We start from the raw sequence: 62,562 nt of genomic DNA, 5'->3' as shown, positions 1-62,562 counted from the left end.
GAAAAGAAAGAGCCTGAATTGCAGTAGAACCATGTCAAGAGGAGTAGCGCTCTTCAGGAGTAATAACAATTCCAGAAGTTAAAGTAAGGGGACGGGAAAAAGTGCTGATAATTGCAGGAGCACAGCAGTTGCAGTAAGCCGGCGTTCGCGCTGGTATTATTAGTGTAACGTGACAGAGCACTCGGTCAATCGCAGTGCTGTCTGTTCCCCTCCCCGCTCACTGCAGCAGCTGATCAAACGCTCGGCGCTGTCGCCCCGACTTCAGAGGGGTCCCAGACAGATTAATGGCCCCTGGGCTGGCGGAGCTGACCCCCTGACCCCAGGGACTGGAGAGCAGACGGCGAGACCCCGTGGCGCGCCCCGGTCCCTGCCCGCACGCCCCTCCAGGTCACGGTGACGCGGTGCTCGACTCGGCGAAGGAATTTCACGATTTCATTTCCAAGGCACAGAAAGGCAAAAATCGCGATGAATAATAATCGCGATTCTTTGTGTAGGATGTGGTCTAGTAATGTCCTAGACAGTGCACTACAGATAAAGGGTATAATACAGAAACATGCGATAAAAAATAGAAGTTCGTCGATAGAAAAATATACCATTAAATTAAATAAAGGGACCTACAAAATTAAAAATCCCTGACGCTCCAGGGAAGGGAAATTATTCAGAATAGGGACATCGTAAGAGATCACTTTTAGAAGGCAGGTATACAGTACAATAACCTGTCTTTTGGTATTTATGTGCTGTAATTTGTTTATGAACGCAGATGGGCATCAAACATCGTGATTGATACCCTACTAATCTGTCACCTGAAGTAGTTCATGTGGGGAGCCGCGTCACCATGCGCAGGCTGCAAAGGAACAAGAAAAGGTTTATTTACCTCCACCCCTCATCCGTGAGCACCTGTGCTCCACCCCCTATAGGTGTATGCCTATACCCCGCGCCTTAGAGTGAAGCACATGGTTTCACAAGGCCTTTCGAAAGGAACATTTCCTGCGCCCACCCGCGTTAAGAGCGCTAACGAAAAGAACGGAGCAGCACGTGTTTTCTTTTGGCCGGAACCAAAAGCGCTCTCTGAATGCAGTGGCGGGGCATCTCCGCCTTTCAGACATCTCAGCCCGCCAGCCTCTCGGGGACCCCGTTCTCTTCCAGATCTCCCTCCCCCCCCGACCTCGTGCCTTCCCTCCGTACTGTAACGGCCTGGTGGATGCTGCGGAATTCCACCCTCGCCTGGATCCGTGGTTTTAATTTGGGTCGGGCGCTTCTGGGTCTTGCTGTTTCTGGACCGCCTCACCAGGGCTCTCTCCGCCCAGCTGTCGACGAGCGGTGCGGCTTCACTCTGGTGCTGGTGGGGAGGGCAGCGTGCCCAGCGCGGTCTGGGGGGCGGGGGCGTGCGGCATGCGAGCTGGTGTTGAGGGAGGCTCCTGCCGGCTCCCCTTGGGAGTGATCCTTGTTTTCCCGAGCACTGTGCCCATGAGCCTGGGCTGCTGCCGTCTTCCAGGCCCAGGAGGAGAGCAGGCTGGCCTGCAGAGGGCGCCAGAGATGAGTACAGAATCCTTGACTGTCAGGCATGTGTGAGGGAGGTAATAAACCAGTTTAGCAGCCATGTTTTAAAATCCATGTAGATATTCTTTAAATTAAACTTTTTTCATTTTATATTTCTAATATATATATATTCATGCATGCATGAATAGATACACATATTGAGAGATATATATATTATATTGTTCACGGTCTGTAGTGCAACATTTCAGAAAAAGGATCAAGTAACTTTGATTTATGAGGTCATACTGCAAGAACAAATCTCAAAGGAGCTAAAAAAAAGGATCAGTCCGTCTATCAAAGCTGAAGTGGATTCAAGAATGAGATGTCAGCGCAGAGCAGGTTTGTTAAATTAATCGTTTTATTCTATGAGTGTCACAATCACAAAACAAAAGTATATACAGATCATGGCTAAGGCAGAGGAAGGCACAGTGTAACAGACACATGCAAAGTCCAGGAACACCCCATACCAGTTTATTAGAGATTTATATATGTACAGAATATGTATAAAAAATCCTTAAACACAAAACAGAAGAAAGAAAATACAACAAAATATACACAAATAAGCCCTCACTGAGACTGACCATTACGATTCCCTTCTCAGTGACTCTACAGCCCTTATTTTTCTTATTGAAAAAAAGCAGAATGCCAGTCGCTGGCAGACAGTTTCCATGAATGACTCAGGGCTAGGAGAAGGAGCACTTGGTTTAGCGAGAAGGCCTTTTTAAATTGAGAAAGCCACTGTTGTCCCATAACATTTGGAGGTTTAAAGGTCTTGTGCCCTTTAGGATCAATGTAGTATAAATGTAAGGATGCTACAACAAGAAGGACATTGACGCTGTATTGCAGTGGCCATTGAACCGGCTGACGCCCAGGGGTGCTCTTTTTCATTCTGCATCCTGTGCTCTGCAGGAAGACTGCTGGGAGACGGATTTTCTAGCAGGGTCTAGGAATAGAGACAGGCTGTCCCGGCCTGGGTTCGAGCTACAAGGGGCTGCTCCACCCCTACAGTGAAAGAGCCTTGCAGGGCACTGGGGACACTACGGTCAGTGTTTTCCACCTCCTCCACTGCGGCTTGCTGTCAAGATACGCGACTTGAGTCCTGGCCAGTCTAGAATTAACAGCGAGCCCTGGAGGACGCGTGTGGACCGGGTGTCTCCCTGTCTCCACGCGAGCGAGGAGGTGATGCGTTTTGCTGGGGGGTCACGATCCCCTGCTCGGACGTCACTTGCAACGATCTTTCAATTAAAACCCATTGCAAGAGCTTCTCACCCTGTAAAGGGGCAGTCTGAATAAAACACCTTAAATTCAGTATTCATCTTAATTTTTCATCTTAAATTAAGATGAAAAAATAAAATATACTGAAGTTAAATCTCACCTTAAGCGTTTCTTGATTTCAGGGAAGATGCCCTGACCATTTTGATATCATATAATACATCTATGGGCATCAGTACTTTAGTTAAGGGAAAAGGCCTCTATTAGCATTAAACTGAAAACCTCCAGTATTTCAGGTGCTTCACTGACCTGAACCCTGACCCATACACACCACCACAATTCTTCTTTTCTTTCATTCAGAGAGATGCCTTTGAATGAACAGTGGATTTCCAAGTACAGCCATTTGAAAAACAGAAAAAAAACACAAACATCCAGCTGAAAAAGCAACCCCCCACCTCCAAAAATAAATTAGCAGTGATTCCTGTGCTGCTGTGGAAAAAGAAGGCCATGAAATAATTGTGCAATTGATCAGTATGTCACGTCCCTTTTTTGAGTATAAATTAATCAACAGGTTTCAAACTGATTCAACAATTTTCCCAGTTCCCAAATATCTGAACCACAGAGCGTGTCCATATGGCTAATTCTTGCTGAGAGGCACGTTTGTGTCCCTGTCAGTGTCCTTTTTCTCTATTTAAAGTCTGTCCACAGAAGAGGACATCCTGGAAAACTGAGACTGGCAAGACACCTTCTCTTTACTCCAATTCATTTTTCCAGATTTATTGTGCACGATTTAAAAAAACAACAACAAAGATCTCTATAGAAGGAATCAGGAAGCGATTGTGCAGTCTATCCAAGTCGTTTCCAAGCTGAGGCATCGTTCATTTCGATGGCTGCATGTGGACTCGCCCACAGACCACTGCGCGATAAAGGGTCGAGACAATCCGACTACAGGTGTCCACTGCCCACCAGAGCAAGCTTCCTGAAGCCACCAATCCTGTGAAGCTGTCCGTCGGCACACGGCAGGGGGGAGGGGTTTCGAACCTGCGACCCAGATGTTCGCATCAATGATGACATCGGTCACAACGCCCAGACCTGCGGGATTTTCTCCTTCCAACCCTCCCGTGTTACACAAACATTGAAACAAAGTTCCCTCTCCAATACGGATCCCCAACGACACAGTTCTCTCTCGCCTTTGGTTCTTGTCGAAGTGCAACTTTGCCGTAATCAAAGATGAGAAAAACCTCCTGCCAAGTTAAGAATTAACACCCTCTCTTCTACCTCACTCATTTGACAGGATCTGTAATGAAGACTCGCAACATTTCATATTGTTTTAAGCGGATGTGCTGCTGGTAGAGGGAGTGGTCCGTGCTGTTCTTGAAACTGAGGGCCAGGGATCCCCAGAGCTCCAGAGCACGAGTGAAGGAGGATTCAGAGGAGCCACTGCCCCCTAGAGGTAGTCGAGCTCCAGTGCGTGGCTCAGAGCCTCCAGGTCAGCTCTGCAGGATACCCTCCAAAAGGGCATATTTCTCTGGGAGAGAAAGGCAGAGACCGGGGATTATCACTGGCCACACGGCTAACATTGAAGTAATACATCCTACAGCTCAGCCATAAACTGCAACTGAGGGACAAATTCACTTTCTTATTTTTCACAGCTGAGGCACAGTGGGGCCGTCCTGCAAGGGGTGGACTCTACCTTCTTCGCAGCCGTCTCCTCCTCCACGCCGTCTCCCACGACGACGTACACCGCTCTGCGGCCAAACCTCTGGGCCACTCGCTCGAAACAGCTGTCCTTCCCTGGGGACACAGACGGAGCATGGCAGTAACACACCCATCCTTCACTGAAAACCCAGACCCAGCGGGGGTCCAGCACAGCTGTCTTTAAATGATCACTCCTGTCTGGTGCCCAGGGGGGGACTTCTTGAGCTGACCCCCACATGCCCTCTGACCCCCCCACCCCCCGAGCCTCACCTGTCTTGGTAGCACTGTAGATGTTCTCTATGGGGAAGGCTGTGCCCAGCCCGTACAGCAGGACCTTGGATATCGCTGGGATCAGCTGGGTCGTGGTCACCAGCACATTCACACAGTTCGGCCTAGAGGACGCAATCAGAATTCGGATCTTACAAGGAGCTCCTTTCAGGGTGATGGCGCTATGAATCATGGGAATGTGAGTATTAATTGGCTCCGGCTGTCTCGAAGTGCTCGAAAGCAGGGCTGTCTAAACAGGGCTGTGGAGCCATTATGCAGCAACATTCAAATACAGCACTACCGCTACATTTCACCACTGAAACAGGAGGTGTATATGTGCGTCTTGCAAGGAACAGCCTTGCTACCCAGAATCGTACTGGAGAACTCCATAACGCCCCCTGCTGGACAGTACTGAAAAGTGCAAGCTGCACAGCAGTAAACAGGCGCTCTGGCGCTCCTCGTTCACCTGGAGTTGATGAGGGCCAGGGCCTTCAGCGCGTGGGTCAGCCACAGGTCGGTCAGCACCTCCATCTCCCTCCGCAGCTGAAGCCACTCCTCCCGTTTGGGGCTGCCCAGCAACCCTGCCAATCACAAGACAACAGACCTTTGACTGACAGCACCAGCCGACCAATGGGATGCCTGTCAACATGGAAGGCGTGAACTGTGTGTCAGGCAGCTCCCCACCCCACAGCTCAGGACAGAGAAGGCAGTCTGCTTCCTCTGCTTTTGTTTTTATTCTCCGTATGGGTTTGCTCCTGCTTTCCTCCCTGGACTTGCCTCCTACGTTGTTCTTGTAGGTGTTGTAGACTTCCTTGACTCGGCGGTACCGGAACGCCAGCTTCCTCATCCAGTCGACCCCGCCGTGAACCCCTGACCCCAAGCAGAGCGTGGCGCCCCCTGCTGGGCTCTGGAAGCCATCGGCTGCAAAGTTGTACGTGCTGGAAGACAGGGGGAGAGATCGGTTCCTTCACGCTGCGCTCTCACAACTCTTCCAGGCAGGCAAGCTAGGGGGCATTTTGAGGGCAAGGCGCTTTTTTGCTGTTTCTTACAAACACAACAACAAAAAGCCCTTCAGTTCCAAGTTTACGGCGGTCAGTGACTCATTCCGTGCACCAGACTGAAAAAAAAATAGTTAAAAAACTGAACGTGCAAATAATTTAAAAAAAAAATTGACAGGTGTGACCGCAAAGACATGACTGCTTGATGCCTCGCCTTAGTGATTTGCGGCAGAACTCCCTGAACTCGGAGAACAATCGCAGTATCTTCTTACCCTCTCACATGGTTACTCAGCAGGGTTGCGTCCCAGAAACAAGGTGTGATGTGTCTGCCTAACAGCTCCTATAAGCAGTGGCATATGGGTATTTTACCCCTGAACTTCGTGTGAAAGCAGTGATGCGTCTCAGCAACAGTGCTGAGGCCACAGCAGAGCGGAGACCACCCCCCCAGACGGTCCCACTCCCCCCACCAGAGGTCCTGATCTCCCCCAGGCTGTGAAAAATGAGCCACAGGCAGCATTGCCCCACTACACACACACACACACTCTCTCTCGTGCCACTCAGATTTCACACACTCCAGCCCAGACAAAACATGCATTCCTCAGTCCAAAAAAAAAGTCTCTGGGGAGGTTTGCAAATATTGATTTCAAATGTCTTGGAACATGCTCCCCTTACTCCCCTGCTTTCAATAATTGTAATTCCGATGCCATTTATGCTCATGAATATGGTAACTCAGAGTAACAGTAGCAATAGGAGAAAAATGCTGCTGTGAACTACAAAACAGCTTTCGCCGGTGAAAACTCACCCGCAGGACAGGAGTTTAAGCAATGGGAAAGTGCATTTACAACTGGGGAGCGGTGAGGGCTTCTTTACACAAAGGGTTGCGGGGGTCTGGAACAAGCTATACAGCCGACACCCTGGCTTCTCAATAAATGGATAGTTGAGACTGGTGGAACACTTGGCCGCAAGCAACCAAACCCTCAGTGGCCCTCTCTTTGTCTGTAAGCTTTTAGCGCCTCATGAAAGTGCCGTCACTTGTTCAAGCTGAGAGCTCTGCCACAGATGCTCCGCTGAAAGCCGGACAGATCCACTCAGTCTGGGGGAGCTAATTGGACTACAGCAGGATCCTGTGTGGCTGACGGGTCAGGAGTCAGGACAGAGCCTCTCTGGCTGTAGGGTTCTCCGAGCCCCTGAGCAGATGAGCCTGGACAGGCAATTTAAGGCCACTTTGCAGGGAGTGGGAGACCATCCCCAGGGCAACAAAGAGGCCAGCCAGCGCGATGCTATCTGTCTGACAGATGGTTTATTAATTACCCTGCACCTCTGCCGGCTTCACGGTAGCGCAACATTTGGTGGAGGAGGGTTGTAAAACCAGGCCCGGAGCAGGTGTGGCGAGGGGGCGTCTGGGGGAGACCAGGGTAAAAGCAGATTTAAACACCAAAGACCGGAGTACATGGGCACGAAAGGTAACTAGACCTGAATTTGATGCAGGCGCCCATGCCACCCTGTCGCAGAACTGCAGGTGACAGGTGCCTTGGGGGGTTTCACGTATTAAACTGGACATGTCGCTCGATTAAATCACTCGGCTGACAGTGAAAGATGAACCAGAGGACACGGGCGGAACCTACGCGCAAGCATGTCCAATACTGATAACAGGAGGCACTTCTTTACACTATGGGTGGCGGGAGCGTGGAACAAGCAGCCCAGCCATGTCATTGAAACCGTTACCGTGGCTTCTTTCAAGATCGTGGATCAGACCAGGGATCCATGATCTACTAACTGCCAAAGGGGCTAGAGGAGCCCAGTGGCCTCCTCTCGAGTGTAACTGTTGTCACGCTCGTCCTGTGCGCCCCGAGAGACCACCAGCTGACGTGAGCTGGTGGGAGGAGAAAGGAGACCAGAAAAGAAAAAAAGGCACAAAGCAAGGAGGAAAATGAAGCAGCAGGGAAAGGAGTAAAGCCAGAGTAAAGCAGGAGCTGTGGTGGCTGTAATTGCCAGCAAAGCAACCTCCCCCACCACCCACCACCCAACAAACCCCACCCCCAGGACAGCGCAGCACGGATCAGCTTTCAGGAAAATCTGTACCTCAAGTCCTGCCCATTGTCATCCGAGGCCACGTCGTCAATATGAACTTGGTCACATTCCTAGGAAATTAAAGGAAACAGGAAATATTAGTAACGGGGATCCATTTTCACTCCTCCAAGGCGCTGTGCAGGAACAGGTTTTCGCTGTGGAGAGCTGGAGGGGGAGAGAGAGAGAGAGAGAGAGAGTGGGCGAGAGGCGGCCCGACAAGACGAAAGACATTCTGGCGCCTTTGTCACCCTGCGACACGAGGAAGGTGGCAGCTCACCTTCTGAACCCGACCCCACCTCGCCCCCGGTAAAACCCACAATGAGACTCTGCAAAACCGCCGAGACACTAGGGCACCTGCCACAGGCTCCCCGAGCCAGACAGCAAGAGCAGCGTGCACTCAGAAAGCAATGCACGCACTGCCTGCGATCACCAGGTTTGCACTGAACCAGCACCCTTCCCTCTCGCGCTACGCTAGGGCGACAGGCCGGAGATCGGCACAGGCCACCCTGGAAGAGCTCAGGCTGCACGGCCTCTCCATAAAAAAAAAAAGCTGCCCCTCAGCTCCCAGAATCCCTTGGCTAGGGCCTGGGCCACCCCCTGCTCCCTCCGTGTGTGGACGGGCCCTGAACTCCCAGAATCCCCTGTGTGCCTCTGCCCCGACACTCTGTGCTCAGGCCTGCTTTTCTCATTCCCCCTTCCCCTCCGCTCCCCCACTCGGGAGCCTTTCGCGCTGCTGTAGCAAAATGACATCTTCCGCTATCGGCAGCCAGAAACGGAGCAAGACGCGACCTCATCTACTGTCACGTCTCTCAGCCTGCCGGCCTGCCCGGACCGCACTGCTGCGCCCTGACCCATGCTGTCCGGTGTCCGACCCGGACAGCCGGCCTCTTGAAGACCCTGCCTCCTGAAAAACCGTTCTCGTCCTTCAGATCCTCCTGCAGGGAGGCAAAAGGGAGATCTGTACTTGTACGCATCTGGAACGAGCAAGAGAACTTCTCTTTTAAAAAGACAGTCGATTTTAAATCCCTGCACCAAGCGTCTTCATGCTTCCTTTGCAGGTTTTGGATGAAATCGCAAGACTCTAGACAGTGCATAATATATTTGCTTTTAAAAGGGGTTCAGTTTTCCAAAACTTGGTTTATGGTGTTTTAAACTCTGAACTCTTCCCAGCTTGGAACGCCTCCTAATCCTCCCATGAGTTATTTTGCCTCTGGCAACACCCTGGCTACGCTGACAGGCTGAATAGAAGCTTTTATAAATTATAATGTCTTACCGTAAACACATGTGCAGCAATAGGCCACCGCAATGATAAGCAACAGCAATTACAGAGACAAAAGGCTTCATTAAAAACTTGTCTGCAAATAATTGCTTTGGCCTCCTTCCCTGGAAAGAGTTCTTCAATGGGACTAATCGCGTCTGCAGAAACAGACACACACCTCTAATTAACAACCTCGGAGTGGGTTTTCCTGCTGAGGCCTGGGGTGAGTTTTAATCCCTTTCTTTGTAAGTACAAGAAAGTGGAATGTGAAAGAAAAGGGCTTCTCACTCCAAAGCCCTCTGCTCTTCCTTCTCAGCTGGGACTTCAAAGCACACGCACAGAGCTTTCCGAAAGCTCCTTCTTGGACATCAGAGAAGGAGGTCAGACCACAGAGAACCAAGAGAGACCCTGACCACAAGACTGGGGATGGGTTTAAATAACAGGAACCACAGAATCAAGCAGAGCAGAACTGTCCAACTCTGGTCCTCAAGGGCTCTGTCCAGCAGGTGTTGTAAGTCTCCTTGCACCTCTAGCTTCTTAAGAACAAGGAAAGGCTTAAGCTTGCCTAACTAAGCAGATGAGGAGTTCAATTAGGTAATTAAGGGCTCAGGTGGAAAGAAAACCAGAATCCTCCAGGACCTGTAGTGTCGTTGTGTACCTCTGCAGTAGAGTCTGGGTGAGTATGGGCACAAACACAAAAGATCGTATTTCATGGCTATCTAGGATACCAATTTGTCTGGCAGTATTCAGATGTATTTATCACTGGACATGGAAATCAACAACACAAAACAATGGGTTGTTTTTCATTTATAGTTGAGCATCGATATCCCCCCCAATCCTGGAATCTCTCAGATCTTGTGGATGTCGGTGTATCCTGGACTCTTAAATACCTTATAGTTCACTTCATTGACCCGCATAACCATGGTTTGCAGGTCTTTTGACAGTGAGGATGTTAAGTTACCTAATAAAACCGGTTGGACTGAGGCTCTTCCAGGGCCAGGAGGTAACCCCTGCTCTAGAGAGTCATGTGGAAGAGCACATGCATTAACTATTGTGCTATGTAACTTGTTCCGCATTCTGAAACTTAAGGAGTTTTCGACAGGCGTGCCAAACACTGCCCGGTAGCCATCCGGATCCCTCTACACAGCCTGGGATCAGGTATTCTCCACGCTGGAAAGGTGAGCCAGAGGTTCTGCTAGAGACACGCGTCGCTCCAGCATAAGCGCAGACAGCCCTCACCTCCAGGTCGTTGAAGAAAAGGCGAGAATCCGCGAGGTTGAAAATCATCTCCTCCATCCACAGTCCCAGAGAAACAGCCTTGGAAGAGTCCTGATGGGGCGGCACACAGCAGAGTTACACACCTCTCGCATTGCAAACACAGTGCCGGACAGTCTCCGGCTTGTCCGGCCTACTTCCACCACCCCGCTCCTGAGACCCCAATCACAAACCCCATCTGAACTCAAGCTGGAGCAAAAAACAGAAGAGACAGTGTTCCTCCTGGACCAGGGTTCACTGTTCTAAAGCAAGAATTCCACCATTTAAAAGTTCTGTGGCACCAGATGTAAAAAAAAAAAAAAAAAAAGAAATCAAGAGAGAGAAAAGAACCAGTCCAAACAATTATAACTTAGCCATTATTACAGTGAGTGAAATTCCCCGTCTCAAACAACTTGCATTTCTACAATCAGCCAGCAGAGGGGAAAAACAGGCCAGTCAGGAGGCAACTTAAAGGTTAATCGGTGGAGTTGTGGGTACTGAATGCAACAGAATTCTGTTCCACACTGAAGACTTACACCAATGTGTCAAATCCTGAGGATTTTCTGAATTGCAAAGATGTATCCACAAACTTCAACTTGAACACAGAAGGCTTTTTTTGAAATTTGAAACAGGTACACGGTGGAATCCCCTTCACAGAGATCCTTCAAAAAGTACCTTGACAGCGTGCGTTTACCTGCAGGCAGCTATCAGCCCAAGAAGCAAAATGGCCTTCATGACTTTAACACAGCGAGGCCGGCCCTCACTGTGTAACTCATGCTCACGCCGAGACTGCGGCACTTACAGTCCTGAAACTTTCACCTGCTTGAGGCACAACAAGGACTCCGCCAGCCAGTCCATGGCATGGTGTAGGACTTGTTAACCTTTCAGAGCAAGCGCGATCAGCCTGTGCCTTTTCAACCACTCATGCCCAAGCACCCCAGCTGGACAGAGGAGAGGCACAGGTCCCCGATCCCATGACCTTGAGAGGGCAGAACCGACCCCGGTCAGCGCCGTGTCCGTTTTCTGAAGAACACATGAATCGCCAGCGCGACAGGGCACTTCGTCTTCCTGTCAGTGCTCACAGTCTTGAAATGACAGAACCGGTTTACCTGCCTTTTGGGAAGTCTGGTTACCTCCGCGTCAATCATTCTGGATTTCATGACCCTGCTTATAAAGTTTTGAGGTTTGAGCGTGCAGGGTTCCCCCCCCCCCGAAAGGAGCAAAAAAAAAAATATGCAAAAACAACACCTCCGAGAGGAGTAGCTACAGTTTAGGAAGGAGAGTAAACAGCCCTGTGCTTTGAGCTGCGTGCCAGGTGAGGTAGCAGCTCCTGGTAGGATGCTGGCAGCCTGTCAAGCTGTGGGTGTCAGCCAGAGGTGAGAACAGGATTAGTGCTCGGGGGCTGACAACCCTGCTCTCCTCCTAGTGATCCAGAAAGAACAGCAGCTTTGTAAAACGACACGGGGGGAGGGCAGGAGGACAGGGGCTGCTCAGGTTTAATTAGGATAATTACCGAGGATCTCCTGCCAATGAGCGACGCCCAGCTTGCTGCTGTCAGAACGTCTTTTTTTTTAAAAAAAAAAGAGGCTCTTGGTTAGCAATTACAGCGTGGCATTTTGAAAAGTGAGGTGCGGTAAAGGTTTGCTCCCCAAGGCCTTTGTGCTCGTTTCCCCCTGTGTTTAGGGCAGAGAGGAGGTGGGAGGTACCGGGAAGAGCAGACTGACACGGTGACCCGCGATGTGTTGGGAGGAATCCTGGGATTGCACGGTAGGAGCGTCTCGAGACACTCAGTCAGTAAGGGGCTCAGATCTGGCCAGCAGAGCAGGACGCACTGGGCTGCAAGAGTTTGAAGGGTTGTGCAATGGGACACCTTTTAAGGCCAGATCCTTCCTTTTTGCTCCTGTCTCTCGTTCGCACCCCGGAGAGACTGTGCACGTGTTTACCACAACAGTGTTTCTCTCCGGATTCACAGGAGGAGCTGCTGGAGAGACTAGGACACGGGGAGAAAACCTGGGATTTTTTTCTTTAAAAAAAAAAAAAGAGAGATCCTCTTTCTTTAAGAATGGAAACCCGAACTAAAACAAACAAAGTTCCTTGTCTGGCAGGCTCTGGAATCGTTATAAAGCGAAGCAAATTATTTTTTTTTACCTAACAGAGCTTGAATTATCTCTATATAAATCACCTCGAAGCTTTCTGTTTTTGTTTCCTTTTTCATCTCTTATTTTTTTTGTTTTTTTTATAAATGGTTTCTGTGTGTCTGTGGTTTGATGGCAGAGCGTGTCAAATCGCAGCTCACTGGTTCAGCAGGAAGACCTTGTGGGAGGAATAAGGTATTTGGCACATCAACTAATGTCATCTCTCCCACTCCCTTCTCCTCTTAATGACAAAAAAAGAACACATCGCGCTCACACAGGAATCCAGTGTTCCTCTGTAATCCATTTGCATTGCATTTTGTCGGAGAAACCAGCAAGGGATCGTGGGAATTCAAAACATTCCCCCAGCCAAGAAAAAGAAACAGGGCCATTGTTCTTCTGTCAGCTGCTGCGAAGCCTGCGTTGAGCTCCGTCAGCTGTCAATCAAATCCAGGCGCCCTGTGAGTGACAGCGGAACCACGTGGGTTGCTGGCACCTCTGGGAGGGCCCCCCCCCCGTTCACAAAAGCTCTAAAACTGCAGCTGACTAAAATCGGCGTCTGGGCTGCTTAGAAACTTCTTGCGAACAAAACAAGACAAGCAGCCTTTTTGCATCTTCCCCTCGCCACCCGTCAATAATAATAATAATAATTGCTTACACTTATATAGTGCTTTTCTGGACACTCCACTCAAAGCGTTTTACAGGTAATGGGGATCCCCTCCACCACCACCAGTGTGCAGCCCCACCTGGATGATGCGCCAGTCCACTCCCCACACACCAGCTCTCAGTGGGGAGGTGAGCAGAGTGATGAAGCCAGTTCAGAGATGGGGATTATGAGGAGGCCATGATTGGTAAGGGCCAATGGGAAATTTGGCCAGGACGCGGGGGTTACACCCCTACTCTTTTTGAGAAACGCCCTGGGATTTTTAATGACCACAGAGAGTCAGGACCTCGGTTTTACGTCTCATCCGAAGGACGGCGCCTGTTTACAGTATAGTGTCCCCGTCACTATACTGGGGCATTAGGACCCACATGAGCCGCAGGGTGAGCGCCCCCTGCTGGCCCCACTAACACCTCTTCCAGCAGCAACCTTAGTTTTTCCCAGGAGTCTCCCATCCAGGTACTGACCAGGCTCACGCCTGCTGAGCTCCAGTGGGCTGCCAGCTTTGAGTTGCAGGCCGACATGGCTGCTGGCCATGAAACCATGGAAAACCCATCACAGCACAGGAAATCTCCACAGCGTGGTCTTTGTTACTCCAAATCCCCTTCGCTCTTCAGGCCCTTGGCAGCTGACCGCTGTGGACATGACTGGGCTAAACATTTATTTATTAATTAATTAAAGACTTTAATGAGGTCAATTACCTTGCCGAACCGAGAGGCAAAAGTTCCAGTGAGCAGGGAGTGAAAAACGATGATGGTCTCATCCAGGTCCCACACAAACACGCGCTGCAGAGTAGAAACCACACACATACTCTATTACAGCAGTATTAAAAGGTGTGTTTAATATGAAAGACTGGAGGTTGCTGGTTCAAAGCCTAACTTTTCCACCGACTCACTCCGTCAATACAAATAAGTTATTGATCCCCCTTGTGCTCTGTCCTTTGGACAGATTTACAGCTGAGGGTCTATGGTAATCGATTCACCCTTCGAATAAAATGCATTCGTAGCATTATTACAATTATTATTATTCAGAAATTGGATCCCCATGCAAATGAAGATTCCTCTTTCAGCCAAAAATGAAAAATTAAAGTTAAGAAGTCAGAAGTTTCTTTTCCCAGCAACAGAAATTCATTAAGAAAAACAACTTATGCATCCATTTAAAAACATTTCCTCCATTTATTATATATAAGCGAACGGAACCGAATGTTTCACACACATCCCAGAGGACCTGTGCAGAATAGCTCTGATGCCAGATTCAGGTTTTGAATGAGAACAGCTTATTCTTCAGCCTTTCCTGTTTCTTTTTTCCTCTCTTATTTCAACAGAGGGGGCTGGTTCAGGCCAGAACGCCCCAGAGCAGAGGGGGAGCAGTGAGCGAGCTGGGACAGCTCTCTGTCTGGAGAGCTTGCACGAGTGGGGCCATGACCTCACCTCGATATCGGAGTCCAGGGGGGGCGCGGGATCGCTGGTCCTCTTCCTGCCGCGGAGCTTCCCATCCGAAGGTCTCCGAGCGGGACCCCCATCCAGCTCCTTGCTGGGGGTGGGAGGGCTCGGCGGGGGGTGGTACTCTCCTGACACACACACACGGACAAACAACTCAGTTCGCTTTGTTGCATTCTCTGGAAATCACGGTCCACAGCAGGACAGCGAAGCAACAGAGAGCTGGAAGACAGAGGATGACGACAGGACAGGCCACATGGTGCGCCCTGGAGGGCGGGACTTCCTTCTCACCTGCTAGTGACTCTGGGCTCTGATTGGTGGCAGCAGGGGGGTGTTCCGGGTGCTGGTAGGGTATCGCCGTGGTGATGGCGGACGGGCTGACGTTACTGGCTGTGAGGTAGGGGGCGTTGTAGTGCGAACTGTAGTAAGGGGAATACTGGCTTTGGCTGAAGGTGGGGTAGGCAGTGAAGTCCTGCAAAAAATGAAAAGCAAACAAACAATCTCAGCAATACATCCTCCAGCAACTGAAATAACGTATTAAGAAGTTATGGGATTTACCCATGTTTGATTGGCAACGTCAATTCTCAAAACCATAATTGGCCTCTTCATTGCACAATTGAACTAATTACTTGCTTAACCAAGCCAAGTTGAAGCATTGGTCTTGATTTGGAACTGAAATAAAGGTGTGAGTCATGCAGGACTGGACATTGCCTTGAATATCCTCCTCTGGATGTTTTTGGAACATTTACAGTGGTTTTCAATCATCACCAAGCCATGCTTGATTTGGGATTGCATCCTGAATTGGTCTGATGACCTACTGTTCCCCAAACATTGAAACTGAAAATAAATCACAGCCACGGTAGGTTACAGATTAAAGAGCCCAGAAAATGGCTTCCAGCGCATGGATCAATTTACAATTTACAAGTTCATTAACTAATTTACAGTCAGTTCTTTTATTTATATTTAAATGTATTCATGAAGACAGATTATAAAACCAATGTCAAGGAAACATGCCCCAAGTGCCCCCGCCCACCGGCTCCGCCCCTCTCACAACTGAGCCAATCACAGGACAGGAGGAGGAGCTTACCTGCTGGGTGGGGCTAAATGGGGTTGAGCTGCAGATCCCATTGGGCCCTTGGAAAATGCCAGAGGAAATACTGCTGCCTACAAAATAATTGAAACAAAATAAAAAAAAAACAACAAATTAATATGGTTTGACTTGAGTGTGTGAATTCATCCATAAGTTAGCTCACAGACAGGTCAAGAGACACAAATCCGCTTTGTTGGCCTGGGTGGCCCAGATCAAAACAAAACGTTCACACTTGCAACTTTTCTTTGCAAATAAGAAACTGTGCTTTTTTTGCCTCAGGATTTTTATCCAAGGCTATAAGTTAAAGTAAACGGTTGCTGGAGTATACATTGAGGCTTTTAATCTAAGATGGGCCTTTTGGTACGTGACCAGACTAACGACCAACGACAGCAGAGAAGCACATACTGCAATAGAGCTGTACACAGACCTAACAGGGAGCAGCAGCACTATGGGGAATCAATGACTTTGAGCACCTGATATTCTTTCAAATTATAGTAATTCTGTAGTAATGATTAAATGTAAACTACCTGCAAATCATTTTAGAGCCTTTTTTAAACTGAGCTGCTGAATTTACATTTATATTTTATTACACACTGTTTTTATAGAACTGTGGCTGGCACACAGTTTTCATCCCAGCCACTAGAGGGCATTACTTTCTCTATCGGACACCACTGTTTATTCTTGCTGCCTAAAGCAGAGCTTTTCAAAAACTGCTTCCTGGGACCTCAGAGTCTGGTGGCTCTGTATTTAATGCATGCTTGATTGAACTAAAATTTAATTCGTCGTTTCACATTGTTTTCGTCTGCCACAAAAGTTTAGGATACATGTTAAATATTGGTTCCATCAAATCTCCAACAGGGCTTAGAAAATTTTAAAAAAGGTTATTATCAGTCCAATTAAGGGTTCAGTTAATCCACAGAGTCCCTGAGCCACAGTTCCTGTCATGGCCTGTGACTGGGGAAGGTAAAAAATCAGAATGACCTTGATGTTACCATAGTAAAGTCAGTAAACTTGACTAGAGTTAGATGACAGAATTCTGTTATGTGTGAAACTATATATATATGGTCCACCATGAACCTGTAAGGCGAGGTCTCGAGATCAGACCCGCGCTGAGCTCCTGGTCTACAGTGGGTAGCGAACGTGGATGGGTGGATCTGTAGCTCACAAGTCTGTGCTCTCGATGAGAGAAACAAAGCTTCATGCATTTCAGATGGGGGCTTGCAAAACAGGGCACAACAGTGGCTCACAGCTCATGTTTTGGGTCCGATTCTGGGCCAACGCATCTTCTGTGAGAAGTTTGCGCGCTCCCTCTCAGTGAAGTCTACCATGGGTTTCTTCAGAGGCTTCAGTTTCCTCTTGCCTCCCAGATAATCGCTGTTAGCTTGACGGGATACTGGATACTCCACTCTGGCCCCTTCCATAAGGAACAGGAGAGGGGCACCTTTATCATTAGTCTGCTCTGCCTGGAGTCGCTCCACTACAGTGCTGATCCCAATATAGCTGGAATAAGGATCAAGTAAAGAACAAGCCGTTTGGCATTGCCTCGGTGTGCCTGAATGTTTTTCAGTACGTTACAATGACACGTTACAGCCCAACACGCACACACCACCTCACATCCAGCTCCAGCGACGGGCGAGTGCTGTGATTAATGAAAACAGCGATACAGGTGGGAATTCCTGCAGCAGAGCACAGAGCATCCATCACCGTTATTGAACCTGTCAGAGGAATACCTTCCTCCAGGCTCCTCGCTTCAACCTGCTCATTTGTTACTGCTCTGCTTTTCAGAGCTTTTCCAGATTGATTCCAGCTCTTCCCCTTAAACAACTGTGTCTCTGAATACAGTAAAGCATTCTTGGACGAAAGAACTTGCCAGTAGCGAATTTCCAGAGATCACGGTATTCGTTTTCTGCTTCTGAGCGTCGATTTGTTTCTCCAGCAGACTGCCAGGGCAGTCCGGCCCCAAATATTTTCAAATACATATGAGTGTATTCAAATATTATTGTGTTACCCAGTCAAAAAACTCTATTAGGCCAATTTCTATAACACATTTTCTATATAAGACAAAAGCATTTCTACTTTAGTGGACCAGTACTTTCTTAATGTCTGTGTTGGGATTCACGGCTCAGTTCCCAGTGAGGACGGATTTAGGACCTTTTCAGCAGGCCTCCAATATGAGAAGCTATTGCAGCCTGTCGATCAAGTTTCCATCGGGCACCTGAAGGAGTCTTGTTGCTTCTGCCTCAGCCACAGATGTCCTGTAAGTATCCAGTATCTGTGCACCCAGCCCCGTCCACAGACGGGACACGATCCCGCTGTAACCCAGACCTCACCCCTGCCCCCCCAGTCACACTCCGGGTCGCTCCACAGAAAGACCCCCCAACCTCCCCCGGCCCAGCCGCTGTCTCTCGCCGCGATACGCCCCTTAACCTCTCACCCCGCGAGAAATGCGAGATTTCGCGGTGCCTCGGAGAGCCGCGCGGCGCAGGGGGGCGCCGCCGGGCTGAGGCACGCACGCAGCCCGCCCCGGGCCGCACGGCCGCCGCCGCATCGCCATGCCGACGGCGAGAGGAAGAGCCCCTGACCCTCAGAGAGAGGAGCAGGGGCCCAGACCGCAGCTAATGGGGAGCAGGTGTGTTTTGCAGATGGTGGGGGGGGGGGGGTCTACAGATCACAGGAGGGCCTGCACGGCCACCTGTAAGCTTCAGGGCCCACAGACCCTTCACTGCCACCACACGGCCCCATTACCCTCTCTCCTGGACTCCTGAGTTCCTCTCGACCTTAAAACGTTCATCTCCCTGTCCTCACCTGACTTCTCAGCCATCAGCCACTTTGCTACAGCTGACGGCCAGCCTGCTCCTCGCTGCTCTTCACAGCCCGTCTAGCCAACGCCCCGCAGCTGCCCCGGAGAGGGACAGTGACCCACAGGGCCTCAGATCTGTGCTTCTGCTGAGAGGCCCTGAACGTAGGCCGGACTCGCCACTCCCTCACTGTGACAGCCCCCGCTCCTGGCTTCCCCAGCTCGACCAGAAAGGCCTTTTCATCTGCCCCTAGCAAGGCTCACCGCACAGGAAGCTCCACCATCACAGAACTGGGACAGCAGCACTGGCACCATGTGCAGCAGGAAGGCAGGCAGCTAAACAGTATGGGTGCAGCAGAGGCCATTTCCCTCGACTTCCCCCGGTCAGACGCCTGGGTTATCGAGCAAAGGGCGTGAGCCCTGTGCTCCGGAGAGCGCTTCCCACTGCGGTCTGTCCTGCGGACGGACAGTGTCCGTGGGAGCGCCTGGGAGAGACGGGCGGGACTGACCGTGCGTGGGGTAGCTGTACAGGGCCTGTCCGGAGGGGGTGCTGCTGAAGTTAGAAGCGTAGGTGAGGAGGCTGTTCTGCCCGGGCGAGTGGCTCAGATTGTCTTCTGTTTTAATATCTGGAGACGGGGAGAGACGACGAGCAGAGATCAAGGACACAAAGTCTACGGACTACACTATGAAGGTTCTTAAGCGGGACGCAATGTTTTTTCCTACACATCCGGTTTCGGAATGACTAGTGCAATGCGGAAATTGTTTTCCGGGTGTAACGTTCTTGGTTTTGAGGTAATGTGACACAACCCTCTGGTTTATAGCCTGTTGACTGACAAATGGAAGGTACTGTTATGAAATGAAAGCCGCATTGCTGTGAGAAAACCAATTTACACGTTTGTTGCTTAGATGTCACAGTTCGTTTGTAGTGACAGACAGTATCCGCATGCTTATTGTTTAGGGGTACAGGAGGGTATTTTCATCAGAGCCTCAGTCAGCACTGGTTGTTTCTGAACTCTCCTTATCAGACGGATCGACATGATGTGCCCGTGTTCACTGGGGACACTGCTGAGGTCTCACACCTGCAGGCTCAGCTTGTAGGCTAGTGTTTTTCTAGCCTGAATCCCAGGTTTCTGCAATTATGAAACTTATGCTCAGCTCTGAGGTACATTTTTGAATCACTAATTCTCAAATTTGTTCTCTCTCCTGGATCACTTTTTCAAGAGGTCTCTCTCAGAAAGAACCCCAAAATATCAGTTTTTCCAATATAAATAAATGTGTCATTAGAAATAAGACTCATGGTTAGTAACTCAACAGCAAAGGTACAACAGGCCAACTGCAATCACAATATCAGGGCAGATCCTCTGTGTGAGAGTGAGGATCCCCTTAGTTTATGGGGAACCCCTATGCCACAGGAATCCCCTAGACAGACTCTGGGAACCTACAGGGGACCCCAGATTTGGGGTTGAAAAGCATCACTTCAAATAAGCAAAGTAATGGCACGTGAATGTTTCTTGTTGAGGCAAAAACAAAAAGAAAAAAAGAAAAAAGATGTAGAGCCGTCTGACTGAGCCCCAGCTTACTCACAGTCCAGCCCCGCGCTCAGACGCACCGCGCACAATACAGAAACTGCACTCACTGTACGATGATATGCCGTAGCTCTGGCTGTGATGGTGGTAGGGGGCGTAGGGGCCTGGGGGTTGGATCGCCGGGCTGTACTGAGTCTGTCCGTAGGCTGCCATGGCCGGGCTGCGAGGACAAGAGAGAAAAAACGAAACGCAGCCGTTTTAGAAAGCCACTGCCCGCCGACCGCTCAGCCGACTCCGACACCCCCGATCGCACAATATCAAAATGCTCCAGACCCTCGGGGGCACAGACAAACCCAACCCGGCAGGCCTCGTCGGCATGGACGGGGCACGCACTGCACAAAGAGTTGTGGGAGCGTGGAACGAGCAGCACAGTTACGTTGTTGAAGCCGATACCCTGGATTTCAGGAAACAGCTGGATGAGATTCTCGGATTTAATAGCTCCAAACAGCCAAAGTGGCGTCCTCCCCTTTTTTAACGGTTCTAATACATTCGGAGCCAGCGGTGACCGGGAGACTGGCAGGTTTCCTAATTCTCTGCAATTCCTGCCTGGTTGAAGACTCGGAGAAAAGCAGACAAGCAAGTCATTCTCCAGTAACCTCTATAACGCTTGAGGACCTGCCAGTGAAGACTTGTTAGTCGTCTTGCGCGATCTTACCGGGTGGCAAGATCCATTTTCTGCCAGAGTCTTGTACACTCAAGGTGGGAGAGAACTAGAAAAACTGAAGGATTGTGACTCTCACTATGTGCGCTCTGAAACTTAATAATAATGTTTCTTTATTAGCCCTATACAATTTCTTGCATTAGGAATTCATCTTTTCGCATACCCCAGCTTTTCTCCACGGAGACACAGACAGGGAGAGAAGCTTGAGGTCAGAGCACAGGGTCAGCCATTGTACAGCACCCCTGGAGCAGTTGGGGTGAAGAGCCTTGCTCAGGGGCCCAACGGAGTAGGATTCCTCTGCCGGCCGCGGGATTTGAACCGGCAACCTTCCAGTCACAGGCGCAGATCCTGAGCCACAGAGCCACCGCTCCGCCCTAAACTTGTCCCATCTACTGACTGTTTAGCCATCACTTTGCTTAAATCCTCTTGTTCATACACACCAGGAGTACAAGGCAACATTTCCATATTTCAAAAGCCTCTACGACTATTTATATCCAGGGTCATTCTTAGATTTCCTGACTATTGCCATATCTCTGAAACCACATCACACCCTTTTGAGCTCAAAGATGTTCACATCACACTTAAAATACAGATGAACCAGCCTGTATGACATGGTAATCCGTGAGGGAGAGAGGGAGACTGTCAGGGTGAAGGGGAATAATGCTTTGTGTCTTGAGAGTAACAGATGATTGCTTGAGGTGAAGACAAAGAGCCAGTGGCAGGGAGGGTCTTGATAGGCTCACCTGGAGAGAGGGGCGGGGCAGGGGGCGGAGACTGGTGAGGAGGCCCAGGCCTGACCTAAGGTAGAGGGAGGAAGAAAGAAACTGTCAGCTCTCTGCTCATCTTAAAGCTGAAACTTTCTGCTTTCCACTGTTTAAAGCTGTTGACTCAAAACACCATGGAGCCAAGCACAGCTTAGCTAACGTATCCAAGCAGAATGGGCACAATTCCTCTACTGGAAAAAGTATTTTTTTCCAATTAACTATTAGATAGAAGATACATTTACATCTCAACATGACACCAACTTTGCAGTTAGTTTTTGTCCTTCAGTGAATACGCTCTATAGGATTGTGAAAACAGTCTAAACAACAGGTCTTGCAGTTTGCTTGGCCTAGAGGAGAGTGAAAGGTGGGTGCGTCTTTCCCTCAGCTCACCTGAACTGGACCGTGCTCTTCCTCTGAGCACGCTTTCGTTAGTGTTGGTCAATGCATACACACGCCTCAGTTAGAATCTCACCCGGCTCCGTAGCAAAACTGGTTTCACTGACTCCAAAATCCGCTCGTGCTCGGCTCCTTCAGTTTCACTGAAAAAAAAAAAGTACAATTAATTAAGAGTATTTATCTTCATTTCACGTCCCTCGCCCCCCCTGTCTGCCCTCCACCCGGAGAAGAGAGCCCTCAGGAACTGTGCTGTCTGGAGGGGAAGGAGGAGGAGGCGTGTGGTCGTTCCCAAGCCACTACGACAAACATACGACCCACACCGCGATCAGTAAACAGCTGGCAAGCCTGAATGTGCGAGGCAGGCCAGGAGACAGACGTTTACATAAAAATGTGTCGTTAGCGCCAGAACTACAAAACAATAGCAGCTCAAAGTTCGTGCAAACTTGTCAGGTGACATGCTTTGCCAAAAAAGGGCGATGCATTTTACAGCTCTCGGCATTGTCCTAGTTCAACACGTTTCAAGCACAGCACAGGTTGTCACCTGCACAGACAAAAACAGAGAGAGCCCGTCACTTTTTTCATTTCGATTTGGCGCAAGTCTGTGACTCTGTGCCAGCTCCTACAGCTGGCAAGCCAAACAGCGGGTTCCAGGTGCCGACGAGGGGAAAGAGATCGGGGTGCTCCGCTGACCTGGGGACACATGGGGTGCCGGGGAGAGACGAGTGGGCGCCGAGGCACTTTGCTTCCAAACAACAGGGCTGTGGGAGTCGGCAGTCACACTGTGAGCGATCACGAGATCTAGCATCTCCTTACACCTGTCGAGAGAGAGGCTGGGCGAGAGCGCTAGGAAAGGGGCTAGAGGCCACGGAATCGCTCTCCTCTGACAGCCGAGCTGGTCTCTGAACTGACGTGGCCCTCCTCTACGCAGCAGGGGCCCGAGCAGAGGGGCCTCCCTGCACACTCCACACAGAGCTCCAGAGCTGTCTGGATAAATTGTCCGCGGCCCATCCAGCCCCTGCTAGAAAGGCGCAGAGGTTTGCTTTTCAGACTTGACTTCCTTCTTCCTCTCTGCGCCCGCCCCCACCCGGCCCGGCCCAGACCCGACCCGATGCCCGAGCCGAGGGGTCAGGCGGCTCTCGCCTCAGGCTAGCTCAGCCTGGCCAGGCCAAACACCGCAGCTTGAACCGCGGACCCGAGCTGGCAGAAGGCCGACACTGACACACTGACCGGGGGAGGAACAGACAGAGCTAGGACAGGGGAAGTTGAACTCCACAACCTTACAGACCCTCCCCAAACAAATCTTTAAACACTGTAGTCCGATCAGACTAAACCAGTAACGGGCAAGGCGCAGTCTGATCACGAGCAGGTCTTTCATCGTTCAGCGCGATTCAACGAGGAAAATGACTCCAAACGTTAACCAGGCTCATTTTAGAGGACAAAGCATGCTCTCTGCTTAATGATTCTTTCAGAGATGCGTGCTGGAACCGTGAGCATCTGGCAGATCAGAAAGGAAAAGAGAATTCAGGACCTGCGTGCTCTGAACGTGCCAACGTTTCAGGCTGCAAAGAGAATAACTTTTTTAAAGTCATAAAGAGGGATTACTGGTGAGGAGAGTACAGAGCCTAGGAGTCTTCTCACAAGCTGATGTTCCTCCCCCTGTCAGAATTTGAAGAGCTGTTACGCTGGGATTAAGGCACAAAACATTAAGTCGCAGAACAACGCGGACTGTTTTCACTGTAAATAACAGACTGCGGAGAGTAAGAAAAAAAAAACACAAACGTGTCTGTTAACGAACGAACAGAAAACATGACTGAGATGACTGCGACAGACAGAGGAATGCAAGTCACCCGTCCTGAATGAAGATTAATTAGACAATTACCTGACAAAAATTCAAATACGTATGAATTAGCGAAACGGTGTGAACATGAGGCAGCCTGGGGCAATCAGAGAGATGTAGCTGATTGAGGCAAAGCCCTGCTGAAAGCTCACAATGAGAGTGAGAGAAGCGTGTTGGGCAGGGAACAGCATGTCTCAACCAGAGCAGGACTCAGTACAATAGGCGCGAAGCTGTGGCGAACACCGGGAGGGGTGTTAAAGATCAACTAAGTGTTTTTGACAAAGCTGTTCTTGCTCTGCGCAAAGCTTTCTTTATCTCCAAGCTCATTTCCTACACTCTTAGGCAGTTAGGGCAGCAGCGGGGAACAGTGGTTAGGGCTCTTCCCTGGACCGTAGTGGGTTCAAATCCCAGATGAGACACTGCTGTTGTACTCTTGATTGAGGTGAATTAACCCAGTAAAACACCCTGCTGTATAAATGGGTGCTAATGCTTTGGATAAAAGAGCTGGCCAAACAAAGATATGAACTGTGTACAAATACAAGGAAAAGCAGTATCAATATAATTTCGCTTGTTTCCCTCAAGAGTGGCTCCTTCGTTCGGCATCGTGGAGGAGTGGCTAGAGCTCTGGGCTTGTAGGTAATAGCTAGAGCAGGACACTGACCTTGTACCTTTGAGCACGGTGCTTCTTCGAGATTGCTGGGGCACAACACCCGCCCGCACTCTGCTTTGGCAGATGTGTCAGTCAAAAAAATAATATGACTACTCTTCCAGAAGGAGCTTTTAGGAAAAAGTACAGCAAAATCTGCTCTGAAAAATCGAGCTTCACAGAAGTCGTCTGCAGTGATACAGAATGTGGTAGCCCTGCACGCACACTGCCTCTCAGACTGACTGCATTTCTCTCAGAAGTCTCTTCACTATGGCAACAGGTGGAAACAAAAACTTAAACCCCATCACAACTAATACAGAAACTGCCCAAAACCCTTAAGCCAAACTGAACATAACACCATGCTTGGGTATAGCTATCACTATAGAAAGGCAAGCAGCGCTCTATTGTTTGTTTCAATGAGCTGGGTGATGTCACACCTGAGGCTCTATCCCACAACACCCCTTGCTGACAGTATAATCTTTTCCACAGTTAAATGGCTCCTTTTCCCCGCCAGGGGTTTCAGCAGAAATGGGAACATTCAGTTCCTGCGACCTGAACCCTTTATCGCCCGTCCTCCGCGGCCCCATGAACCCGATGGAACGAACGAGCGAACAGGCAAGCGAACTGAACAAGCAGGAGACGGCTTGACCCGGTCCAAATGGGTCCAGCTCCATAAAATCCGTACGTACCTCAAGGGCTATTTCTTTCCGCACACAGGGAGGACAACGAAGAGGCAGAAGGCCGTGCAGATGACAGCTGGCAGCGAAGCAAGGAGAAACTGAGTCCCTGGGGTGGCTAGCAGTGGCATATGGATCCAACCCCACCTGGCATGCTTTAAAGAGAGTGTGTGTGTGTGTGAGAGTCAGGCTGTAGCAGCAGTGCTGGTGGCTGGGGTGAGGGAGGGGGTCTTCCTGCCTGGAGGGCAAACTACAGAAGTGACCCCCTCCCCAATCCCCGCCCCCTCTCACTCCTCGGACACACCCACCTCCCCCGCCTCCCCCGGGCCCCTGTGAGATGATGCTGTGGGAAACCTGTCCTGTCTCACTCTGCACTTCTCCGCTGCAGAAGCGAACCCCCCCCGGTCAGTGTGAGCGCTTCCATTCCACATTTCCCCCTCTCTCACGTAGGTGTGCTTCCTGGCCTCGCTGGGTAGAGCCCCCCAAGCCCCCACACAGCTTTTCTCTTCTCCATCAGGGAAACGGACGGCATCCGGATTCAGCAAAGCAACACGTCCGTCAGAACGTGTGGGATCACGGTAACAACGCGTCTTGTAATCGTGTCATCATTCCTTCTGTTCCTAAATCCCAGGCTCCTGTGAACCTTTATCGCTGCGGAGCTCTGGAGGCGCACACTAAGCCGATTAATCTCGGCGCGAGGGCTGAAGCGCACAAGCAAACAAGACGAATTCTACCCCAAGCCGGTGAGATGCCAGATCCGCTCCACTGCTCCTGAGCTCAGTTCGATTTGCCTCATAATGAATTGACAAGAAAAGGGTTAATTTCAAAATTCCGGCCCAGACAGCCCTGTCTTGTAAGGAGAGGTGTTCGGTTGCCCTTTAAATAGCTCTTATTAAACACGATCCGCCTTGGAACAGACATAGGACTTCATTGTGCTGCGCTGCGCTTTGCCACTCGGCCCTGTGCGCAGAATACGGAGCTGCCTCTGGGACGCTGCATAGCCACAGAGAGAGCCTGCAGCCTTTGAACCCAGCCTGTCATAAATAAGACAGGCTGTGGAGCCCCTTTTTTCTGTCTCCTAACGGTATAATGGCAGCAGATGTTGAGAGTGATTATGGCGCTGTAATGGGCTCGTGAGATGATTTATATTCTACGATTACCTCACTGCCCGGGGATTTCATTAGCCAGAGGCTGGCTCGTCCCCTGCTTGCGGAGCTGGTGCCTTCTGGACAGGCCTGATTTGTGTGCTTCTTGGGGACTCATCTTCAGACATAATTAAAAGCCAACAGCAGCTGTGGGGGTAGGGGAGGTGTGGGGGGGCGGGGGCAGCCGGGGAGATGTTGGGGCGCAATATCCCTGTGGCGAACTTGGACGGATATTACTGCCAGCACCAGAAAAACAAGGCCGGCGGTACGAGACATGCGACACGTCTGCAACAGGATTACTAGAACTTGTTTGCTCTTCAAGAACGAATTCTAAATTGTTTCATTCCAATTTCTTTAAATTCTCAAGATGAAAATACAAAAGCAATCATCTTTCCCTCTAGCAAATGTACAAGGAGACACTACAAAATAAACCTGTGTCTGTCCAGGGCTTCATGGCATTTTCTGGTCATGACAACAGCCTGAAATAGCATAATACAGTATGAACCGTTTTATCAATGGGTGACGTGTGCATAACCACAGGTTTTGAGCAACGGGACAAAAACTCCTCTGTGCATGTAAGAGAGACCGCAGATACAAATTTAGTTAATCAAATTCTTATTAAGATGGAGAACAGTGCTTTATTGGGATAACTCGCCTGGCTGAGGCAAACAATAACACGTCTATAAGAACAAAGTTGCTGGGGACCCCCCCTCAGTTTATTTAGGGGTGAGCCAGGGAACATGGGAAGACGGAAAAACGACTGAGCAAGATGCAATATTTAAACACAGGCAAACGGACGTGGGTGAGACTAGGGTGTGTGACCTTCTCCCAGTTGAGTTTCAAAATCCAAAAGGAAAAAATTTTTGACTGGTTATTTCCTTGAAGATGGTCTCCTGGCGTGTAATACAAGGGACGCATACTGCCAATCCCCCAGACTACCAGACAACAGCTCACACAGGTCACTGAGACTGCTGGGATTGCTTCTGTATGCTGAAACTGTATTTACTGCCCAGAATTTCACCAAAATGTACTTCAAGTCAAACAAACATTTGTGACCCTCTCAGACTGAAGACAAGATGCAATGTCGTTTGTAATAGAAGTTGTCTCCACTGAACCATCACCCTCAGCTGTTTGTCAGGACTTACTGCGGTGAGCACACTTTATTTGCTCATAGAGACGCACCCAGAAGACATGTCAAACTGGGCTTTTCCTAGAGATTCCCAGCAGCCGTCAAAGGACAGTCTGGTTCAGTGGCTCAGAGTCAAGAATCCTAAGCACCTAAAAAACAAAACAAAACAGGGCTCACCCTGGAAAAAAAGCTTTTAATGGAAGGCCGCACAGCTGTCCTCACTGACTTTCTAAAGAACGAACTGTCCCTATTTGATGCAACAAGTGGAAAAGCAAGACAGATGTGCACAAAAACACAGCACTGAAGCCAGGAAAATCAGAGGCAGTGCAGCTTCCTCTGGCCCACCCTCCCCTCTGCTGGGAAACCTTAGCTGGGAATCACTCCTGGGCTTCGTTCACACTCCACGGCTTCAGAACAACAAAACCCTTTTAATTCCAACGGCACCAGAGCCCTTATCGAACCCTTCTACTTTTCTTTCTGCATCGCGATCATAGCTTCCCTTATCTGCCACCACACACAGGCGCACACAGGCCCACATACCCCTCGCCACCCCTGCAGACAGGACGAGGGTCAGCGGCAGGGGGACAGGTGGTGGACGGACCTCCCCTCTGCTGGAGTGATCAGATGTGTGAGCCGGTGGACGGACACAGGGCAGCCGGGGCCCTCCTGTCAGATGGTGGTCTGGGCTCAGGTACGACATCTGGTGAGCTGGGGGGGGGGGGGACCAGAGAGCGGGACCTGCGCCTTTTTTCTGTTCCCAGATTGCGTGGAAGTGGACTTAAAACGGAGAGCAGGAGGCACTTTTTGACGCAAAGGGTTATGGGAGTCCAGAACAAGCTGCCCGGTCATATTGTTGAAGCCGATACCCGAGCTTCTTTCAGGAAAAGGCTGGTCAACGTCCTTGGATTAATTAACTACCAAGAGACAAGCTCTAGCTGGGCCGAATGGCCTGCTCTCCTTTCTGATGCTCAGACAAAGGGCTGACTGCGAGCCTGAGCCGTCTTCTGGACTCGCACGATCCAGAACCCGGAACCCTCAGAGCAGCGTGGAGGTGACTGCTGCTGGGGAGAAACCAAACCATCGACCCCGCTCTCCGGCTGAAAGACCGCGAACCTGGTTCCCTCTGGGCAGACACAGGCAGGCGCTGGCCAGGAAAAAGACGTCACCTAGCACTGGGTTTGAGGGAGGGCCGAGCCCAAATAAATGCCCTTTGTTAGCGTTGATTTCACTTGCATACATAGATTGTGTATTTATAAGAATCAGAAAATATTCTGTGCCAAAAAGTTATTAAAAGCTCTTTTTTTGTGTGCATATGATATCCTAGCCTTTGTCTGCAACTGTATAAAAAAAAAGGTACAGAAACAGCCAGCCAGGAAAGAGATTAAATTCAGTGCCCTGGATTTTTAAACTGCCTTTCTAAACAATCAGGTGTTGCATGGGAGAAGTTATGAATGACCAAAGAAGACAGAGGGGTCTGTATGTACCAGGTAACCACCTAACTTGGCTCCCAAACAGGTATTTCAACAAAATCCAGTTATCCAGAACATTCAGCACAAAAGTGATTTAATCCAGTTGGCAATCCCTAACAATGGGCAGAGAAGATCTGTTCCACAGAAGACCTTCCCTCCTCTTTACCGCAGCTCCACTGAGTGAGCTCGGTCTCCCACTTTCATTATTCCAGTAAAAATGAAGGTTTGGCAAAGCACACCAGGGTCAGGGTTTCGGAGTGGCCCGCAGTGCATTGTGGGAGAGCAGCAGGAATGGCCTCTTGCCAGGACTTGACAGACAGCCCCGTCCCTCACCGCCGCTCTGCGACGGCTCTATAAATCAATAAAAAGACGATTCTGGACAAAGGCTGCTTTGCCCTGCTCGGGTCCCGACAGCGTATGCGACGCAGTTCCAGGACACCGGAGCCCGTGACGGCGCGTGTGGCTTTAAAACCAGAGAGCGGGGACGTCCTGGGAGACAGCTGCTGTCTGCTGTTAAGAGCTGACAGATCCAGGCTGGAGCTAAAGTGGAAGGATAAAAGGGGATGGAGCACAGGGCGCGGGGGGGGTCTCGGAAAGTGCCTCAGGCCTCCCAGAGTGGTCCCATGAGGGGAGGAAGCCGGGGGGGGGGGGGGGTATTGTTCCCCTCGGCTTCACTGGTGCAGAACCTCTGTGGAGCGGTCTTGCTGACAAGTGCCTCAGGTTTCCTCCTCGGTTATCGCGCAGACCTCCGCCGGACCACACGGCCTGCCCTGCCTCCTCCGCCCCCGCGCCCGCTCCCCGCACAAAGGCGCCATTGTCTCCCGGATACCTCGCCCGCGCCACGCTTTTCGCCAGCTCGCGGAAGAACGCCGGACAGGACAGGACAGGACAGGACAGGACAGGACAGGACAGGACAGGACGCTGGGGTCTGCGGCTTGCGGCCGTCGCTAGGGGGTCTTGGCGTTTAAAACCCAAAGGCCCACAGAGCCCGCCGCTCGCCCCACTGACCTGAAGGCACAGAGCCGCCCATTCCCGGAAAGACAAGCCCTCCGGCACGAACCGATCGAGCTGCGGCTAATTCCGCTCTCAAAAGCGGAAAGAAGACAATCTTGTGGCTCTCGAGCAACCTGACACCTGCACGAGGCTCAGCAGCCGAAACCCCGAGTGTCTTCTCTCGACTTTTCAGCACAGAATTAACCTCTGCTGGTTTCTTTGCGGGCAACACACGGCGTGCAGCTCCCAGCCAGATCTCTGCACTCTGATGACCCCCAGCCTTGACACAAGACCCGTGCCTGAAATAACTGGGCAGTTTCCCCTCCCGTACTGACCAGTGACCAATGGTGCTCAATTAGAGATCTCCAGGCTCTTGTGACCAATTTTTCTGTTTCACACAAGCTGCCGAAAAATGACAACACTGCTGCTTACGCAAACTGCTAATCAATAATATTGACCAACGACTGACTGAGAAGTCAATATGTGATCAGCAAGATTTAGAAGGTAAGCCCCCGGTCTGCCCCCACCCAGCCTGATGCAACAGGGCTGTGCTCTGTTAGAGTGACTTTCAAGTCCCTCGCTGCTTATGTAACTGGACAAGGAAAGGGACGATTTAGAGCACTCGATTTTTAATTTAACACTACTTTATAGCAGAGCCAGAGACATAAGTACCAACACTTATATCTTATAAGGTCCACTGGGACCTGTTATTTTCCAAAGCAATGATATTCTGCATTCTGACAAGAAGTAATAACACTTCCACTGATCAACTTTAAGACATGCTGTGAATTCTTATTCTACTGCTCCATAGAACGTTATACAAATCCTAAATCCAATATACACCTTAAAATAGTTAGCTCTCTGGAAACTACCACCTGATAGAAACACAGAATGATCAAAAAACGTAAAACACAGATCGCCGTCGAACACAAATCATTTTTTGTTCCATACGGACTGCGTATGGAGTCTGTGATTGAGTCTTTCACATTGCGACTCACAGTGTATGCTCAGAGCTCCTACAGCTGGTCCACCTATCAAGGGTCCACAAAGACATACAGTAGGATGACCACTTCCCTCGCTGATGTCCACCTGAGGTGGCAGGACACAGCCCTGGCAGAGTGATCCCAGTTCAAACCAGTAACAAATCCTGGCCGGAGCTGGCTAGCAATCTCTAGCCTGCAGCATCAGGATTACAGAGCCAGGCTCAGTAACACAGGAGCCCTTTAAATTATACCTCTTCCACACTACCAAATAAAACAGCATGAGAGAAGGAGGACTAGTACGTAGTTCTGCATCTCTGGCTTGGCCCCAGAAGGCAATAACTGGCGACACCAGCATAGGAAAAAATAACAAGCATCAACGGTTTAGCTCAGGGCTTCAGACTCCAAATTCCTACTGGATGGCCTACTTTTCTGCTGGTTTTTGTTCCTCCACAGCTCTCAGTTACACGGTTCCCCTAATTTAACTCACTGCATTTGAATGCTTTTGCACTTCAATACTAGAAATAATTTGGTTAATGGTTTAATGAACCACTCAGGTAGCAGCAGAAACCAGTAGACTCCAGGCCACGAGGAACAGAGTGGGGGGTCTCCTGGTTTAGGGGGCCTTCAATGTCATTCATGATACTGGCAATGCAAGGCATGTGCCTCTTTGCTTTTAACAAAAGGACAAGCACAAGGCACAGAAGCACTACACGGCAGAAAATCTTTCTTGGGAAAGGCTTTTACTAAACCGGCTCTGGGCCTGCTCCCTGCATCTTCTTCTGCATTCTGAACCCCCGTTTGTAGTCGTGCTAGGTGTAGCTTTGTTACCTCTTCTTCTTGTTAACTTGTTTTTTCCGTAACTGTAAAGCGCCTTGAGAATTACTTCTCAAGCTGCGATATAAAATAAAGTTGATTATTATATTACGAAATCAAGTACAAATGCACCCCTATCGTGTTATAGAAAACGAGGGCGATGGTAGTGTTCAGAGCTGCCTGACTGACTGACTGGCTGGCTGGCTGGCTGTCATTCCCTGGACTGTCAGACCTGCCCTCTTGGCACAGAGGTTAGGGTGAGGACTTCACACCCCCTCCTTCCCCAGATTCCTCATTTACCCCTTGGCCCTGCAACAAACAACCCCAGGAGGGGGGGAAAACTGATCCATCACCTTCCCGGTCCCCCACTGCCCGTGTCTGTGCAACGCATGGCTCATATAAACTCACTAATGAAAAACAGTGCGTGATTATGGGGTAGAAAGGATGTAACACAAAATGATAATTATTAAGGAAAAACTGTACTCCAACCACAAGCATACTGACACAAGAAAAAAATAGCCATTTGACAAAAGGCTCTGTTCACTTAGCTATGAGTCATCACTGGTTATTTAAAGACCGCATCTAGCAAAAAAAGTATGCTAAAGCAAGCCAGAAATATGTACGGCTTTGTGCGTTATTTTTTTGTTTAAAAAAAGAAACGCTTTGTTGGCCTTAGCTAAAGAGCAAGGCTAGAAGAGGCTTTTCGGAGTATCAGATCACAGTGGCACAGAAACTGCTCCAGCGAATCATACTCAAGGTCTCCCAGCCCGTCCTGAGCAGGCTCTCTCTCCTCTGGACTACAGCCAGGAAGACAGGAGAAAAGGTTCTCTCTGCTTGGTAGCCCGTCTCCCACAATACCAGCCAAGACTTACTTAATTGAAGGCCCATTTATTTATCTGCCCCGAGAGTAAAAACCCCCAGCTGTATCAATTACAAGAACACTTCTTGAAGGTAGATCTCATCTTTAGAAAAACAAATAACCTTCCACATTTTAAAAGCTCCCTTCTTCCACTTGTGAAGTATAGCAACACCTTTCTTTTCACTCACTCCTTAACCAGATCCTTTTTTTGGATCCTGCATAACAATCATCACTCTAATCGGACTCACATTACGGCAAATTTGCACAAAGAGATCTAGATAATTTAAAAAAACAACCTCATACGCTAGAAAATATCCTCAACGCTCTTACAGTATGTTGCGCAATCAGGCATTGAGGGGGACGTGTATCTGTGAAGACACTTGCGAGCCCTGCAGGAGATATGAATCTGGTTCCCTGGGGAGGAGTAAGTAAGAGGCCACAAAGCCCGGTTCTGGAGTACCTAGGTCCTGCAAGTTTCAGAGTCATTCAACAAAGAGCACTAATTTAAGAAGTCAAGTCCCGTAAACCATATGCTTCTGTTATGGACCATGTGACTCAAGCAGGCTGCTTGTGATGTCAGAGTCCTGTGTCCTGACCCTGTTTGGTCCTTCTGAGAAAGGCTACTGGGACTCCAGACGGTGTGCTCAGAGCCCTGCGCTCACCTTCAAGCAGTGAAAGCAGGTTTATACATGTTTGTATTGCGTCACAGCTGGACATCTCTGGTCCTTTCAGCCTGCAGGAGGGGCTCATCCCAGCGAAGACTTTCTGACGCAAAAGGACGGCAAAGCAAAATGCTCATGAACTGTCCCCCGGTTTTAAAAAACTGCAGACTTGTAGGCGAATTTGTTTAATCTCCACGCCTGTTCACTTTGCAAAGCAGTCTACTTTGCCGCTACGGTCTGCTTCTGGGGTACGGATTACCGAAATGTGGCTCTCAAGAAGCTGTGTTTCTACCCCGAGAAAAACTGACATCTGATCTCCACTGGGAACTTGAGTATTTCTGGGAGATCTGGTCACCCCTCTGGATGTACATTGAAGGCCTCCCCTCCTGATCCATTTATTTAGTTTTTATTGGTTTGAGTACTGGAGCGCTGTACAGTTCTCTCCCTACAGGCCATAACTTGTTTGTTGTGCGTTTTATTTACTTTTGTATGGACGGACTATGATGTTATTGCATTTTGAAAGATGAATACTCTGTAAACTTGTCACGTGTGGTTAAGGTTAAAAGCAAATAAAAAAAACAATTAAAAACGCAGACGTTACGGTGAGCTATAAAACCAGCCGGACGCCTCCTCGAACATGCTGATCAAAGGGCACGTTCTCCACTCTGGCCCTTATCGCACCACAGAGTGGGCAGAGGGCCACAAAGAAAACAGAAAGAAGAGTTGAGGAAGGTGGTGGAATAATGTATTTGGCCAAGATAAAGTCAGGAAGAACACTGCTTCCTATGAAAATATTTATCATTCCAGAAACCTTTTGGCTACAGAAGATTCGGGAATTAATTCATGTTTTCTTAGGGGAGGGGGGCTCTTAGCACAGGAAGGGGAATTCTCCCTGTTAGCCCATTCCCCTGCCCAGAGCTCTATTCACAATTTATTAGGCTCAGTTATATGAACTAATGAAAGGAAAGGGCTCTGAAAGAACTCCTGCTCGAGAGGGTCCCTGTGTTGCAAGTGTGCTTTCGGCTCAGAGAGCGCTAAATCATAATCACCCACACAGCCCTACAGGCTGCCTCCCACTTCGGGGAACAACACTTACATCTTATAAGGTCCCCAGGGACCTGCTGTTTTTCCCTCACGTTCGGGGGGGGAAAACTCAAGTTTCTGCTGGTTTCTCCGTCACCGGAATAAAAATCCCAGCCAGATCCGTTTCCTCCCGCCGCCGAAGGGGTCTTGCTGGCAGACTCGGGGGCTGCCGCTGTAGGGCTGAGCTCCGACCCCGTCGGTGGTGGGTCCCTGGCACTTCAACGCAGGCAGGGGGAACCAGGAGCCACCAGCTCCGTTTCATTTCGTGCTCGCTCGTTTTAACGGCACTTTCCTTTTATCCCAGTTCAAATGCATTCCCAGTAAACAAGGGAGGGATTCTCAGCAGACATTTAAAAAACGTTTCCTCCAACAGGCAGTCATAGGTTGGCCAAAGCACACTCAGCTCCACTAATCCAGCATTCTGTCTGCGTAATCTCAGACGCTTTGAGGTGATTGCTCCTGAAAGTACTATATCAAATAAAGTTAATTCTTCTTCTTATTACAAGTATTCACTCATATCCCTCAGCCACGTCTCGGTCTGCGGCACACAAAGGTGAAACGTGCACATCCCAGAAGGCTTTTTACAACATGCAAAACTACACATCAAATCTCAGAATATGTATATTTAGAAAATATGCTGGCTGGTATGTATATGTATAACTGCTCCAAAAGTGTTTTTATTGTGACATCAAACTTGCAGGCAACAGTCAAGGAATCAATAGAAACAAGAGCTCTGTGCCTTATGTGATAAATATAAATTAGGACCAATTAAGCTCATATGCAATATATATAGTTTTATTCCTTGAACAGAGTAAGATGGTCTGAAATGTCTGGTTAGCCAAGCATATGGTTAGTCACAATATGGCCGCTGCATATATCAAGGCTTTCCGAGAGCGAACACGTGGAAAATTGTGATGTTTTTCCATTTAAAAAAGACCCTTCAGAGGGTAATTAATGAGATAAGGTTTGGCGGAGGGTAAGGGACAAGGGCTCCCGAGTTTTTCCCTGCTTCCCGGTGTCCCGGGGAGGCTGTGAAGACACCACAGCGAGAGCAGGCCGTGCCTCTGCTCCCACCCGGCTCGGCCTCGGCGCTGCCTGTGCGACGAGCGCACCAGAAGGGCTCCTCCAAAGATGCTGGGCTTATTTCAGCCACATAACTGAAGTGATCTGTGGATGGGGACCTGGAGGACTGTGAACAGCTTCCTCTGAAAAGCGCCTAGCCGGGGGCTCTCCACACGGCCCCCAGCTCGGTCCGCATCTTCCAGCGACGCCAGAGAGACTTCAGTGGCCGCCAGGCCTGTGCCCGAGCGGGGCAGCATCACAGGCCCGACTTCCACGGCGGAACAGAGGAACTGGAAAACTCATTCCCACCTCTCGTGCGGGCTTACGGAAGCTGCAAACCAGAAGGAACTCCCCTGCATGTGTGTAGGATAAGCACTGATTACGGTGATTCACGTGAAGTCCTGCTGAAATTTTCCCTCATTTCCATGCAGCACTGAGCCAACTTTTTAACCATCTGTAGGACTCATAACCCATTTTATGTTCTTACCGTAACTAAGGTAGTCTGAACGTTTGCAAATGATTTAATTGATTAGTTGAAACTGAGCTGTCACCATTTCAGGTCACTGACTTGTGTGGCCTTCGCCGTACAGTATATAGCCAAGATACACGCATTGGTGCCCTGCTCAGAGTTCAGCTATATTTAAATTAAAATCCCGTACTTGTGGAGCTAGCGAGGAGCTACACCGAGGGACTGCCCTGGTGAGCGCCCGATTCAATACACTTGAAAGCTGAGTGTTTATTCAAGCTTTATAAATCAGTTTGAAATTTATATAGTCCCGGACAAAGGCTCTACAGTGCTAAACCATAAAGAGGCATTTGTATTCAGTTAATTTCTGGAGGCATTATTAAAGGTTTAGTCTTCAAAGACAAATTCTAAATATATTTTTGAAACTTGGTTCGCCACATGTTATACGCCACACTTTATTAAATATTCACAATAATCCGAGCAAGTTTATTTCGCTTAGTAAATTCGTAAAAGACTTATTCAAAATCATTTTTTAAGGGATCACAAAATGCTCAATTACATCAGTAATTCTCCCAGTCAATATTTGGAATTCGTTAGGAAAGTAAAAGTAGTTTTAATAGTTCGTGACCACTTGATCATTTCGCGGTTTATTGAAACGAACTCTGGTAAAAAAAAAAATCTGTTTTTTTTTTAACTTTTCTTCGTTTTCCATTCAGTATACTAGACTTTTTATCGTTCGGGCTAAAATAGTTTCCTTTAATTAACGGTAAATTTTGTAAATATGTTTTATATATAGGCCTACGTTATTTGCGTATTTATCATGTTTTAGCTATACAATGGTACACGGATGTATACTGTATAGAGGCGTGGTTGCCTTTTTAAGAGTCAAGACATCTGAAAACGTTAATGAACTATATGTTTGTCTCAAATCAAACATCACAAGTCTTGTTTTGCCCGTGAGCCGAGATTAAAATAGTATTGGAGGTCTTCCTACAAAAAGTAACAAATGCTAAATTAAATTACACCGTTCTGAAAAATAATTTATACCTACGAGGCTCAAGTAATCTTACTGTACGCAAATACAAAAATCTTAAAGATAATGTATTTGCGTAAGATTTCTTATATATACACGCAACAGTATTAATAGCCCTAATTTTACACGAGAGCTAAAATTTTAAAATGATAGAATTAAGGTCAAACGGATCAAGCAGGTATTTTTACAAAACCACGAGACTAAGTTATACGGAAATAAATGACACTGCAGTTTATATTTCGAGACCCCGCAATAAATTTGAAAATCTGGATCAAACGCCAAACTGGAGCTAATTTAATAAAATCGATCCTAAGAAAGAATGTGAAATTCAAATGATCAAAACAGCATTGTTTCAGGAAAAACAAATCTGGCAAACTACAGCGATGTGACTGTTTTCACAACGCTATTTCATAGCCTGCATATTATCATTGTTGTTATTTAGTTAAGGATATTTTGTTTGTTATTAAGTATAACAAATTATAGCACGTTCAATGTTTTGTCATTACAGCACGTTAAAGATTTTACAGCACGTTTAAGATTTTGTAAGCTTTTAACAAAAACCCTCTATAATGATTCCTGCGCCCCTCTTCTGATTGGCCTGAACTTCTGCGAGTACTTTTTAACATGTGTTGTTATTATTTACTTCGTGTCGTTCGAAGAATTTTTACAGACACTAAAACGTCAGGGGCAGGGTGAGAAACGGTTTTCAGTCGTCTCTAAATCAGCACGGTTGAAAAACGTGAAGTTTTCGGCGAAGACTCACAGCGGTTTTTGGACTGTTCCCAGATAATAGACGGACTCGGGTCCGTTTTATTCTGTTTTTTTTTCCATCCACAGGTCGGTTTTTAGTCTTTGTTCTCTTTTATATTGTTTTAACCGATCCACGAAAACATACAGATCTTCGTTGCGTGACTTGGTGATGGTTTCCATTAGGAGTGCCTCGATAATAATAAAAAAAACATGTCACTTACCATAATCCAGAAGGAAAAAGACCTCGGTGATTCGTCCCTTCGGTCGAGCGGCGCTGACACGCGGCGCTACTTCGTCCTCCGCAGGAAACTTAAGCGTGTCCAAAAACGATGTCCAGTCGCTCGTCCACTCCTGTCCCGAAACCACACTGCGTCTAACAGGAGCTCTGAACCGACTCGCAGCGTGAGGTGTGACCCGGCGCTTCACGCGTCCTTCGTGGTTTGAGCTCAGTGGCTGTGGGTGTCGCGTCAGTCCTCACGCCTCACGCGTCTCCAAGAGCGCATCCGTGCGGAGCTCGGCGGGGAGACCGCAGACAGGCGGCGCAGCTCGAACACACCTTCAGGAGCGGTTTGGCGAGTGGGGAGGTGAGGCTAAATAACATCCCCAGACCCAGCCCCCTCCTCCTCGCTCCCTCCGCGTCCTTCCCCTCTTCTGAAAAGCCCCCCGAACCGTCGTGCGTGGGTGCGAGCGTCTTTCCCTGAGGGTGGCGGCTAGGACAGTTTGGGAGGGGAGGGGGTGAGGCGACCGCTTCAAGTGCAGTGCGGTGCAGCGCACAGTTAATGAGATAATAACGGCTTCTCTTCCCCCTGACCAACTCGAGAGCCGAAGCCAGGTGCAGGATAGCTCATTCCGGACACTCCCGGTGTCCCCTCGCGTCTTGATCGACTGAGCGCTCCCCCGACAGCGGTGTTTACCCAGAGGTGAAAAGACTGACCACTGGCTAGCCACTTAAAAACGCTGCTGACAAACTCTTTAGCACTTCAGACAGGCGATTGAACGACACCCATATAATAACCCCACTAAAGAGCAATCAGTGAATCGAGCGCTTTCTCAGTCCCACAGCTTGAGTGAATGTTATCAGAAGATGGGGCCCACAGAGCACTGACACGTTTTGTCTGAATTGTACCTTATCAGCGAGAGCTCTAATGACGTTCATTTAACCCCTTGAAGCGGAGATTTCGATTGCATACATCTATTTTACACAACAAGCCCTTAATGTGTGTAACCCTTGTGTGTTGGATCGCCGCATTGTGCAAACACATCCGTCGATAACAACTGGTTGAAGAATTAAACAGGAACAAAAAAAAAAACATCGCGAACAACCAGGTTTTTCATATCCTTGTATTACATTTAAAACGTTCAATAAGAAGGATTCGCAGGCCTTGCTTTCCTTACAATAAACATCCACAACAAAGGATAAATTCGATAAATCATTTGTACGTTTGCTAAGAGCACCTGCCATGACTTTATAACCTTCACGATAAAGGTGTTTTTTTTTCTTGCCAGACGATTTGTGTTCGTCTTGAAACCTCCGCCGGTGGGATCATGGGTTTTTCTGTTTTTACTTGCCCAAATCATGAAATATAGAACAAAGGGGGAAAACATACAACACTGTGCACGCAACACAAACTCTCGGGTTACTCGCACTTCCTGAAATGTGCTGGGCAGCTATACCAAGCCGTTCGCAAGAGTTTCGGTCCCTTCAAGCCCCTAAAACGAGTCGCCGATCATGCTGGATTTGCAATTTACAGTTCGGGTTCCAGCAGGAAAGCGCAAGAGGACACATGCTGGAGAGTCTGTGACCCGACGGAGCCCCAGAAGGCGCAGAGACAGTCACGGCGGCCTGTCGGCCCGTCCGCGATGTGTCGTTTCCGCCCAACAGAAACCACCGAACAGCCTAAAGCCCGGCATTGTGCAACGCTCCATGATTAAACAAGTTGAGGAGGACTGTTCTCCCTAATTTGTTTGTTCCTGCTTGTTCTCAAGCCCATTCAAATTGTGATGTTCCAACTCAGGTTTCCGTTTCTTCAACAGGATTTATAATATCAAATAATAGTGAAAACAACGACGATAATAAACATTATTATTATTATTATTATTATTATTATTATTATTATTATTATTATTATTATTATTATTATTATTATAAATTGTGTCCTGAGCTAGATATATAGAATTTCCTTGCTCCTCTGAATTGTCTTGAAAGTCTCCTAAGCCTTGAGGGCAGATTAGACTTCAAACTTGTTTTTTTTTTTGTTTAATTGCGGTGACGCCAATTTTTTAATTGCGGTGACGCGACCGCCCCGCACACGCGCGCCCGGCTCGCGGTGGCTCAACCTGCTCGAGCTGGAGAGAAGCAGCAGGAGCAGCAGCAGCAGCATATTCGCAAAGCGGCAGCCGGAGCCGAGCCGAGCCGGGCCGCGCCGCGTCCGAGAGCCGACGGGAGTCTTCTTGGCAACCCGGGTTCCAGAGCGCACGGAAGGGAAAAGGAGAGTGGGACAGGCGGTCCTCCATAGCCCTAGGTGCTGTGGTTTGACTCTCCCTATTACTCAAACGTCAAAGGGTGACTCGCGGTGGCTTGTAGCTGTACCCGTGCATGGTTAGTTGGGAACACTGTCATCCCGAGAAGAGCGACGTCTTAGGCCCCTTGTCAACAGCCAACTATGACAAACTTCCATCGCCACCTTGTTGTTTGCTTTCCAAAGACAAACAGCAGGTTGACGCCAGTTCACGCTCTTCATCGACATTGACATCATCATCATCAGTAGTAGTAGTAGTAGTAGTAGTAGTAGCACTTGCAGTAGTAGCACTTGCAGTGATGACAGAGTGCCTTCATTTATCCTTTTAAGGGCCAAGAATCACAAATGCACTTTTTAATCACGTTTGACTTTTTTTTTTGTTTTTGTTTGGTATCTCGGCGCAACCAGAACCGCCCAGCCCTGCTGCAGTCCATTCCCACGGACTCTGGCGCCTCGATATCCATAAACTGCGTTTATGTCTGCATGTCACCGGCCAGCCGGTTTAAGGAAATAAAATAAAAATACCTGTAAAACAGAAAAGTCGTCGTGGAAAAGTCCCGTAATTTTATCTGGAGCACAGCGGAGTAATGTGATCCGCTGGGCCTGTCTGCCTCTGATTCACTCGCAGGGCAGGTGGGCCGATTCCATTGTTACCCAGAAATGCACTGCTGCAGTCATAAAGGAGCCTTTTGTCTATGGAGCCCTTTTCAGAGAGCACAGAGCTAGGAGTGTCCCATCTCTGGATCTCCAGGGCAGTGGGGACCCCAGGAATGGGTATTTCGCCTTTGCAGTGTTGTTGAGTTGCAGAGGAATAAGTTAAAGGTTTATTCCCTGCTGAAAAGAGAAGAAAGCAAACACAGCGTTTCGGCTTCTTCGGCTGTGTGAGAAAGGCAGCAGAGGCTTGTTGACTTGTGTTTGTCGGCGGAGTCTGGAGTTTTCCGCCAGTCACTGAAAAAGAATCCCCGTCCTTAGCCACAGCATGACAGCACGGTGTCACGGCGAGATCACACCAGCCTCTTCCTCAGCTGTGAGCTGCGGACTGCTCTGCCCTGCCTGCGCAGCTGGTCACCGCTAGACCTCAGAAACGCTCGTTGACACAATTCCTCTTTTTACTGGCTCTCAGCCCTAACCTCAGTCCCAGCTTGCCTCCTTGGCCTACTGCCCTAACCTCACTGCCTCCCTGACTCTCTGCTCTAACCTCAGCCCCACACTGCCTCTCTGGTCAACTCTAACCTCAGCCCCACACTGCCTCTCTGGTCAACTCTAACCTCAGCTCCACACTGCCTCTCTGGTCATCTGCTCAAACCTCAGGCCCTCCTGCCTCTCTGGTCAACTCTAACCTCAGGCCCTCCTGCCTCTCTGGTCAACTCTAACCTCAGGCCCTCCTGCCTCCCTGGCTCTCTGCTCTAACCTCAGCCCCACACTGCCTCTCTGGTCAACTCTAACCTCAGCCCCACACTGCCTCTCTGGTCATCTGCTCAAACCTCAGGCCCTCCTGCCTCTCTGGTCAACTCTAACTTCAGGCCCACACTGCATCCCTGGCTCTCTGCTCTAACCTGAGCCCCACACTGACTCATGGAAGAATCAAGGATACATCAAGTTAATTCAACAGCATGGCAAAGCCCAGAAAAATCATGGCATGTCCTACAAGCCTCCATGAAAGCACAATAAAATGCACAGAAGCTCTTCCGTGTCCTTCGGTCTTAAAGAAATACCGGGAACTTGTGGTCAAAGAGCCGATGTAGCACATTCAGCAGAGTAAACCTTTACTCAGATCTTTACACATTGATAGAGGGAGGGGCTATAAAACATCTCTCTCACCACTCAACCCCCAGTCTGAAACTGCAAATCAACGTGAAATGCATGCTGAATGTCAGCAGTGCTACTAACAGTTAGAAAACAGGAAGAGCAGAGTTGCTCTCATCCTGAGAACCTGCAGGCCAGCTCCTAGGGTACCCCAGCGCTGGGCAAAGGTCCAGAAGCAAGCGTCCCCAGACTTTCAGAAGCTGCTCTCTGTCTCTCGGCATTGACTGCCCACTCCATTCTATTACCTTCACTGGCTGGAATGTGGAAATGATTTCCTTAATTTTATAACGCCGAGGACCCCCCTTGGTTCAATTTTCACCCGACATCATAAAAGCTGCAGTTTGTATGATCGGCTGTGACCATGTGTTTTTCCCATTGCTGTAGCTTTAATGCGTGGGTAATAAAAGTTCAATTTAACAGAAATTATAACAGATGTTCCAGACCGTAAACCTTGGATATAAACTCACTTTTAGGGAAGAAATTCTAGACACCTTCAACCTCAGCTGTACTTCTTATTACTTTTAACTTTTACCGCGGTCGTGGTCATTCCTTTTTATCTCTGTGAGAAGGCGGTATGGGAAAGGTGTCCCCAACGCCAAGTCCGCTGATTCTCCCGAAAGAGGGAGGAGAAATCTCACACAATGAGATATTCCCTTCCTCAGTGGCCCCGCTGCCCTGCTCCCTGCAGAATGCAGTCCTCTCAGGTACTGCTGCAGAATGACATGTAGAAAGCTATAAAAAACACATGACTAATTCACTGGGAGTCTCCACTGCTCTTTTCTATGGAAAGACAGAGTGTAAGTCAAATCCTGCTGTACAACTCTGTAAGCTCTACAAGCATAGTACGCACTAAAAGAAGATGTTTCACAGACCTTTCGTTTGCTGTTTCAATTTCCGCCTGCATGCCTTCTTCACAAACTCACTGCTGCAGTGGTTATGATTTCCCCCATCAGCCTCGGGGCTGCAGTAGGTCTGCTTGCAGAGTTCCTCTCTCTCAGCAGGGCCCGGGGGCCTGACACCACATGCTGTCATAAACAGAGCGCTGCAAAACTGCAGCACGTCTGACAGGCTGTCAGTTACCAGGATGTTTCAATCACCCACAGTCATTCCTCCCTCCGATTTTTAATTTATTGCACTTCTCACACACCTGTCATTTAGACAGATAGAAAAGCTGAAAATGTGAACGTTAAACTGCAGCCCCACAGCAACAAAACATCAGCAAAAGTGTTTTTCGAATGACTGATCTGTTGATCTGTAGCAATCCAGCCTTTAATTCAATTCAACTGTTGTGAGGCAGGAGAAGAATGTTTTTTGTTACAGTCATTCTGGTTTTTGCAGTCAAACCTTAAAAGATTTGCAGTTAAGTTAAGCATTGATATTATCTCCATCAAGACCTAAATTAAATACAGTGGGAACCCTAACCTAAAACCAATTAAAAAAAACACGTTATACGATCCTACGTTGTATAAATTCATAAAACTTAAAATCTTTTTATTCATTCATATATCTGTTTAATTTATCAATCAAGTAGCTATTGTCTACTGATGAGTTCTTAATAAGGTCAGAGATAAGTAATATGAATTCCTATAATTCATCCTGTTCTCCCACCCTTGTATCTATGCACATGCAATTAGATAGTAAGAGCTGGAATAATCTGCACTTACTGTTGGGGATGCGTTTATTTTACTGACTCGCTGACTGACTGACTGAGTGACAGTGCAGTCTATGTCTCCTGATTTATGAGATTTAGCAATGTAACCTAATAAATCCAGGTCATCTCTAGTCACTCTGCTTCAAGAAGAACGCTCCTGTGAGAATTTCAGCCTGGCTCGAAAGTTTGCACTGCACTGCCCCGTTTCCTGCATGCAGCAGTCCCAGAGAGGTGGGACAGCTGGTTCACAGCAGAGCTGCACAGTTCCCACGGCAGACTAGTGTGAGCTGGGCCGCAGGACTCGTCCAGCACCGTGTCAGAGAGGCGTGTCAGACACACTTACAGGCAATCACCGGGACAGTACGACTGAATGGAATTCTTTCACACAGCCCGGCCATTGTCTGACAGAAGAGACAGTGTGGGAAATATGCTGAGTGAAATCGTGCTTTTTGCTGTCTCTGCCCAACGTGCCAGGGATCACCTGTGAGGTATGAGCCCGTGTGAAAACCGAAATCATTTGGAGAGAGGGTCAGGGAGGTGTTGTGTGAAAGTGCTCCCATGCATTGTCAAATTCATTTTGCCCCGAATAATCTGCTTGAAACGAAGTGGCTCTGGGAAACAAAGAAAAGATGTAAAACATAGCTCTACGAACAAAGAAAACAGGGCTAAACAAAAAGAAAAAGCTTTCAGTTATTACACCCATCAACACCACTCCACCAAACACCAAAGACGAGCCCCAAATGCAACTTGCTTCGTTATACCGCCATCACATCTGTTTACTTCTCTTGATCGTAGTCAAATTGACGTCTCCACAGATCCAAGACACATCTCATGAAAATGATTCTGAGTGCACGGGAACTGGAACGCAAACTCTGTGGCTGGCTTCCTTTTTCCTCTCGGTGGTGAGCTAAAAAAAATCTCCAGCACCACAACTCATAACAACAACAACAGACTCCCTGCTCCATTAATCACTGCCAGATCCCTTTGAAGAGACAACCCTTTAGGCTCATATTGTGGGCAACCTCTCTTTAAAAAAAAATACATTAGGAGAAGGTAAAAAAAAAGGTTCATTAATATTATATCTGTCACCTATAGCTGTAAAAATTTCATACTGTAATATCTGTAATATATACACTGTTTGTACTGCAGCAAAAATTATCACCGGCTGTGTTTTTCTGCATATTCAGATACCTGGTTTCTGTGTCTTTATGCACGCACAGTCATGTTTCATATACAGCACTTCAGAAATGATGTAATAGCTCCTAATTAATAAAAACACAAAAATCGAATAAAGCAATGAGCAGTGAGCTGTCTGTTGCTTACCTAGCAGTTAGCTACATGCACATGTGTGTGTGTGTTTGTGTGTATATGGAAAGGGTACAGAAATAGAGCCCCCTCCCCAACCCCTCACCCCCCCCGGCGTGTGCCCAGGCGGGGAGAGAGATGTGTTGATTTACAGCAGTGCTCTGCTCTCCAGTTTCACTCGCCTGGGGCGGCCTGTCAGGGGCTGACTCCTCACCGGAGACACCTCCTGAACATACGCTGGCAGCCCCTGGGAATCAGGCCCTGCCTCTGCTGCTTGGGGCCCCGATACGATTACACACGAAGTTTTTTTAAGGAAAAAAAAAAAACTTTGTTATGAGTAAGAACGGTGTCTGGAGCTTCTGCCTCCGACAGACCTGCAGTTTTAACAGTCCGAAACAGATCTGCACTTCGGCACGAGGCGACAGAGCATGTGAAGGATGAGTCTCTCTCCCAGCTCCACACTGCCCCTTACTGGCAGATGAGTGTTATTACGCTGTGTGTGTGCTACTCGCAAGGGGTATGGAATTTTCCCCACAGCTTCTCAAACCTCAAGCTTAATATCTGGGGAGAAATTATGAAGTGGCAACAAGCGAATGTAACGTTCTGTATTCTTCAGTGCCATAAACCCAGGCCAGAAGCCCAATTCTTTCTTTCTACCAAAATGTTTCTGATATTTTCCCCAGACTCGCTCTGTTCGGTTTCCAAATCTCTCCTCCAGTAAAGGAAATGGAGCAGGTCTTGTTTCCACTTTTTCTTTGTGCCACGTCCACGCAAGTCCCAGCTTTGCAGGTGTTGACCACAATGGTACATTTTCTTTACTGCGCATTTATATTAGAATCTCGGCTGGACGAATCAGTCATTTATCTACCACAAACACAAGCGTATATAATAGAAAATCGAACCCCTTCTAATTGCAATTGCAGACGCAGGATACATTACAGAGCATTGTCCTGGCAGCGCTACAGAGAGACAGCAATAGCTTTCCTTTACGAGTGCAGAAGTGAAACAGGGCCTGCTGGCTGCCGTTCGAGCAAGAGGACACCCACCCAGCATGAGGTCAGAGGCAGCTGCAGACAAACTGTGCCACCCACAGCTGCTGGAGGAGCCACCAGGGCAGGGCAGGGCACAGGGCACAGGGCCCACAGATCGCATGCCAGAGTTCCAGGGGGCATTGCCCCCCCATTGCAGAAGATCTTCTGCAGACGTCACTAACCTTTCAGGTGTTTCAGTGTTTCACACGCTGCACTCAAGCAAGGGAAGTAACTAGGAAGCTGAGATATCAAGTGTTTCACAATGCTGTTTGCTGTGTGAAAATTTAGTCTGAGGACTACAGCACAGTGCATTAATGAGTCTGAGGACTACAGAGCAGTGCATGAGGAGTCTGAGGACTACAGCACAGTGCATTAATGAGTCTGAGGACTACAGCACAGTGCCTGAGGAGTCTGAGGACTACAGCACAGTGCATTAATGAGTCTGAGGACTACAGCACAGTGCCTGAGGAGTCTGAGGACTACAGCACAGTGCATTAATGAGTCTGAGGACTACAGCACAGTGCATGAGGAGTCTGAGAACTACAGCACAGTGCATTAATGAGTCTGAGGACTACAGCACAGTGCATGAGGAGTCTGAGGACTACAGCACAGTGCATTAATGAGTCTGAGGACTACAGCACAGTGCATGAGGAGTCTGAGGACTACAGCACAGTGCATTAATGAGTCTGAGGACTACAGCACAGTGCATGAGGAGTCTGAGGACTACAGCACAGTGCACGAGGAGTCTGAGGACTACAGCACAGTGCATTCAGCAGTCTGAGGGCTATAGAACAGTGCATTGACGAACTTGATTTGAACTGCTACCATACCTATATCTTCATATCCTGTGACACGTATTTAGTGGATAATTAACAATTTCTCTGCACTTACTGACTTTCCCAAATAATGGTAGTAGTATTAGTAGTAATCATGTGCAGGTTTTCAAAAGCCAAAAGCATCCTAAGAATATTAAACACCCAATGCAATTTGTTAAGGACTCGGAAATCAATGCTACAATGTGTCAGCAATTAAAATCAATAGAGAGCATGAGATACATATGTCTGTGTGGATCAGGGAGTTCAGAAGTGTCTGTGCTCTCTCCTGGAGCTGAAGGGGCCTCAGGCTGGGCTTCTGGTGCCCCCGACAGGGTGGGTTGCACTGCGTTAATATCGAGCTGGACTATCACATCCCCCACACCTCTGCCCTCGCCCCCCCCCCCCAGGACGTTAAAAATTCATCACTGCCTTGTTAACAAGGGGGAGAGACAGAACTCATCGGAGGGCCTCTCTTGTTCATCATTCTTCCAATGAGCACATCACGTTGGCAAAGGTAAAATAAATACACCGACGGAATTATCAGAAAAAATCCTAGATCTCTTCAGTCTATGCCTTGTTCAGAGCCTATGTCTGAATATAAAGTATTTCATGAATAAGCCATCTGCTCCGAATGAAATCCATGTTTTCTCCACGATATAAAAGAGGAAACGCGTTAAAACTGCTTTTTGATGCAGCTTAAATGTTTATTAAAGAAAGTTTTGAAGGAGGCCGGGGGGCTGAGGGTGTGGAAGGGGTGGGATTCTTGAGAGGACCCCTTCGGCCTTCTGGGAAAATGGCCGATCCCCAGGCCGGAGTGCACAGGAGACACCAGCGTCTGTGAAAGACGGATGAGGTACGGGAGGAGAAAGGGCCGAGGCGGAGAGCTGCTGGATGTAACCCATACCTGTTGTCTCAGGTGTGCCTTGCGCCCGAGGAGGCTGGAGGTTGCGAAAGCCAGGGGAAAGCCAGGTGAGGTAATGTGCCGTTTCCTGCCCTTGTGCCTGCTGGCTCCAGGCTCTGCGCTCTCCTCGGCGCGTCACTGGACACGCCAGCCTGGGGGGGCTCAGGTGGGGCCGGGGCCTCTTCGGTTCTGTATCCTCTGAAAGAGAAAGCTCAATATAACTGCAGCATACACCTGGACAGAGATTGCAAGGTAGCCACACCTCCACCATGGCGAAGCATAGCCAGACTGAAAAGCCAGACTCCCTGCACATTTACTACAGTAACTTTTATAACGGCTTCTCCCCTACCCAAACCCCCTGAGCTCCAGATCCTCAGAAGTCTCTTTCTGGAGCCTTTCTGCCCTTTGAAGCTGTTTTTTTTTTCTGCTCCAGCACTGTTTTCAAAGGAATTACGGTCTCGGCTCTCACCCCCTCCTCCGCCTCCGAACATTAGGGACGGTTTCTGTGAATTTCTGTGTTTGTGTTTCCATGTGTCCTGGCTACAGAAACATCGTGCCACGCAGCCCTGCTCCTCGACCCTGTGGTCTGCCTCCTGCTCCATGTGTTTATGACCCTGTCTGTGGAACACTCTAAAAAACCACACATAATTAGAACAGGCTTGGGGAACTTACTGAATTACCCCTTCTCTGCCCTGAAACAATTTTGAATCCTGAAAAAAAAGCCGTATACTGTATTAAAACGAAATCCACTACTACAAGACATTTAATCTCAAAACCATTTAATTGACATTGTAGGCTTCTTTATACGAGTCTAATTCTTGTATCCACGAGCTGTTGGTACAGTATCATAAAACCTTTAAAACAGGAGCAGCCCGATACCGTGGCTGTGCCCGATTTTAAATTGCTGAGATAAGACAGTTTTCAATAACGAAAAATGTGTATATATTTTTTAAAAAGCACTCTCGGGTAGTCCCTGTCAAAATCTATCTCCGGTCAGCCAAACCTCATGAAGTATCTCAGCCAAACACGTCCTAAGCTCCACTTCCATGGAGCTTGAAAACACAAAAACAGACGTTCGTGTTACAGCTCTAGGGTGTTATAAATGGTTAGGAAATGGATGCAGTTGGAGAAGCTCAACGTGTTTGCTCCAGGGTTTAAGATTCGTAAAGTCTCTGTCCCACCACTGTCAGGGGGTGGCTCATTTGCTGTCTCTGATGGTTTTGGGTTTGTCCAGCTATGTTTACACCCAGGCTGTAACCCCTTCTCCCCTGGCTGCCCACGACCCTCTGTCAGCCCACTGCGTGGCAGTGTGCGATGTAGAAACTGAATTTTACTAGCAAGACAGACATCAAAACACTTGGGCCTCTCTCCCTTCCGCCAGGCTCCTTTAAATGTGTTGGGAGACACGAAGCATGAGGGTCATGGGAGAAGCACGTGCGTCTGCACAAGTACCGACGCAGCTGGGCTGGACTGAAAGGCTCGGCGCTTATAGAACTGACCGCCGACGAGAACACAGCAGCTCACTCTGCTGCAGCTTTGGGTGAGACCCAGAAACACTGCAAATAAATACGTTGACACCCCATTTGAAAACATTGGCTGATATCTCAGGAACCTGCTGCTCACAGACCGAGGCCTAGACCTATTGTTTTCCGGCCTAGACCCATTCTTGCAGCAGGCAATCAGTTTCTCAACATGTGACTTGAAGTGGCCCATGGCTGTTTCTTTAGTTATGAGTGCAGCTTAAAGGCACCTTCAGGCGGTGCAGGATAGCGTCTCTGTCCTGGGACAGGGTGACTGTGACAGCTTAGGAGTCTGATTAATGGAGCTGGAGATCCGCCCCCCCCTCCTCATCCCTGCTGGACGCTATCCATTATTAATGAACCCCTCCAGCTCCCTGGGATCCAGTGTCCCATCAATAATTCAGCTCGGGCTCGTTAGGGGCACATTTCTTTATCGGATAATTTAATTATATGACAAGTAAAAAGGATTTTAAGGTCCGGGGCCTTTCTATTAGCCTCGTCTATTTATTGATAAACTTAAAAGTTGGAAATTAATGATAATGGACTGGGAGTTATAATTTATTAATGGGCAGTAAGTGCCCTGTTTAGGGCTGTGCAGTGTGTGTGTGTGTGTGTGCGCACATTCCTTCCTCTTCCTTTCTCTTATCGTCTCTATTCTCTCTGTCCAAGAGGTTGCTGGTTGCTACCCTTCAGCGTGCTCTCAGCATCTCTCGGTCGCCCTCTCAAACTTTCATGCCCTTTCCGGCTTCCTGCTACATCCCACATTTGCTCTGGCCCCTGCTTGGCGCCAAGCGGCACAGAAGCTCTTGTCTCCGCTGTGCGCAAACAAGGGGGACTGCAGATACCGGCATCTGTCCTGCGGCCCTCCTGAATGACAAAACTTTTAGAACAGGGCCGCTCAGCCCACCCAGTTCGACAGCTGGAAATTGATCATTGATCTCAGGAGCTCATCCAGCTGTTTCAATGGGCGATTCCGGATTGTGAGAATAGAAAAATAACTGACAATTCCAAATGTAAAAAAAACTATTTAAAAAAACTGAATTAGGAGTTACTGTAGAGGTACTGATTTGAATGACCTGATACTGATTTTCCACTTGCACATTTATTTAAAATACTTACAGAAATACTGTTAAATAGTTTAGAAGAAATAGTAGTCAAGAGTGATGCACAGCTCCCCCGCGTGGGCCAGGAAGCAGCAGGTGATACAGCCCCTCTGCATCTCCTGCCATGAGCCTCATGCCCAGACCTCTGAGATCGAGGCTGATCTTGGCCCTGCAAAGCCTGCTTTTAAACCAGGTGACAACTGTTTCTTTAACCTCTGTCTGAATGTTACGATAGGGCAGAGTTTTACGGATGACAACAAAATAAACCATCCTAACCAGAACCAGTCTATAATCTACAGCAATAGAGTGGCTGATGTTCAGAGTTTCACAGTTTCGTTCATCTTACTGCTGTCATCCACCCACTATAACACACTTTCCCACCATCTTATTTTCCCACTGCTTGGAGTGGGGATGGGACTGCGAGTAAACACGTCCCAGCAGCCCATGACACCAGAACCTGGAAAACCTCAGCTCCTTCAGTCAGAGAACTCTGATGATGACAGGCCCAGGGCTGCAGGATCCTGACCCTCAGCCTAGCCTAACCACGGGGCCCGGGACCCCCAGAGGTTTCCTACCTCCCACTTGGGGGTTTTTAATCCCCTCTTCTCCTTTTCCTAAAAGAAACCATCAGCAATTCAGGCAACAAAGATCTGTATGTTTTCGTGGATCAGTTAAAAAGTAATATAAAAGAGAACAAAGACTAATAACTGACCTGTGGATGAAAAAAAATAGAATAAAATGGACCCGACTCCCTCTTCTCTGTGCCCACATGGCCCACTGCTGCTGTACTGTCACCTGCAGCAAAGGGACAAACTGTTGCAAAGGGCACTATAGAAAACAAAAGACTGACACCCCTTTCCTTATTGGCTACAAAACACACCTGCAATAGCATTCCCAGCGGGGAGAGGTTGAAAAAGGCAAGACACAATTCTGACTTTCCAGGGCTGAAGACTAGATCAGATCTGCTACTTTTCAAAGGTGGATAAATGCAGGACACGCTACCTGCTCTGGGTGATGTTGCATTTCCCCCTCTCCCTTCTCCTCCTCCTCCCGAAGTACAATCTCTTCCAGGGAAACCCGACCCGGGTTATTGATTGCACTTTCACTCCAGAGTCATTATTTCAGGGTGCGCTGTGAGAGATGAGAGAGGGCAGTGCTGGCAGCCCCCAGCGACAAAAGACAAAGGAGATTCTTATTCTCTAATAATTCCCATAGTCTGTTTAATCTACAGGAACCTTCTGTGTGCCTTTTCTTTAAAAAAAAATGAGCTGCTTTGTTTGGAATGTCAGTTCCCACCATTCCTATATCCAAACACAGGAAGAATGACTTTCAAAACTATGGAACGTAGCCCGTGCTGCTTTCGTTAGAATGGATCGTTCGCAACATTCTTTTGAGTTTTCTTCAATGCAACACCCAATTACAGATGACAGATTATATAGTGGCAACTGATTAAAAAAAAAAGGTACATAAATGGAATCACATGTACTACTTGTCATAGTGCAAAATAAGATTTGGCACAGTGGATTTTGGAAGTGAGGTTGTGATCGCATGGTAGTTCAGTGGCTACCACTGCTGCCTTGTAGCACTGGGGCCCTGGGTTCAATTATGGTCTTATTGTGCTGTCTGTGTGGAGTTTGGATGTTCTCCTCATGTTCACTTGCGTTTCCTCTGGTGCGCTGGTGTTCTCCCACAGTCCAAAGACATGCTGGTAAGTTGATTGGCTGCTGGGAAACCTGGCTCTGGTGTGAGTGTGTGTCTACCCTGCAATGGATTGGTGTCCTGTCCAGGGTGAGTCCCGCCTTGTGCCTGTTGCTTGCTGGAACATGGTCTGTCTGCCCCACGACACTGAATTAGAAAAAGCGCTTACAAAAAGGGTGGACAGATGTTTCTGATGGCGCCTCAAAGCCAGCCTCCACCCACATATGCTGAATGCCTTCCAACGTTTCTTACCTATATCGTTGAGCTCCTGTTTTCATCAAGTTTCCAAGAGAAACATGCACCTCACACATCCCACAACCTGGTGCACAGTGACCTGGCGTTGGAACACAGCACAGGAAGACTAAGGATGGAGTGTTCTCGGGCTTTGCCAAGCAAGAGAAATCCGAGTCCTCTCTCTAAGGGGACGGTATTGCGTGTGCACCAACCCCAACAGAAAGTCAAGCATGACTTCAGAGCCGCTGTAATACGAAAAGACAGACAGACAGGAGGGCTGATTAAAAAAAAAAAGTCAGTATAAACGGAATTTTGCAAAGCCCTCCTTAAGAAAACAACGGAGCTGCGAAGGAACAGCTGTGAACAATGAATTCTGGAATTTCAGTCGAAATTAAAGGCTGTTAATGAAAATAATAACAACCGAAGCATATCATAACCCCCCTACCCCCAACCCATCCCCACTCTCACCCTCACCCCCGCTGAGCTGATCCTCCGAGTGGAAATATCACAGCGCCCCCGCCGCGCTGCAGCGCAACCGACCGCGTGCACGAGGCGCGTGATGTCAGGGGGGCTTCAGCGATCCCACATGTGGACGTGGGTTCTGCCGTGTTGACTCTGGCCCAGCGCCACCCGGGGTTTGGGCTGGAGAGCGCAGAGCTCCGAGCGCACGTGTTCCGTCCCGCCAGACCCGGCTCTTGCGTTCCGCAGGGGGAAACGAGCGCCGCTCTCATCCTCTGCCATCTGGTCCAGTACGTGTGAAACTGTGCAGACAAGCCTGGCCGCGCACCTCTCCAGTTATTGAGAGATTCTGCTGTGGAAAAAAAATATTATGAAAATTCAAAAAGAGCCGTGAGTAATACAGGATACGTTAAACATAAACGAATATCTTTTCCTTGTCTTTAGAACAGGCTATTATCGATTTTGCAGGTTAAGATTAGAACTCATGGCCTCATGCTACGATCCTTTTTTTTGTGCATTTAAAAACTGAGAGGTAGTTCGTTACGCAAACGGTTGTGGGAGTAGGGAACAAACTACTCAAACTGACAACCTGGTTTCTTTCCAGAACCTGTTAGGTGACATCCTGGCATCAATTAACAACTAGCTACCAAACAACCTTTCCTATGTTCAGAGGATAATAAGGATTTTCTGCACATCAGGGCGAAACATGGGCTCCAGACCTACAACAGACTGGGAGAAAACCAGGTGGGGCTGCACATTGGTGGTGTTGGAGGGGATCCCCATTACCTGTAAAGCGCTTTGAGTGGAGTGCCCAGAAAAGCGCTATATAAGTGTAAGCAATTATTATAATTATTATTACTGTATAATCCACTTGTCAGCTGGCATCGATTCTTCCAAGGAGATACTGTATACATGTAAAGATTGGTATTCGGAGCTGTGATCTTGGGATCAGTGTGTGTGGGGAGACACTGAATGATAACATGTCACAGAGCAGTAAACAGCTGTCATGCCCTCTGTAGCCAGAGGGCGCTCCTTCTCTGTCCTGTCCCTAGTTTCCGGTCTGCTGTCCTTCCGGTCCCTCTCTTTCCCTTGGGCTATATATTTCCGGGTCTTGCACTCTGCCAGGGCCCAGCACTGACGTTCGGATGTCCTGAGACCCGCCTAGCACCAGGGCGCCCCACGTCCGCTCCCTGAGGGCATAGGTTTCTATACGGCATTCCTGAACTCTTTGCACTAATGAGCCCGGGCCTTTTTCCCGTCTCGCCGCTACGCATATGGGTCTTTTCCCGCTCTCCTGCTGCCCTCGGGTAGTCCCTTTGGACGTCCGTGACAACAGCAGCGCTTTCAGGCCCGAGGATGAAAGAGAATGGCGGGTTTGGGCTAGGGGGCGTTTCTGATAAAAGAGCCCGTTGTCGCCGAAACTTTGGAAAGGTACTTTGCTCCACTGCCTTTGTGCTGCTGATGCCAAGCTAAGCCCACAACACAGCCCCCGCCCTCCCCAGCCCCCTGCCCCCAGCCCCCGAGAGAAAGACCAAGGATCTCCTGAAAGGATGCTTCGACAAAAGTGAGAACAATAGACATGTAAACATTGCAGCGGCAGAAGAGGAAACACTGGTGCACCGTTCAGACCCGACTGCAGGCAAAGTGAGCATCCGGAGAGACAAGCCAGCAGCACGGCCATGACTCCACACACACATCTGTCTCGGAGGGCATCGGCGGACCGCTGCTCAGGGGCAGTGGGGCACTTCGAGGAAGAAACCGAGCGTTTCAGGTGTCTTTGCTGTGAGCAAATCCTAAGCTTTCCAAGATACATTCCCAGCCACGGTGCCATTATTCTGGTAGTATTTTGTGAACTGCGATGAAAGCGAACGATGAAGACAACTGATCCCTTCCATTTCTCTTTGCAGATTTCAGCTAGTGCAGATGCTCCGCTAACATGCAGATTTGGCCAGAGATGTGGCCTAGGACAACCTTCCAGGATGGCACCCTCAAAGCCCTTTTCAACGCACATCCCCAAACTAACAACTAATTGCACCGCCTTTTCCAAAACAGAGCAATTATTCATCCTCAAGCTGGAAGGAACAGTTAACAGTCATGCAAATTTGAATTCATTGCTTCAGTAATGTCCTTTGGTTGCCATTCAACAGGAGACGGTTTGGCCCTCTGCCAAAGCCTGTACAAAGCAAAACAAATTGAAGATCTCTCCATAGCAGCGTTAGAAGCAAACTGCTCCCATTCAGAGAGATTTATGGCTTCCAGTAATTGTAAGGGATGGCGCAACAGGTGATTTTATTGTTGATTGTACCTGGCTGTGGTTTGGCAGTCTTGTTCAAACTTGAGCTGAACTTTCAGTGCTCAGGCCCAGAGACTCCTTAAAGAAAACTAGACATCATTAGGAACATCAGCTTCAGTGTGTCATGTGCACGTCTCTGTTTTGCTGCTCTTTCACCCCTATCTAAGCACCTTTTACACAAAACCCGCCTAATTTACCCAACTGATGCATCTTTAGTGTATGTTCGACGCTATATTATAGAATTCTGTTATTTACTGATGGTCTCTTCTTGTAAGAGAAGTCTCCCACCACACAGAGGCTCTCTTGCACTGGAGGCAGTAGCACCAAAAGCCACCCCTTACTGTCTGAACCAAAAAGGACCCTCTAAGTGGGTGCCCCATGCAAACTGGCAACTCTGCCTTGACAAGGCTCAGAAACAAGCTGCCAGACTCACAGACGAGCTCTCCTTTCCAAATGACCCAGCCTTCCACTGCAGAAGCAGAAACTCGTCATGGTTTCTCCTGTATGGCCTCCTGTTGCCTTAACCATCATAGATAGGTCTTCATTACTTAGGCCGTACATATTGCAAAGTTGCGCTTTCTTGCAGGTTGCAGGAAAAATTAACAGTGTACTTAGATACTTTCAAGCCCCTTTCATCCGTAGGCCATAGGCAACAAACAGTAAGAATTTAAGAAACAAAGCAAGGCTTTATTCTTCTGTCGTAAATCAGGACTTGAGGATTATATGAAACTCTTTTGCAAAACCACGTGACCTGAGCTAAAACCAGGAAAAGTTTAGAGCTAGTTTTGACATATTCAGATAAAATCCAAACAATGAGTAAATGTGGTGCTAGCCCTGCAGCCCAGTCATGGCCAAAATTCCTAGTGATTCAGGAATGCTTTGCTGACCGATCATGTGGTCTTCATTAGCCCCTGGACGGCTGAGAATTTCGCTTTTCCATCTTCCACGGGGCTGCGCAGCTAAATCCCCAAAATAAAATTCCCCCTTGATCCCCCTCGCCCCCACCCCTCCTGCTCCCCACCCTTCCTCAAGGCCGCGTGATTGGCAGCCCCCAGCTCTCCGGAGGGATTATGGGGGACGGGGAGAGGATTAGCCGGGTTGAGCTTCATTAACCCGAGTGTTTACACAAGCTGATCTCCCGAATGAGGCCTCCTCCTTCCCAGCAGTGTCCCGTTCACTCCGGCCTCTCTGCCGGCCTGTCAGGACACAGGCTGGGAAAGGACAACACAGCCAGGCTGTTCGGAAAAGCAAGAGGCTGCCTTTTGAATTGGTCACACAGCACCTGAGAAAAAAAAAAGTTTTTTTCATTTGCAAGAGTATAACCCAGCTTCCGTAAAATGTTGAGAAGGAAATGACTTCTGGAGACTCTAACCCACAATTTGCAGAACCGACACTTCTTGCTGAAATGTGCGAAACAGTTCGTCGTTATTCCTGGCATTATTTTTGCTTGAACAATTTCTACAGCATTTTGAATGGTGGATTATTAAGAATTTCAATATAATTTAGCCTGGTTGCTTCAGCGGTAAAAAATAGAGGCAGATTTTTTTTTAATTACAACTTAATCCAAAAGGAAATGAGTGTCAGGTACAAATCATTCCTGTGCTTTCCCAAACACGGTTTGAAACACCTCAGTGAAACAATGGATAATGAATTCTGCCCTGTAAAAAAAAAAAGTACTTTCCTGGGGGAAGGGTGGACATGCCTGGAGAGATCCATATATTACATGTACATTTTTATTAGTTCCTGAAGCTAAAGAAACAGGAGAGCTGAAGGTTAAAGTCAGTCTTTGCTGCATTAACCCTTGTTGCACAGCCAAGAGTTTTGTCAACACAGCGCAGTTCAAGCCCGTTGGTCTTTGGGACAGCTGATCTAAGAGTCTTAGAAAAGGCCGAGACAAAGTCACAGTTCATATCCCATCAAGATCCAGACAAGCCTTTTCTCCGAGACAATTTTGTTTTTTCTTCCAAGAGTCAGGGGAAACTGACAAGCACCCAGTTATACACGCGGCCTAAGAACAACACTCTCCGCTGTTTATTTTGAAGTTAAAAGCACTTGCAAGATGGAAGGTGACTTTTCCCTGAAGGGCAGTTATTCTGAAGTGGCGATGCTGACAGTTTAGTTACTCTAGACTCCAGTGTTTATGCAGCACTGAAGTGGAAAAGTAAATTATGGGGGCCTCGAGGGGGTCCCCATGGGTAAACCTGTGAAGTATACGGTGTGCAAAGACAGGTGAATAAATGCATTGATCGATTTATCAGTGTCACATCTTTTGATCTCTAAGGATCGTCGATGAACCTGCATGCATTTGTTATCCATGTAAAAATTAAGAATAAGGAGAGTCTTGTCTGCACATACAACGCACTCCATCCATACTGTAAAGTCTGACTAATTCTGTGTGCAATCCCACCACAGACTACCCTGTCCTACTGCTGCTCCTATGGGCTTTCAGTATGGTCCTTTCGTACTGCTAAAACCTGTGGCCTTTCTTTGAAATTCAGCTGCGATTAAATATTCATTAATAAAGTCAGTTAAACTCCACTGGCTTTTTTAGAAAACTAGTTAGAGGTCTAGGCCTGACAACACTCACACCGGGGCTTGCAAGCTGTCTGGCCACGATGAAACGTGACTGTATCTAACGACCAGCCTTAGGTCAGACTGATTGAAGCTAATCAATCGACCAAAGTGATCAGTTTCTAAATTACAGCTCAGTTGCGCGCTGTGAGCACTAAGATCAGACATACGAAGATGTGAAGACACTGAAATAATGGGAACACTTTAATTGAGTGCACTGAGTTACATTTACAGGCTTGATAACCTGTAAGGAAAATGTCAGTTACCATCAGGATTGTGGCTTCCAAATGGCTATCATCCTTATTAATAAAAAGTTTGCTTTCCTCATACAGGAATGGTTTGTTAACGCTGTGTTAATCAGGCAGTAATGTAACAGCACACGAGAGGTTGTTATCCCCACTTCGGTGGTGTGACGTGGGCTGAGGTTCCACAGTTCCCCCTGGATGGGACATGGGTCCATCACAGCTGGAGCCCAACCCCCAGCCAGGGCAGCCCAGGACCGGGGCTCTCAGGAGAGAGAGCCTTGCACAGACACGTGACAGCCATGTCCGCAGCGGGAACTGGGCCCACGATCCCCACGATCTCGAGCCAGGACCCAGCGAACACCGGCAAACAGGCGCTAAGATTCGGCACAGCGCGGGCGGCGGGCGGGGGGAGGGAGGGACGAGGCCAGAAGGAGGGGCGCCGAGAGACGCACGAGCCGGCGAAGGGCTGCGTGCCCCCCCAGCCACATCTGGAGCTGATTTGCGGGGCACTGCGGATGCCCGCCGGGGTGTTTTGACTGGGATTCCTCGCAGCCGCTGGTTTGTGAAGAGCAGGAGCAGCGAGGGGGGAGAATCCCGAGAGGGGCTGGAGAGCAGGTTTATGGAGGCTGAGGCTGTTATTGCCTCTTCACAGGCACGTAAACCTCCTCTCAGACACTTTAACACTAGTGACATTCACCTAGTCAACTACTGCTTCTGGCTGGGTTCAGAACCTATGGGGGTTCTGGGAATGAACAATAATATTCAATTCCTTAAATGTATATAGCACTTTCCTGGACACTCCACTCAAAGCCCTTTACAGGTAGTGGGGATCCCCTCCACCACCAATGTGTGGCCCCACCTGGATGATGCAACAGTAGCCAAAGTCCACCAATACGCTCCCCACACACCAGTGAGGAGGAGAGCAGAATGATGAAGCCAGTTCAGAGATGGGGATTATTAGGAGGCCGTGATTGGTAAAGCCCAGGGGGAAGTTTGTTCAGGACGCTGGGGTAACACCCCTACTGTTCTCTGGGGTTTTTAATGACCATGGAGAGTAAGGACCTCGGTTTTACAACTCATCTGGAAGACGGCACCTTTTGTACCCACTTGAGGACCCACACTGACCAGCTTCGCTCCTTGGTCTGCACTGGTGTCAATATCCACAGCAGGACAGCGACAGGCGTGACAGGCGAGCGGGAGAGGCGGGGCTGTGGACTGACAGCACGCTGCCTCTGGAGCAGAGAGAGGAGAGGGGGACTGATGGATGGGGGCTGAGGTGGAGAGGATTCATTCCGGCTCACATGCTGATCATGTAATGAAGCGTAGTTCTGGACCCGATGGAGGCAGCATAATCTGGAAGTAAGTGGAAAAGGACGATGGGGAGGAGATGTGGATCAGGAGGGGGTTGACAGATGGGGGGGGGGGGGCATGACGATGGTGACCCGGTGCTCGGGGGGCGTAGCCAGGGTGGACAAGTCCAAGGAGTCCAGGGGGGAAATCCGGGGCGAATCCGAAAGTCCAAACGGCCGTGATCCAGCCGAGACAAACAAGACGAGGTTAAAAAGCGGAACGGGATCCGGTACTGGGACAGGGAAAGAAAAAACGGCATGACGAGGCCAGGCGCTCCGAGCCCCGGACTCAGCTGGGTCAGGACGCCGAGAGGAGGCCTGTGCCCTCAGGCCGCGGGCGTAGGGCGACTTGACGGCAGGCGGCCCTCCGGGCGTCCGTCTTGCAATGCAGAGCCGGGGAGTAGCGAGAGATCCCGGCTTAAATAAGGAGGGGCAGGACTGGGGGCAGGTGCATCATCACAAACGTGAAAGAGCCGGAGAGCCCTTAAGAGGAGGGATTCCGATCGTGACAGATCTGGGCGGTGGGCCCCGGCGGCGATGACACGTTTAGGGCCTGTGTACTGTCCTGCCATGGGGAAAGGGGCTGGGGGTCTGGTGCGGCCGCGGAGCTGAGCGCAGGCTGGGACTCCCTTCCCAGCACTCAGTGCAAGGCATGGAACACGCCCGAGGTTAGGCAAGGTACATAATTATAGGATTTCTCCCTTTTATGCAAAAACGGAATCACAAATGTCACTAAGCATTAACGTGAAAGGCCTTTGACACAGAAGCCAACAAACTGTTGGAAGCTGTGCTACTAACAAGAAACTTTAGAGCAGAGCTGGGGTTTTTTCTCAGGGAGCACAGGGACCGCTGATCCTAATCGCTTGTGACGGGTGTTTGGTAGCCGCAGCTCAAACGGCAGCCAGGCCGCCAGGGCAGCCTGCCACATCTCATCTCCTGTCAAAGCCAGGCCGCCCTGCTCACTCCCCACTGCGCAGCTCCAGCGACAGAGGCGCCCAGCAGCGGGCTCAGGCACATGGTTTACCATGGCACAGGCTGTGCCTGACAGGCCGGGCTTCCTCTCCTCCTGTACAATGGACTATTTTCAGTAGGAACAGGGTGGCATCAGGCCGATGTGTGATGAACAGGACCAGGTGGCCAGAGAGGGTTCTGTTCCCCTGTGTGCTTGGTAGAGGCAACAACACATAATTCCCCATGTTGAAACCGCTCTTTCTTTTCTGAACAACTGGAAATCGGCAATAGTTTTGAAGCCGCACACCTGCCCAATTGGGAATCGCCACTCGTTTCACTTGCCTTCAGGCAGCGACGCCCACGAACGAACCAGACACACAGACGGGCTTTTCTGCAGAGCCCGGCGTTGTGCCTTGAGCTCCATAGCGCCCAACAGGCGAGACGGTGATGACTGCAGATGCCCCTGCGAGCTGCAGGAGTCGACACTGGGCAGCTGACCTCAGTCCCTCGGCCGGCGGCGCTCTTCCAGATGTGACAGTCCGCTGAGCAACATGGCCCCCGCCCACGCCTGCCACAGCTGGGGCCCAGGGCTCAGCCCGGGTTCGGGGGAAGCGCCTTGACCAGTTGAGACGTTTAGAAGTCGGATCTGCTCCGAAACCTCTGACTGGGAGACAGGACATCCCCCTGGTCGTTCGCAGACCCACAGAAAGGTTTAGAAATCTGGGTAAGAGACCTCAAACAGAAACTGACCCTGCGATGTGTTTTCCTGGTCAGCGTGGATGAAACGACAGAGCCTTTCGGCACGCTTCTCCTGCAGTTCCCCAGACCAGGTATCCCCCCTCCTCATCCTTGGAAGAGGGTCTGAATCTCAGCAGCTGGACTCCGGAAGGAAGAAGGAGGAGGAAGCACAAAGCTGGCGGGCTTATTAAAAGAGACTGACAGATGAAAAGACTGACGTCTTGACAATATTCACCCAAACGTCTTACAGCGCCTTGTGGAAGGACAATAAACTAAGCTCTAAGGTACACAGGGGGTAACGCCTCATCTTGCTTACTAAACAAGGCGGGATTGCGCAGGAGGGGGCCCCTGGGGGGAGGAGCAGGAATGTCTTAAGCCGGTATGTTAACCTGAGCAGGATCTCAGCAGCCTGATCTCCCGAGGGACCACATTCCAGTCAAGAGAACATGACAGCTATGGGGGCAGCCTCTCCGAACAGGGACATGGTGAAGGGAGTGGGTGTTGTAGGGAGGCCTGCTCTTCCTAAGTGATGAAGAGACACATCCTGTTTTCTATTTCAGTGAAGAGCACACATATGAAAAGGCGCTCCCCTGTGAGGCTGTTTTGCACCCAAAGGAACGCTGGAGATAATTGATGGATTCCAATGTGCGATCTCGATTTTTAACCTCTAAGAACGTGTTTTCTTTTCCGTTTGCCTGGTGCTTTTAATGGTAAGAATAATGCATTAGCTCATTGTTTAGGAAAGACTACGCTTGGAGAGCACCCAAGTCTTGGCACCCATGTGCTTTTATTTCCTTGGCAGGAGAACTGATCGAGCACGTCTACCCTGGTCCTGTCGGTGACGAGCCAGTTAAGCACAGGTCACTCCTCTGAGCACATGTCCCCCAGCAGGTAAGAGCCTCTTTAAACAGCAGGGCTAAGGAACTGTGTCTGCTGTATGAAACAGAGTGTGGATTCAGTCCTGGCTGCAAGCGGACCTGTCTGCTTTGCAATGGTCCTCTTTTGGACTTTGATTACTACTGACAGGCTTGGGCTGGTTTCAGTCCCCCCCCCCCACCACTACGCCTCTTCGATTCCTGATTCCTGGCCCTGATTTCCAGGATAGACGGCGATGTGCGGCAGTGGCAGCTCTCCCCCTTTTAAAACCTTCTCCTTGGTTACAGCAGCAAATTCGTTTAATCCAGTCATAGATAAGTAACCAAAAATGTGCTCACACATTACCCCGAGCTCCTCTAAGGACCCACGGGGGGAAATTTCTGAAAAAAGCAACGGCGCTCATGCAGGACTGACGGGATGACCTATGAGTCCATCCCTCCGAATATCCCCTCACACATGAATCATCAGTTTCACAAATACGAAACATCAATGATCCCGACAGCTCCTGCCAGAAGAAAATTCTGACCTCATTTCACCAACAAATTGTCAGAAGTTTGTTTGAAATGGCATTTTGTGCAGATTGGATTAATACAGGCTTCCCTGTTCCAAGATTCTGGGGAGCTATCCCAAAGGAACAATGGTGCAGTAATCAGGACAGGCAGGTCTCAGAATATTATTTGCTATGCTATTCTTTTATTATATTCCTAAGATGTGTTTTTTGGCATTTGGTTTGACAAGCTGTCATTTAAAAAAAAAAACATCCAGCGAATGTCATCGGAGTGTGGGGGGGAGGGGGGGTTGTATAGTTCTGGGAGGATCTGAGTCAGTTTAAACTGTGCTTCGCGTTCTCATAGGGGTTGAGCAGGATAAGTCAAACCTACACCAATCAGCCCTGTCATAACAACAACAGCAACCCCACACTCTTGCTAAGTAACGCTAAGAACGGCTTCGCTGGCCAGATAGTACTGCATTTTACAGTGCCCTAGGAGCTACGCTGAGTAATATTATAGTATAGCAGTGATACGTTTTTACTGGATATAGGTCAGAACATTTACTATCACTCCACTA

At 48.9% G+C, this 62,562-nt stretch overlaps 1 protein-coding gene and 1 long non-coding RNA gene across 5 annotated transcripts; one reads left to right on the top strand and one right to left on the bottom strand.

Annotated features, from left to right (window-relative positions):
- Positions 1–1,879: 1,879 nt before the first annotated feature.
- eya2 (EYA transcriptional coactivator and phosphatase 2) lies at positions 1,880–38,389 on the bottom strand. Of its 4 annotated transcripts, none has more exons than XM_088607620.1 (16): positions 37,651–38,389; positions 21,817–21,965; positions 21,406–21,460; positions 20,052–20,161; positions 18,925–19,041; positions 15,616–15,692; positions 14,820–15,000; positions 14,520–14,659; positions 13,791–13,874; positions 10,282–10,371; positions 7,797–7,855; positions 5,494–5,654; positions 5,183–5,297; positions 4,720–4,841; positions 4,445–4,545; positions 1,880–4,279 (listed from the first exon to the last, which is right to left on the bottom strand). In XM_088607620.1, exons 4-16 carry the CDS (start codon positions 20,152–20,154, stop codon positions 4,199–4,201), a joined length of 1,431 nt encoding a protein of 476 aa, XP_088463746.1. In that variant the 5' UTR covers positions 20,155–20,161; positions 21,406–21,460; positions 21,817–21,965; positions 37,651–38,389; the 3' UTR covers positions 1,880–4,198. The 4 variants fall into 4 exon arrangements, with proteins under 4 accessions (XP_088463746.1, XP_088463748.1, XP_088463747.1 ...); XM_088607622.1 differs by having other exon boundaries at positions 21,899–21,965; XM_088607621.1 differs by lacking the exon at positions 37,651–38,389 and adding an exon at positions 24,995–25,014.
- Positions 11,707–15,728, top strand: LOC148648323 (uncharacterized). Its single transcript, XR_015926650.1, has 2 exons — positions 11,707–12,626; positions 14,414–15,728. It is a non-coding gene; the product is annotated as an uncharacterized LOC148648323 (long non-coding RNA).
- Positions 38,390–62,562: the final 24,173 nt, after the last annotated feature.

Source organism: Lepisosteus platostomus, chromosome 15 (genome assembly GCF_059453375.1).
Source record: "Lepisosteus platostomus isolate fLepPlt1 chromosome 15, fLepPlt1.hap1, whole genome shotgun sequence".
NCBI lineage: Eukaryota > Metazoa > Chordata > Actinopteri > Semionotiformes > Lepisosteidae > Lepisosteus > Lepisosteus platostomus.
The sequence above is the reverse complement of the archived record's forward strand: the minus strand, read 5'-3'. Positions and strand labels throughout refer to the sequence as shown.

What these genes read in the sequence shown, in the direction of transcription:
- eya2 (XM_088607620.1), bottom strand. Translation starts at nt 20,154, where the DNA reads ATGGCAGCCTACGGACAGACTCAGTACAGCCCGGCGATCCAACCCCCA. An exon ending in TTTTCTTCAACGACCTGGAG is followed by an intron (nt 7,856 to 10,281) that starts GTGAGGGCTGTC and finishes TTAATTTCCTAG; the next exon opens with GAATGTGACCAAGTTCATAT. An exon ending in AGGAGACGGCTGCGAAGAAG is followed by an intron (nt 4,280 to 4,444) that starts GTAGAGTCCACC and finishes TTTCTCTCCCAG; the next exon opens with AGAAATATGCCCTTTTGGAG.